The sequence below is a fragment of the Chionomys nivalis genome, chromosome X (assembly GCF_950005125.1).
Source record: "Chionomys nivalis chromosome X, mChiNiv1.1, whole genome shotgun sequence".
NCBI lineage: Eukaryota > Metazoa > Chordata > Mammalia > Rodentia > Cricetidae > Chionomys > Chionomys nivalis.
The window spans coordinates 38,273,193-38,345,281 of record NC_080112.1 but is presented as its reverse complement, the minus strand read 5'-3'; the positions used below and the strand labels follow the sequence as shown (position 1 = coordinate 38,345,281).

At 39.6% G+C, this 72,089-nt stretch overlaps 1 protein-coding gene across 1 annotated transcript; it reads left to right on the top strand.

Annotated features, from left to right (window-relative positions):
- Positions 1 to 64,176: 64,176 nt before the first annotated feature.
- Positions 64,177 to 64,752, top strand: LOC130868057 (40S ribosomal protein S7-like). Its single transcript, XM_057760291.1, has one exon. The coding sequence runs from the start codon at positions 64,177 to 64,179 to the stop codon at positions 64,732 to 64,734; it is 558 nt and encodes a 185-aa protein (XP_057616274.1). The 3' UTR covers positions 64,735 to 64,752.
- Positions 64,753 to 72,089: the final 7,337 nt, after the last annotated feature.

Genomic DNA, 72,089 nt, shown 5'->3' with positions numbered 1-72,089 from the left:
GCTGGTACCTTGGGCAACTGAAGAGAGGGAACCTGAAATGACCCTATCCTATACTGATGAATATCTTGCATATCACCTTAGAACCTTCATCTGGCGATGGATCGAGGTAGAGACAGAGACTCAATTTGGAGCAACGGTCTGAGCTCTTAAGGTCCAAATGAGGAGCAGAAGGAGGGAGAACATGAGCAAGGAAATCAGGACCATGAGGGATGCACCCACCCACTGTGACAGTGGAACTGATTTATTGGGAGCCCACCAAGGCCAGCTCACCAAGGCCAGCTCGTCTGGGACTGAATAAGCATGGGTTGAAACTGGACTCTCTGAGCATGGCGGACAATGAAGGCTGATGAGAAGCCAAGGACAATGGCACTAGGTTTCGATCCTAATACACGAACTGGCTTTGTGGGAGCTTAGCCTGTTTAGACGCTCACCTTCCTGGATGTAGATAGATGACCTTCGTCTTCCCGCAGGGCAGAGAATTTGGACTGCTCTTCAGTATCGAGAGGGAGGGGGAATGGTGTGGGGGGTGGAGAAGAGGAGTGGGGATAGGGGGAGGGGAGTGGGGGAAGGGGGCAATATTTTGGAGGAGGGGAGGGAAATGGGAAACGGGGAGCAGGTAGAAATATTAATTAAAAAAGAATAAAAAAAATAAAGTATATACTATATATTGAATTGTAAAAAAAATTCTTTTTATTTACTTTTTTTAAAAAACTGTATAATGTTTCTCAAGTTAATGGCAGTGTACCTTGTGCCACTGAATTTCCAAAGTGTACCATTTTTTTTACTGTGCTTCGAATAAATAGAAAAATAGTTATAATATTGATCTTCAACTTTGCCATTCATGATTCTATGCACATTTAGGCTAGGTATTCCATTTGAAAAGCATGAGCATGTCTAGGCCTTTGAGTGGCATATGCCATTTCTGGGAAATGTATCTGGAGGCTAAGTATTGCTTTCTGCAAATGGTGTTCTCCCCCCTTGTTTTAAAAAGAAATGCATATTGAAGTAGTTAGGATTTCTTTGGCATTATAGGAAGCAAGCTGGTGCTAAGCATTTTTAAATGGTTATTTTAGGAAAGTTGAACTGTAAATCTTAATTCAGGAACATGTATTAAGATTATGGAATGGGTATAAAGTACTGGTAGTGAGAGAAAGGGGGTTTGGTTAAACGATCCCTTATGGCCCTATCTATGATCCTTTCCTTGGAAGCTTTTGAAAATGAAAAGATCATCTTGCTGCATTTCCCCTACTGTTTTGTTTAAACGCATAAATCCCAAGCCCTACAATTGGCTTGTATTGAACTTTTGCATTTGAATTAAAGATTGTTAAACATGAAGCCTTTCATGTATTACTTCAAGTGATTTAAAAGATTGGGATTTAGTATGAAGAGTTAAGGGTTAGTTAACTCTAAGGTAGGTTTAACCTTATTTACCCTGTAACATACACCTCCTGGGCTACTTCTATTGAGCAACATCTGTAGTCTGAAAAAAATTTCTGGTTCTCTTTTAAGAGCTAGTTGACAAGAAGTAGGACTGCCAATAATCATTCTAACTATGGAGTTGACCTGACCTGTTTTTATATCATTCTTTTTAACGTAGTACTAAACTTGGAAAGAGTTGCACAGGCTACATAGTATAAATACTCTTTCCTCCCACTGTAAGCTTGGGGGTGTTTCTATGATGTTAGTTGATTGTCAACTTCATTGAATTTCTCATTAGAACAAGAGACTTTCTGACTTGATAATAATAAAGTAGATTCCCCAGCTCCTGCTGCAGCTCTGCCTGCGCCCTACTTCCCTTGGTCCCTGGCTCATTGGGGCTACCAGGAGTCCCTGTGTAGGTGCTGAGAAGCTCCATCTGGAAGGGTGAGTGTGTGCTATCCTGGGGCGGACTGTCCCGGTAGAGAGCACAAACGCCCCTCCCACAGCTCCTGCTGCAGGGCTTTCTTTCCTACACACGCACCCCCACCCCCACCCCCAAACCTGCCTTGTCTGCAAGGACCTTAGCTGTGGACCAGCTTCCTGCCCTTTCACTAAGACTACCAACCCAGAGCAGTGAGTGCCTGACTAGAGGGCAGGCCTCAAAGTCCCCCCCAGGGAACACGGGCCCCTGCTGTTGGGCCTGCAGGGTCTGCTGTGCTCTCCTGGACCAACTCTGCCTGCCCCCTACTTCCCTTGGTCCCTGGCTCATTGGGGCTACCAGAAAGTTCCATCTGGACGGGTGAGTGTGTGCTATCCTGGGGCGGACTGTCCCGATAGAGAGCACAAACCCCCCTACACTAAGGCTACCCAACCTAGCAGGCAGGCCTCAGCAATCCCAAAAGGGAGCAGAGGCAGCTCCAGCTTGTACTGCAGTGTCGCCTGTGTTCTACTCTACCACGCCCTGCCCCCTGCATTCGCCCTTCTTTCCGCGGGTCATTGGAATACCAGGCATCCCTGTTTTGGTGTTGAGGAGTTCATCTGGTAGGGAACGGTTCCTGCCCCTACACTGAAGAGATACACCCAGAGAGTTAGTCACAGCAAAGACTAGTCCAAGACACCAGGCCTCTCCTGGCTCCATTTGAAGGAAGAGATGGGCAGGCGCCAATGCAAGAATTCCCCCAACACAACTAAGGAGAGGGAACCTGAAATGACCCTATCCTATACTGATGAATATCTTGCATATCACCTTAGAACCTTCATCTGGCGATGGATCGAGGTAGAGACAGAGTCTCAATCTGGAGCAACGGTCTGAGCTCTTAAGGTCCAAATGAGGAGCAGAAGGAGGGAGAACATGAGCAAAAAATCAGGACCACGAGGGATGCACCCACCCACTGTGACAGTGGAACCGATTTATTGGGAGCCCACCAAGGCCAGCTGGTCTGGGACTGAATAAGCATGGGTTGATTCCGGACTCTCTGAGCATGGCAGTCAATGAAGGCTGATGAGAAGCCAAGGACAATGGCAATAGGTTTCGATCCTAATACATGAACTGGCTTTGTGGGAGCTTAGCCTGTTTGGACGCTCACCTTTCTGGACGTAGATAGAAGGACCTTGGTCTTCCAGCAGGGCACGGAATTTGGACTGCTCTTCAGTATCGAGAGGGAGGGGGAATGGAGTTGGGGGAGGAGAAGAGGAGTGGGGATAGGGGGAGGGAAGTGGGGGGAGGGGGCAATATTTGGGAGGAGGTGAGGGAAATGGGAAACGGGGAGCAGGTGGAAATTTTAATTAAAAAAGAAATAAATAAAAAATATAAAAAAAAAACCAAAAAAAAAAAAAAAGAATTCCCCCAACAACTTGAAAGGCAACATGACATCACCAGCATCCAGGAATCCCGAAATAAGAAGTGTACACCCTAATCCAGAAGAGTTAGAAGAATTCGACTCAAAAGTGAATTATATGAAAATAATAGAGGACCTTAAACAGGAGGTGAAAAACTGCCATAATCAATTAGAGATTACAAACAAAAAGGTAGAGGAAATGAATAAATATCTCAAAGATACCCAAGAAACCCAAAAGAAACAAGAAAAAGTAATCAAACAGGTAAGGGAAATGGTTCAAGACTTGAAGAATGAAGTGGAAGTAATAAAGAAAACACAAACTGAGGGAAGGATGGAGATGGAAAATTTGGATAAACGAACAGGAACTACAGAGACAAGTACCACCAACAGATTACAAGAGAGAGAAGAAAGAATCTCAGACACTGAAGATACCATTGAGAAAATAAACACTCTGATCAAAGAAAACAGCATAACCAACAAATTCTCAAAACAAAACATTCAGGAAATCTGGGACACAATAAAAAGACCAAACCTAAGAATAATAGGGATAGAAGAAGGAGAAGAAGTACAGCTCAATGGTCCAGAAAATATATTTAATAAAATTATAGAAGAAAACTTTCCCAACCTTAAGAAAGATATTCCTTTGAAGGTCCAAGAAGCATACAGAACACCGAATCGACTGGATCAAAAAAAAAACCATCTCCTCGTCATATAATAATCAAAACACAAAACATACAGAATAAAGAAAGAATATTAAGAGCTGCAAAGGAAAAAGGTCAAGTTACCGATAAAGGTAAACCTATCAGAATTACACCTGATTTCTCTATGGAAACCATGAAAGCCAGAAGGTCCTGGATAGATGTACTGCAGAAACTCAGAGACCATGGATGCAACACAGACTACTATACTCAGCCAAGCTTTCGTTCACTATAAATGGAGAAAACAAAATTTTCCAGGATAAAAACAAATTTAAACAATACGTAGCCACAAATCCAGCCTTATAGAAAGTAATAGAAGGAAAATCACAAACCAAGGAGTCCAACAATGCCCACAATAACTCAGACATCTAATGACCCTTCACCAGCACAACTTGAAGAAGGGAAACACACAAACTCTACTACAGAAAGAAAGAAAGAAAGAAAGAAAGAAAGAAAGAAAGAAAGAAAGAAAGAAAGAAAGAAAGGAAAAATGATCAGAGTTAACAACCACTGGTGATTAATATCACTTAATGTCAATGGACTCAACTCACCTATAAAGAGGCACAGGCTAAGAGATTGGATACGAAAACAGGATCCAACATTCTGCTGCTTTCAAGAAACACACCTCAACCACAAAGACAGACATCTACTCAGAGTAAAGGGCTGGGAAAAGGTTTATCAAGCAAACGGACCTAAGAAACAAGCAGGTGTGGCCATACTAATTTCTAACAAAGTTGACTTCAAACTAAAATCAATCAAAAGAGATGGAGAGGGATATTTTTTACTCATAACAGGAACAATTCACCTGGATGAAGTCTCAATCCTGAATATATATGCCCTTAATATAAAAGCACCCACTTGTGTAAAAGAAACGTTACTAAAAGTCAAGGCAGTCATCAAACCACACACACTAATAGTAGGAGATTTCAACACTCCTCTCTCACCAATGGACAGGTCAATCAGACAGAAACCTAACAGAGAAATAAGAGGATTAAGGGAGGTAATGAATCAAATGGACTTAACAGACATCTATAGAACTTTCCACTCAAATAAGAAAGAATATACCTTCTTTTCTGCAGCTCATGAAACCTTCTCGAAAATAGACCACATATTCAGTAACAAAGCAAACTTACACAGCTACAAAAAAATATCAGTAACCACCTGTGTCTTATCAGATCACCATGGATTAAAGTTAGAATTCAACAACAATGCTATCCCCAGAAAGCCTATGAACTCATGGAAAAAGGACAGTCAAATACTGAACCACACCTGGATCAAGGACAAAATAAAGAAAGAAATTAAAGTCTTTCTTGAATTCAATGAAAACGAAGACTCTACATACTCAAACGTATGGGACACTATGAAAGCAGTGCTAACAAGAAAGTTCATAGCATTAAGTGCCCACTTAAAGAAAACGGAGAAAGCACACATTGGAGACTTAATAGCCCACCTGAAAGCTTTAGAAAAAAAAGAAGCAGACTCACCTAGGAGAAGTAGAAGACTGGAAATAATCAAATTGAGGGCTAAAATCAACAAAATAGAAACATAGAACACAATCCAAATAATCAATGAAACAAAAAGCTGGTTCTTGGAGAAAATCAATAAGATTGATAAACCCCTATCCAAACTAATCAAACAGCGGAGAGAGAATACGCAAATTAACAAAATCAGAAACGAAAAGGGAGACATAACCACAGACACAGAGGAAATTCAGAGAATCATTAGATCTTACTACAAAAACCTGTATGCCAAAAAACTGGAAAATGTAAAAGAAATGGACACTTTTTTAGATAAGTACCATATACCAAAGTTAAACCAGGACCAGGTGAACAATCTAAATAGACCTGTTAGTCGTGAAGAATTAGAAGTTGTTATAAAAAACCTCCCCACCAAAAAAAGCCCAGGTCCAGACGGCTTCAATGCAGAATTCTACCAGAATTTTCAAGAAGACCTAATACCTATACTCCTTAACGTATTTCACAATATAGAAACAGAGAAGTGATTGCCAAATTCCTTTTATGAAGCTGCAGTTACTCTGATACAAAAACCACACAAAGACACAACCAAGAAAGAGAACTACAGGCCAATCTCACTCATGAACATCGACGCAAAAATACTCAATAAAATACTGGCAAACCATATCCAAGAACACATTAGAAAAATTATCCATTATGATCAAGTAGGCTTCATCCCAGAGATGCAGGGCTGGTTCAACATACGAAAATCAATCAATGTAATCCATCATATAAATAAACTGAAAGAAAAAAACCATATGATCATTTCATTAGATGCTGAAAAAGCATTTGACAAAATTCAACATCCCTTTATGATAAAGATCTTAGAGAGATAAGGAATACAAGGGTCGTACCTAAGTATAATAAAAGCTATTTATAGCAAGCCGTCAGCTAACATCAAATTAAATGGAGAGAAACTCAAAGCTATTCCACTAAACTCAGGAACACGACAAGGTTGTCCACTCTCTCCATACCTCTTTAATATAGTGCTTGAAATTCTAGCAATAGCAATAAGACAACATAAAGGGATCAAAGGGATTCAAATTGGAAAGGAAGAAGTTAAACTTTCATTATTTGCAGACGATATGATAGTGTACATAAGCGACCCCAAAAACTCCAGCAAAGAACTCCTTCAAATGATAAACACCTTTAGTAGCGTTGCAGGATACAAGAACAATTCCAAAAAATCAGTTGCCCTCCTATACACAAAGGATAAGGAAACAGAGAGGGAAATCAGAGAAGCATCACCCTTCACGATAGCCACAAATAGCATAAAATATCTAGGGGTAACTCTAACCAAGGAAGTGAAGGATCTATTTGACAAGAACTTTAAGGCATTGAAGAAAGAAATTGAGGAGGATACAAGAAAATGGAAGGATCTCCCTTGCTCTTGGATTGGGAGGATCAACATAGTAAAAATGGCAATTCTACCAAGGGCAATTTATAGATTCAATGCAATCCCCATTAAAATCCCATCAAAATTCTTCACAGATCTTGAGAGGAAAATAATCAACTTTATATGGAGAAACAAAAAAACCAGGATAGCCAAAACATTCTTATATAAAAAAGGATCGTCTGGAGGCATTACCATCCCTGACCTCAAACTCTATTACAGAGCCTCAGTATTGAAAACAGCTTGGTATTGGCATAAAAACAGAGAAGTCGATCAATGGAACCGAGTAGAAGACCCTGATTTTAACCCACAAACATATGTATACCTAATTTTTGATAAAGGAGCTAAAAGTATTCAATGGAAAAAAGAGAGCATCTTCAACAAATGGTGCTGGCAGAACTAGTTGTCAACCTGTAGAAGAATGAAAATAGATCCATATCTATCACCATGTACAAAACTCAAGTCCAAATGGATTAAAGACCTCAATATTAGTCTGAACACACTGAACCTGATAGAAGAAAAAGTGGGAAGTACTCTACAACATATGGGTACAGGAGGTCACTTCCTACTTTTATCCCAGCAGCACAGACATTAAGGACAACATTGAATAAATGGGACCTCCTGAAAATGAGTAGCTTCTGTAAAGCAAAGGACACTGTCACTAAGACAAAAAGGCAACCCACTGACTGGGAGAAGATCTTCACCAACCCTGCAACAGACAAAGGTCTGATCTCCAAAATATATAAAGAACTCAAGAAACTAGACTTTAAAATGCTAATGAACCCAATAAAAAATGGGGCACTGAACTGAACAGAGAATTCTCAACAGAAGAATTTCAAATGGCCAAAAGACACTTAAGGTCATGCTCAACCTCCTTAGCGATAAGGGAAATGCAAATTAAAACAACTTTAAGATACCATCTTACACCTGTCAGAATGGCTAAAATCAAAAAAAGCCTTTGCTGGAGAGGGTGTGGAGAAAGGGGTACACTCATTCATTGCTGGTGGGAATGCAAACTTGTGCAACCACTTTGGAAATCAGTGTGGCGATTTCTCAGGAAATTTGGGATCAACCTAGCCTAAGATCCAGTAATACCACTATTGGGAATATACCCAAGAGATGCCCCATCAAATGACAAAAGTATCTGTTCAACTATGTTCATAGCAGCATTGTTTGTAATAGCCAGAACCTGGAAACAACCTAGATGCCCTTCAATGGAGAATTGGATGAAGAAAATGTGGAATATATACATATTAGAGTACTACTCAGCGGTAAAAAACAAAAGACTTCTTGAATTTTGGGTGCAAATGGATGGAAATAGAAAACACTATCCTGAGTGAGGTATCCCAGACCCTAAAAGATGAACATGGGATGTACTCACTCATAATCGATTTCTAGCCATAAATAAAGTACATTGAGCATATAATTTGTGATCCTAGGGAAGCTAAATAAGAAAGTGACCCCAAAGAAAATCGTATAGTCATCCTCCTGGAGAGGGGAAGTAGACAAGAGTGCAGGGCAAAAACTGGGAACTTGCAGGTGAGGTGGCATGGGGCAAAGGGGAAATGGGATGAGAAACATGAGAAGGGGAGGATGGGAGGAGCTCGGGGGATTGGGATGGTTGGGATATAGGAAGGGTGGATAGGGGAGCAGCAAAGTATATATCCTAACTAAGGGAGCCATCTTAGGGTTGGCAAGAGACTTGACTCTAGAGGGGTTCGCAGGTGTCCAGGGAGATGTCCCCAGCTGGTACCTTGGGCAACTGAGGAGAGGGTACCTGAAATGACCCTATCCTATACTGATGAATGTCTTACATATCACCTTAGAACCTTCATCTGGCGATGGATCGAGGTAGAGACAGAGACTCAATTTGGAGCAACGGTCTGAGCTCTTAAGGTCCAAATGAGGAGCAGAAGGAGGGAGAACATGAGCAAGGAAATCAGGACCACGAGGGATGCACCCACCCACTGTGACAGTGGAACTGATTTATTGGGAGCCCACCAAGGCCAGCTCGTCTGGGACTGAATAAGCATTGGTTGAAACTGGACTCTCTGAGCATGGCGGACAATGAAGGCTGATCAGAAGCCAAGGACAATGGCACTAGGTTTCGATCCTAATACATGAACTGGCTTTGTGGGAGCTTAGCTTGTTTAGACGCTCACCTTCCTGGACGTAGATAGAAGACCTTCGTCTTCCTGCATGGCAGAGAATTTGGACTGCTCTTCAGTATTGAAAATGAGGGGGAATGGTGTGGGGGTGGAGAAGAGGAGTGGAGATAGGGGAAGGGGACTGGGGGAGGGGGCAATATTTGGGAGGAGGGGAGGGAAATGGGAAACGGGGAGCAGGTGGAAATATTAATAAAAAATAAAAAAATAATAAAGTAGATTTTTTACTGTTGTAAAAAAAAAAGAAACCTATAGAGCAGAGGTTATAAACCTTCCTAAAGTTATGGCTTTTTAATATACTTCCTTGTTTTGTGGTGACCCATATCCATAAAATTATGCCATTGCTACTTCATAACTAAAGTTTTTTCTACTTTTAAAAATAATGCAAATTATTAAATAATGTAAATATCTGATATGCAATTCACAAAGGGGTCAAAACAACTTGGTTGAGAACCACTACTGTAGAGATTTTGAATGGTATTCTAGTCTTTGTTCTTCCTCTAATAAAGATAAAACTGTTTTTTATTATGTTTTTATGAGGGCTTTGAGTTATTCTAATTGTTGCACTCTTTCTAGGTGAGAACTGTTACCTTTGCCAAATAACATACTGTCATCAAATGGATGTCTGGTGTCCCATATGTGCAAATAGATGAGTTTTAGTATATCTTTATAGACTGAAACTAAGAACTATCCTTGAAGAACCTTCCTATCTCTGGTATATGCTTAAAACTTCACGTCCTATCAGTAAAGAATGATCTAGAATGGTCTTTGCCCCTATACCCAATGATAGTCAGTCTTTATCTATAAAAGAGATGGAATGAGGGGACTCAGGGAAGAATGGGTTGACTAAAATGTGTCAAGGGAAACCATTAATAAACTGTTTTGCTTGCACTTCATGCTGTCCTCTTCCTGGGAGACTACAACACTCAGAAAATGTTAACCTTCAACAAAGGGGAAAACAGCCTCCTTGGTCCTATGTGGGGCAGGACAAGTCATGGAAGAGAGGACATCCAGAGGGGAAAAGCCTGAAGAGAGTATAGAATATTTTACCTCAAGCACTTGGACAAACTTCCACCACTCGGGTGCCTTCCCATCTCCTTGATGTAAGATGTTTGTCATTTCTTATACAGTTTCTGCATTTGTGATTGGTGATTCTTTGCTCCTATATCAGTCATTTACTTTCACTCTCAAATGCCCTTGGGATTTTCAACTGCTATATTCTTTCAGAGAGCTCAGGATCTCCCCTTTCACTTTCCCATGGCTGTTGTGTTCCTATTTTCAATCTCTGATCTTAAACAGAAATTGTCAACATTCATGTAAGTCAACACCTGTCTATGTGTGCCTTCTTCCAATATGTTCAGTTTTTGTCTGCCCTCTGAAGCAAATTTGGTGGCAACTCTTAAATGCTACTCCTCACACAAACTCCCATAACAATAGTCTGTGTTCCCTGTATGGAAGAGGCCATTTGATTGCACACATACCCTTTCTGTGTTCTTTACTACCTTGGTGTATTGCAAGGAGAGGGGCTGCTGTTTGTCCTGACTGCCTGGCTAGCTTACACCCAAATTAACCACACAGACACTGTATTCATTGAAACAATGCTTGGCTCATTAGCTCTAGTTTCTTATTGGCTAATTCTTACATCTTAATTTAACACATTTATATTAATATGTGTATTGCCACATGCCAGTGGCTTACCAGGAAAGATTCAGCATGTCTGACTCTGGAGGCTCCATGGTGGCTCTCCCTCTACCCTTCTTCCTCCCAGCATTCAGTTCTGTTTTCTTCATCTACCTAAGTTCTGCCCTGTCAGGTCTAAAGCAGTTTCTTTATTCATTAACCAATGAAAGCAAGACAAAAACAGAAGAACCTCCTACACCATTTCCCCTTTTCTGTTTAAACAAAAATGAAGGCTTTAACTTTAACATAGTAAAATTACATATAACATAACAGGTATCAAGCAAAAGCTACAGTTACAATATTTATATATATATATATATATATATTATCTTTTATCATAGCTAATGAAAATATAATAATAACTATATATTCTCCAACTTCATCAAAGACTCCAAAAGGATATAATATTACCTAAGTAAACAAGAAGTCCATTATAAGAAAATTCCAACACTCTAGAATTGATAGAGACACCTTGCTGCCTGTACAGTCACCCAAAGTTCTTCTGTACCATTAGGACATCCATCTTCAGCCTACAGGTCCATAGTATCCAGCAGACTTTCCATAAAGCAGTAAATTTCAAAGACAGTTTAATCACTTTCTACTGTATCCTTCAGAATGTCTCTCAGAATCTCATGAATAAGGAAACCCAAAGGATCACTCACCTTTTGGCAAGTTCAACAGTCATCTCTCTGCAGGTTCTTCATGTTCAGTTTATGCAACAGTCAAGGCAAGAGCAATTTCTTGCTCAAATGGCTAATCAACTCCATAAGGAGACTTTCCAATGCCCGTCTTCCTCGGGAAGTAGCTTAGTGCTACCAGGAGCAGACATTTCTCATTGTCATGAAAAGCCCTAAGTTATTAAAACATTTTAAATGCCATATTCTGTAGTCTTTGAAAGATATGAAGAATGCCTATCTGAAATATATCTATGCACATCTAGAAAATTTAACTAACATGATTACAAACTTGACAATTATAGATGATTATCTACTAACCTATATTTCTTAATTATACATTACATTTTTAAATGAACTACACAATTACAATACCTCAATCAAGAGCAGAAATATACATATAACAAGATTGACCTTAAATTTATGTCAGTAAACCAAGATCCATACCAATGTAAATTATTCATATCTATATCATATCCCCCTTTAAATGTAAAAGAACATATATAAACAATATTTGGGAATATGGACTTAGATTTATCCATACCATTTCTTGCAGATTGGGGGACCTGTTAATCAGATTTTTCATGGTGTAACTTGCATGCCAGGTTCATCTCAGTCAACAGTTGAGTGAAGAAATTTTTTGAGGGTGTTCACATTGACCTTTTAGGAGACCATGGTCTATCAAACCATATTTGTTTAGAAGAAATCCACAGGTTCTCATCTTCTGTGAAAACAAAAGAAGAACCTCTTTTCCAAAGCACCATACCCTTAGACTTAAATTCTGAAGTCAAGATACCTTTATAAATATACATGCTGGTTGAGCTTAATGTGTGTCTAGAATAAAGCTCTCTCTGATTTTTAAGTGTATTTAGTCCATCATGTTGGTGCCAAGTTCTTGTAATGAGGGGGGCCACTGTTTGTCCAGGCCACCTGGCTAGCTTACACCCAAAATAACCACACAGAAACTGTATTCATTAAAACACTGCTTGGCCCATTAGCTCTAGTTTCTTATTGAGTAATTCTTACATCTTAATTTAACCCATTTATATTAATCTGTTTATTGCCACATGCCAGTCACTTATTGGGAGTGAATCAGTATGCTGACTCTGGAGGCTCCATGGTGGCTCTCCCTTTGCCCTTCTTTCTCTCAGAATTTAGTTCTGTTTTCTCCACCTACCTACGTTCTACCCTATCAGGTCCAAAACAGTTTCTTTATTCATTAACCAATAAAAGCAACACATGAACAAACAAAGCTCCTACACCACTGGTGTGTTAGTGTAAAACTGTTTCTGAGATAACCAAAACAATCCTGTACAATAAAAGAACTTCTGGAGGCATCACAATCCCTGACTTCAAACTCTACTACAGAGCTACATTACTGAAAACAGCCTGGTATTGGCATTAGAACATACAGGAGGACTTATGGAACTGAATAAAAGACCTGGATATTAATCCACACTCCTTCAAACAACTGATTTTGGACAAAGAAGCAAAAAAATATCAAATGGAAAAAAAGAAAGCATATTTAACAAATGGTGCTGGCATAACTAGATATCAACATGTAGAAGAATGAAAATAGACCCATATCTATCATCACATACAAAACTCAAGTCCAAATGGATCAACAACCTTAACATAAAACCAACCACACTGAACTTTATAGAAGAAAAGGTGGGAAATACACTTGAACACATTTGCACAGGAAATCACTTCCTAAATATAATGCCAGCAGCACAGACACTGAGAGAAACAATTAATAAATGGGACCTCGTAAAAATGAAAAGCTTCTGTAAAGGTAAGGACATGGTCAACAAGACAAAAGAACAACCTACAGAATCTTTACTAACCCCACATCAGACAGAAGTTTGATCTTCAAAATATGCAAAGAACCCAAGAAATTGGTCACCAAAAGAACACATAATCCAATAAAAAAAATGGATTACAGACCTAAATAGAGAACTCTCAACAAAGGAATCTAAAATGGTTGAAAGACACTTGAGGAAATGTTCAACATCCTTAGTCATCAGAGAAATGCAAATCAAAATAACTCTGAGATTCCATCTTACACCTGTAAGAATGGCCAAGGTCAAAAACACTGATGACAACTTATTCTGGAGAGGTTGTGGAGTAAAGCGAACACTTCTGCATTACTGGTAGGATTGTAATCTGGTTCAACCTCTTTGGATGACAGTGTGGTGATTTCTCAGAAAATGATTAAACAACCTTCCTCAAGACCCAGTAATGCAACTTTTGGGTATATATTCAAAGGATGCTAAATCATGCCACAAGGACATATGCTCAATTATGTTCATAGCAGCTTTGTTTGACATAGACAGAACCTGGAAACAGCTTAAATGCCCCTCGACTAAAGAATGGATAAGGAAAATGTGGTACCTTTACATAATGGCATAGTGCACAGCAGAAAAAGCCAGCGACATCTTGAATTTTGCAGGAAAATAGATGGAGCTAGAAAGCATTATTTTGAGTGAGGTAACCCAAATACAGAAGACAATTATCCCATGTATTCACTCATAGGTGGTTTTTAAGCACAAAGCAAAGTAAACCAGCCTACAAACCACTATCCCAGAGAACTTAGACAACAATGAGGACACTAAGACAGACTTACATAGATCTAATCTACATGGGAAGTAGAAAAAGACAAGATCTCTTGAGTTAATTGGGAGCATGGGAGTCCTTGGGGGAGGGTTGAAGGGGGAGTGGAAAGGTAGGGAGGGGAGCAGAGAAAATTGTAGAGATCAATAAAAATCAATTTGCAAAACTGTTTCTGAGAAAGGGAAACCAACACATGATAAAATGGCTCTATAATACTTAAATGTGAGGGAGGTTCCTGGCCAGCAAGAAAACCTGATCCTGTTCTGGGGGACTCATCAGAGTGGTGAGTTTGTTCATGACCCACAGCAGGAGCCCGGAAACAGAGTACGGACATTCCCCGACCCCTTTCACTCCCCAGTCATTCGGCAGGGGCTGCTCCCCTCTGCTGGGGCTTCTCTCTCCCTAACCCGACCCTTCATCCTCCCTTCCACGGGGCTACAAGATACACCAGTTCAGCCTGTTTGGGCACTGGGACGGGGAGCTGAGGGCAACGGGGTAGGCGGAAGTTGCTTTGCTTCAATAGCCTGCCTGCAGTAAGGTGAGTCTTTTGTAGCGAGGTCCCAGGCCAGCAAGGGAACCTGATCATGTTCCATAAGATCCATCGGATAGCATTTGAAGGAAGAGATGGGCAGGCACCAAGGCAAGAATTCCTCCACCAATCTGAAAAACAACATGAAAACACGAGAACCCAGTGATCTTACAACTGAAGGACTTGAACACCCTAATCGAGAAGGGGAGAAAATTGATATTATGAAAGCAATACAGTTCCTTAAACAGCATGTAAAAAACGCCCTTATAGAAATGGATGAGAAGTATAAAAAAAGTTTAAAGAAATGAATAAATACATAAATGATACCCTAGGAAAACAAGAAAAAACAATCAAACAGGTAATGGAAACAGTTCAAGAATTGAAAACTAAAATGGAGGCAAGGAAGAAAACATGAACCGAGGGCTGGCTTGATATGGAAAATTTAGGTCAAGAAACAAGGACTACAGAAACAAGCATAACTAATAGAATACAAGAGATAGAAGAAAGAATCTCAGACTCTGAAGACACTATAGAGAAAATAAACGCACTGATCAAAGAAAACAGCAAATCCAACAAATTCACATCACAAAACATTCAGGAAATAAGCGACACAATAAAAAGACCAAACCTAAGAATAATAGGGATAGAAGAAAAAGAAGAATTACAGCTCAAAGACCCAGAAAATATATTTAACAAAATTATAGAAGAAAACTTTCCCAACATAAAAAAAAAGATATTCCTATAAATATTCAAGAAGCATACAGAACAACAAATAGACTGGATAAAAAAAATCCCTTAGCCATATAATAATCAAAACACAAAATACAGATTAAAGAAAGAATATTAAGAGCTGCAAAGGAAAAAGGTCAAGTAACTTATAAAGGTAAACCTATCAGACTTACACCGGACTTCTCTATGGAAAGCCAGAAGGTCCTGGATAGAGGTACTGCAGAAACTAAGAGACCATGGATGCAAGCCCAGACTACAATACCCAACCAAACTATCATTCACTAGAATGGAGAAAACAAAATATTCCAGGATAAGAACAAATTTAAACAATACGTAGCCACAAATCTAGCCTTACAGAAAGTAATAGAAGGAAAATCACAACACAAGGAATCCAATATTGCCAACACTGCCTATGATAACTCAGAAATCTACTGACCCTTTACCAGCACAACTCAAAGAAGGGAAACACAAACAATACTACCAAAAAATTAATAACAACCGGAGTCAACAACCACTGGTCATTAATATCACTTAATATCAATGGACTCAATTCACCTATAAAAAGGCACAGGCTAAGAGATTGGATACAAAAACAGGATCTAACATTCTGCTGTTTACAAGAAACATGCCTCAACCACAAAGACAGACATCTACTCAGAGTAAAGGGCTGGGAAAAGGCTTGTAAAGCAAATGGACCAAAGAAACAAGCAGGTGTGACCATATTAATTTCTAACAAATCTGACATCAAACTAAAATCAATCAGAAGAGATAGAGATGATCATTTTCTACTCATAACAGGAACAGTTCATCAGGATGAAGTCTCAATCCTGAATATCTATGCCCCTAATATAAAAGCACTCACATATGTAAAAGATACATTACTAGAACTCAAGGCAGACATCAAACCACACACACTAATAGTAGGAGACATCAACACACCTCTCACCAATGGACAGGTCAATCAGACAAACCTAATAGAGAAATAAGAGGATAAATGGAGGTAATGAAGCAAATGGACTTAATAGACATCTTTAGAACATTCCATGCAAATAGGAAAGAATAAACCTTCTTCTCTGCTGCGCATGGAACCTTCTCAAAAATTGACCACATACTCAGTAACAAAGCAAACTTCCACAGATACAAAAAAATTTAGTGACCACCTGTGTCTTATCGGATCACCATAGATTAAAGTTAGAATTCAACAACAAGGCTACCCCCAGAAAGACGACAAACTCATGGAAACTGAACATCAACTACTGAACCACATCTGGGTAAAGGAAGAAATAAAGAAAGAAATTAAAGTCTTCCCTGGAGTAAATGAAAATAAAGAGACAACATACTCAAACCTATGGGACAATATGAAAGCAGTGCTAAGAGGAAAGTTCATAGCACTAAGTGCCCACTTAAAGAAAACAGAGAAAGCACACATTGGATACTTACAGCCCACATGAAAGCTCGAGAAAAAAAAGAAGCAGAATTACCTAGGAGGAGTAGAAGACTGGAAATGATCAAACTGAGGGCTGAAATCAACAAAATAGAAACACAGAAAACAATCCAAAGAATCAATGAAACAAAAAGCTGGTTCTTGGAGAAAATCAATAAGATTGATAAACCCCTATCCAAACTAATCAAATGGCAGAGAGAGAATACGCAAATTAACAAGATCAGAAACGAAAAGGGAGACATAACCACAGACGCAGAGGAAATTCAGAGAATCATTAGATCTCACAACAAAAACCTGTATGCCACAAAACTGGAAAATGTAAAAGAAATGGACACTTTTTTAGATAAGTACCATATACCAAAGTTAAACCAGGACCAGGTGAGCAATCTAAATAGACCTGTTAGTTGCGAAGAATTAGAAGTTGTTATAAAAAACCTCCCTACCAAAAAAAGTCCAGGTCCAGACGGCTTCAGTGCAGAATTCTACCAGAACTTCCAAGAAGACCTAATACCTATACTACTTAAGGTATTTCACAATATAGAAACAGAGAAGTCATTGCCAAATTCCTTTTATGAAGCTGCAGTTACTCTGATACAAAAACCACACAAAGATACAACCAAGAAAGAGAACTACAGGCAAATCTCACTCATGAACATCGACCCAAAGATACTCAATAAAATACTGGCAAACCGAATCCAAGAACACATTAGAAAAATTATCCATTATGATCAAGTAGGCTTCATCCCAGAGATGCAGGGCTGGTTCAACATACGACAATCTATCAATGTAATCAATCATATAAATAAACTGAAAGAAAAAACCATATGATCATTTCATTAGATGCTGAAAAAGCATTTGACAAAATTCAACATCCCTTTATGATAAAGGTCTTAGAGAGATTAGGGATAAAAGGGTAGTACCTAAGTATAATAAAAGCTATTTATAGCAAGCCGACAGCTAACATCAAATTAAATGGAGAGAAAATCAAAGCTATTCCACTAAACTCAGGAACACGACAAGGCTGTCCACTCTCTCCATACCTCTTTAATATAGTGCTTGAAATTCTAGCGATAGCAATAAGACAACATAAGGGGATCAAAGGGATTCAAATTGGAAAGGAAGAAGTTAAACTTTCATTATTTGCAGACGATATGATAGTGTACATAAGCGACCCCAAAAACTCCAGCAAAGAACTCCTACAGATGATAAACACCTTTAGGAGCGTGGCAGGATACAAGATCAATTTCAAAATATCAGTTGCCCTCCTATACACAAAGGATAAGGAAACAGAGAGGGAAATCAGAGAAGCATCACCCTTCACGATAGCCACAAATAGCATAAAATATCTTGGGGTAACCCTAACCAAGGAAGTGAAGGATCTATTTGACAAGACCTTTAAGTCTTTGAAGAAAGAAATTGAGGAGGATACCAGAAAATGGAAGGATCTCCCTTGTTCTTGGATTGGGAGGATCAACATAGTAAAAATGGCAATTCTACCAAGGGCAATTTATAGATTCAATGCAATTCCCATTAAAATCGCATCAAAATTCTTTACAGATCTTGAGAGGACATTAATCAACATTATATGGAAAAACAAAAAACCCAGGATAGCCAAAACAATCTTATATAATAAAGGATCGTCTGGAGGCATTACCATCCCTGACTTCAAACTCTATTACAGAGCTTCAGTATTGAAAACAGCTTGGTATTGGCATAAAAACAGAGAAGTCGATCAATGGAACTGAGTAGAAGACCCTGATGTTAACCCACAAACATATGAACACCTGATTTTTGATAAAGGAGCTAAAAGTATTCAATGGAAAAAAGAGAGCATCTTCAACAAATGGTGCTGGCAGAACTGGTTGTCAGCGTGTAGAAGAATGAAAATAGATCCATATCTATCACCATGCACAAAACTCAAGTCCAAATGGATTAAAGACCTTAATATCAGTCTGAACACACTGAACCTGATAGAAGAAATTGTGGGAAGTACTCTACAACATATGGGTACAGGAAATCACTTCCAACGTTTATCCCCAGCAGCACAGACATTAAGGACAACATTGAATAAATGGGACCTCCTGAAAATGAGTAGCTTCTGTAAAGCAAAGGACACTGTCACTAAGACAAAAAGGCATCCCACTGACTGGGAGAAGATCTTCACCAATCCTGCAACAGACAAAGGTCTGATCTCCAAAATATATAAAGAACTCAAGAAACTAGACTTTAAAATGCTAATGAACCCTATTAAAAAATGGGGCACTGAAATGAACAGAGAATTCTCAACAAAAGAAATTCAAATGGCCAAAAGTCACTTAAGGTCATACTCAACCTCCTTAGCGATAAGGGAAATGCAAATTAAAACAACTTTGAGATACCATCTTACACCTGTCAGAATGGCTAAAATCAAAAACACCAATGATAGCGTTTGCTGGGGAGGATGTGGAGAAAGGGACACACTCATTAATTGCTGGTAGGAATGCAAACTAGTGCAACCACTTTGGAAATCAGTGTGGCGATTTCTCAGGAAATTTGGGATCATCCTACCCCAAGATCCAGTAATACCACTATTGGGAATATACCCAAGAGATGCCCTATCATATGACAAAAGTTTGTTTGTAATAGTCAGAACCTGGAAACAATCTAGATGCCCTTCAATGGAGGAATGGATGAAGAAAGTGTGGAATATATACATATTAGAGTACTACTCAGCGGTAAAAAACAATGACTTCTCGAATTTTGCATGCAAATGGATGGAAATAGAAAATACTATCCTGAGTGAGGTATCCCAGACCCAAAAAGAGGAACTTGGGATGTACTCACTCATAATTGGTTTCTAGCCATAAATAAAAGACATTGAGCATATAATTTGTGATCCTAGAGAAGCTAAATAAGAAAGTGAACCCAAAATAAATCGTAGAGTCATCCGCCTGGATAGGGGAAGTAGACAAGATTGCTGGGCAAAAACTGGGAACTAGCGGGTGAGGTGGCTTGGGGCTAAAGGGAAATGGGATGAGAAATGTGAGAAGGGGAGGATGGGAGGAGCTTGAGAGATTGGGATGGTTAGGATATAGGAAGGATGGATACGGGAGCAGTGAAGTATATATCCTAACTAAGGGAGCCATCTTAGGGTTGGCAAGAAATTTGACTCTAGAGGGGCTTACAGGTGTCCAGGGAGATGTCCCCAGCTGGTACGTTGGGCAACTGAGGAGATGGAACCTGAAATGATCCTATCCTATACTGATGAATATCTTACATATCACCTTGGAACCTGCATCTGGCGATGGATCGAGAGAGAGACAGAGACCCAATTTGGAACAACGGTCTGAGCTCTTAAGGTCCAAATGAGGAGCAGAAGGAGGGAGAACATGAGCAAGGAAGTCAGGACCACGAGGGGTGCAACCACCCGCAGTGACATTGGAACTGATTTATTGGGAGCCCACCAATGCCAGGTGGACTGGGACTGAATAAGCATGGGTTGAAACCCGACTCTCTGAACATGACGGACAATGAAGGCTTATGAGAAAACAAGGACAATGGCACTAGGTTTCGATCCTAATACATGAACTGGCTTTGTGGGAGCTTAGCCTGTTTGGACGATCACCTTCCTGGACCTAGATAGAAGTGGGAGGACCTTGGTCTTCCCTCAGGGCAGGGAATTTGTACTGCTCTTCAGTATTGAGAGGGAGGGGGAATGGAGTGGCGGGAGGAGAAGAGGAGTGGGGATAGGGAAAGGGGAGTGGGGGAGTGGCAATATTTGGGAAAAGGGGGATGGAAATGGGGAACGGGAACAGGTGGAATTTTAATTAAAAAAGAATAAAAATAATTTTTAAAAAAGTATATACATGTATAAAGACTGTGTAAATTAAACTACCGAAACACAGAAGAGAAAAAGAAAAAGAAAAATTATGATCAAGTAGGCTTCATCCCAGAGATGCAGGGCTGGTTCAACATACGAAAATCTATCAATGTAATCCATCATATAAATAAACTGAAAGAAAAAAACCATATGATTGTTTCAATAGATGCTGAAAAAGCATTTGACAAAATTCAACATCCCTTTATGATAAAAGTCTTGGAGAGATTAGGGATACAAGGGTCATACCTAAATATAATTAAAGCTATTTACAGCAAGCCAACAGCTAACATCAAATTAAATGGAGAGAAACTTAAAGCCATCCCACTAAAATCAGGAAAACACCAAGGCTGTCCACTCTCTCCATACCTCTTCAATATAGTCCTTGAAGTTTTAGCAATAGCAATAAGACAACATAAGGGGATAAAGGGGATTCAAATTGGAAAGGAAGAAGTTAAACTTGCATTATTTGCAGATGATATGATGGTGTACATAAGGGACCTCAAAATCTCCAGCAAAGAACTCCTACAGCTGATAAACACCTTTAGCAATGTGGCAGGATACAAGATCAACTCCAAAAAATCAGTCGCCCTCTTATACACAAAAGATAAGGAAGCAGAGAGGGAAATCAGAGAAGCATCACCTTTCACGATAGCCACAAATAGCATAAAATATCTTGGGGTAACCCTAACCAAGGAAGTGAAAGTTCTATTTGACAAGAACTTTAAGTCTTTGAATAAAGAAATTGAAGAGGATACCAGAAAATGGAAGGATCTCCCTTGCTCTTGGATTGGGAGGATCAACATAGTAAAAATGGCAATTCTACCAAAGGCAATTTATAGATTCAATGCAATCCCCATCAAGGTCCCATCAAAATTCTTCACATATCTTGAGAGGACAATAATCAACTTTATATGGAAAAACAAAAAACCCAGGATAGCCAAAACAATCTTATACAATAAAGGAACTTCTGGAGGCATTACCATCCCTGACTCCAAACTCTATTACAGAGCTACAGTATTGAAAACAGCTTGGTATTGGCATAAAACAGAGAAGTCGACCAATGGAATCGAATAGAAGACCTGGATTTTAACCCTCAATCTTATGAACACCTGATTTTCGATAAAGGAGCTAAAAGTATACAATGGAAAAAAGAGAGCATCTTTAACAAATTTTGCTGGCATAACTGGATGTCAACCTGTAGAAGAATGAAAATAGACCCATATCCATCACCATGCACAAAACTCAAGTCCAAATAGATCAAAGACCTCAATATCAATCTGAACACACTAAACCTGATAGAAGAGAAAGTGGGAAGTACTCTACAACATATGGGCACAGGAGATCGCTTCCTATGTATAACCCCAACAACACAGACATTAAGGGGAACATTGAATAAATGGGTCCACCTGAAACTGAGAAGCTTTTGTAAAGCAAAGGACACTCACTAAGACAAAAAGGCAACCCACTGACTGGGAGAAGATCTTCACCAACCCTGCAACAGACAAAGGTCTGATCTCCAAAATATATAAAGAACTCAAGAAACTAGATTTTAAAATGCTAATTAACCCAATTAAAAATGGGGCACTGAACTGAACAGAGAATTCTCAACAGAACTTCAAATGGCCAAAAGACACTTAAGGTCATGCTTAACCTCCTTAGTGATCAAGGAAATGCAAATCAAAACAACTTTGACATACCATCTTACACCTGTCAGATTGGCTAAAATCTAAAACACCAATGATAGCCTTTGCTGGAGAGGTTGTGGAGTAAAAGGTACACTCATCCATTGCTGGTGGGAATGCAAACTTGTGCAACCACTTTGGAAAGCAGTGTGGCCGTTTCTCAGGAAATTCGGGATCAACCTACCCCAGGACCCAGCAATACCACTCTTGGGATACACCCAAGAGATTCCCTATCATATTACAAAAGCATTTGTTCAACTATGTTCATAGCAGCATTATTTGCAATAGCCAGAACCTGGAAACAACCTAGATGCCCTTCAATGGAAGAATGGATGAAGAAAGTCTGGAATATATACATGCTAGAGTACTACTCAGTGGTAAAAAAAAAAACAATGACATATTTAATTTTGCATGCAAATGGATGGAAATAAAAATCACTATCCTTAGTGAGGTAACACAGTCCCAAAAAGATGAACATGGGATGTACTCACTCATAATTGGTTTCTAGCCATAAATAAAGGACATTGAGCCTATAATTTGTGATCCTAGGAAGCTAAATAAGAAGGTGAACCCAAAGAAAAACATATAGTCATCCTCCTGGATATTGGAAGTAGACAAGATTGCTGGGCAAAAATTGGGAACTTGGGGGTGGTGTGGGTTGGGGGTAAGGAAAAATGGGGAGAGAAAAGTGAGAAGTGGAGCATGAGGGAACTTGGGGGAATGGGATGATTGGGATAAAGGAAGGGTGGATATGGGAGCAGGGAAGTATATATCCTAATTAAGGAAGCCATCTTAGGGTTAGCAAGGGACTTGACTCTACAGGGGCTCCCAGGTTTCCAGGGAGATATCCCCAGTTAGTTCCTTGGGCATCTGAGGAGAGGGATCCTGAAATGGCCTTATCTTATAGCCATACTGATGAATATCTTGCGTATCACCATAGAACCTTCATCTGGCGATGGATGGAGATAGAGACAGAGACCCACATTGGAGCACCAGACTGAGCACTCAGGACGCAGAAGCAGGTGGATCTTTGTGAGTTCAAGACCAGTCTGGTTTACAAGAGCTAGTTCCAGGACAGGATCCAAAGCTACAGTGAAACTCTGTCTCGAAAAACAAAACAAAAAATCCCAAAATATAAAAGAAAAGCTTTCCCCACTACTCAGTCATACCATGGTATGCACAGAGTAGCATTGGCCTCTGTACCCCTCATACCTCACCACCTTTAACAGACAAGAAAATTGACCCTTACTCTTACCATCTGCAGCACTCTGGAAAGTGGGCATTGTTCCTTATCTGGGAAGCACAGTAGAACTAATCCATTTGGCAAGGCGCAGGTGAGATAACCCTAAGGGAGTGAGAGTGGGAGAGCTGAGGGAGCTGACCTATCCTCTTACCAACTGAAGCACTTGGAAAAGTGGACCCTGCACATTACCTGGGCCACACAATAGAGCTGGCCTTGTTGGTGGAGGTAAACTTGAACCAGCCCCAAAATTGTGAGCATGGGAGAGCTGTTCCTGTTACTTATCTGTCATGTGGTGGTATGGGCAAACAGAAATGTCCTCCCTTATCCATCAATGCCTGAGGCACGTGGAAGAGTGAGATCTGAGGTCATAAGAGTATCAGAGAGGTCCCTGCCCTGTATCAGCAGCAGCACTCAGAAAAGTGGCCCCTAAATTTCACCTGGGCAACACAATAGAGCTGTCCCTGAAAGGATAGATGTGGGAGAGCTGACCCTGAGAATGTGAAAGTGGGTGAACTGATCCTAATCAATGCCCATTGCTGTAGGAGCTGAACTAGCCAGGTCAATGCTGGGGAGTTCATCCAGGTAGTAAAGACAGGGGAGAACTGTAGGGCTAACCAACACTACAACTACCTAGGCTCTGATCCAAGGTTATGTGTTGGCCGACTCCAACATCCACCCAGTCTGTGATCTGGTAAAACATGGGATTGGTGCTGTGGACACGGGGCTGCAGAATCTCCAAAAAAAACAAGAAAAAAAATGTCCAAGGGGAGTACCAGTGAACACCCATCATTGACAGTGTTGCAGAAGCAAGGGGTCTCAAACCAGATCAATGATTCCTTTCAGAGGAACTCCTGCAACATAAAAATTTATGGATAAAGATGTTCACTGTATGAGACTCACTGTGTCACACTACAGCAACCATGATGAGATTTACCCTTCCTTTTACTTTCCTCTTTTTTCTCTTTAATTTAATTTTGTTCCATTGGGGGAGAGATGGGTAGGATCAAGAGGAATGATGTGAAAGACAATGGATAAATAAAAAGAAAATAAAAAGTATAACCTAAAGGAAAATGCTTTAGGAGTAAGATGTGGGGCAACTGAGGCAGAAATAAAAGCAAGAGAAATCTATGCAGAAATGAGACTTCTGATACAAGGAAGCAACTGCTGAAGGAGGAGACCTGAGCCAGGACCTCTACATGTCCAGGCATGAGTCTAGGACATTCAAGGGAGTAGGTAGGAGCCAGAGACTTCTACAGATCTGAGTGTGAGTCTGGGACCTCCAAGAGAGTAGGCTAGAGAAAGACATCTGCAGGTCCAGCTGGGACCACTGAGGGAATAGGACTGAGCCAGGGCCTTTATAGGTCTGGGCGCTAGTCTGGAACCTCCAAGGGTGTAGACCAGAGCCAGAGACCATTTCAGGACTGGGCCCAAGCCAGGGACCTCCATGCGAGGGGGCCCAGATCAGAGACATCTACATAAACAGGTCTGAGTCAGCTACCTAGACTGGAGGAGGCCTGAGACAGTGAAATCCACAGAAACAGATACAAGGGATCAACCTCTAAGGCAGTAGGCAAGAACTAGAAACCTCTGTGGGTCCAGGAAGGAATCTGGGATCTCTGAGAAAGTAGGCCTGAGCTAGGACCTCTGACAGAGCAGGCCCAAGGCTGAAACCTCATCAGAAAGAGCCCCAAGCAAGCAATCTCCATGGAAGCAGGCCTGAATGACCCCAGTTACTACAGAACAAACCACAGTAGCATGGAGTGACTTTCAAGAACATGGAGTAACCAACAGGATGACTTGAACCAAGGCCCTGAATGCACCATGAGGAGCAAACATCTGAGTCTTGGATCCCTGGAACCTGGAAGATTGATCACCAGAGTCACAGACAATCCCAACTACACCAATCAGAGGAAAAGATGGGTAGAGAAGGTAGAACACATACAACACCATAAAGAGCAACATGATACCACTAAAAAATAGTGGCCCTACAACATCAAGACTTGAAAAAACAAATATACATGATGGAGATGATGGAGAAAGAAATGACGTAAAAATATCTTGAGGAAAATCTTTGAGGCCCTTAAAGAGGAAATGGAAAAATTCTTTCAAAGAAATGGAGAAAAAGACAAACAAAAAATTGAAGACATAAACAAATCCCTTAAAGAAAACCAAGAAAAAGCAATGAAACTTATGAAAGAAACTATTCAAGACTTGAAAACTGAAATAGGAACAATGAACACAAACTGAGGGAATTACAGAAACAGAAATCATGAGAAAATGATTAGGAACCACAAATGCGAGCATAAACAGCAGAATATAAGAGATGGAAGAGAGACTCTCAAGTGTAGAAGATACAATAGAGGAAATATAGTTAGGGTTGAGGTATATTGACTCCCATTTTTCTGAGGAATTGCCATATTGATTTCTCAATTGGTTCTATGAGCTTTCATTCCCACCAACAATGGAGGAGTGTTCCCCTTGCTCCACATCCTCTCCAGAATGAGTGTCTTTGATCTTAGCCATTCTGACACGTTTAAGATGCAATCTCAAAGTAGTTTTGATTTGCATTTCTCTAATGTCTAAAGATGTTGAACATTTATTTGTTTCTCAACTATTTGAGTTTTCTCTATTCTATTTAGATAAGGACTTCATTTTTAATTGGGGTATTTGTATTTTTTATACCTAATTTGTGTTTATATAGAGTTTAGATATCTTTCCTCTACCAGATGTGGAGTTGGTAAAAGTCTTTTCCCATTCTGTAGGCTTCTACTTGGTACTGTTGGTTGTGTCCTTTGCCTTACAGAAGCTTTTCAATTTCATGGGTTCCCACTTAATAATCATTGATCTGAGTGCCTTCACTATCAGTGTTCTATTCAGGAAGACTTCTCCTTTACCAATGCATTCAAAGCTATTCTCCATTTCCTCTTCCCTCAGGTTTAGTCCGTCCAGGTTTCTGTTCGAGTGTTTGAACCATTTGTACTCGAGTTTTGGGCAGAGTGATAAATATAAACTATTTACATTCTTGTCCATGTAGACATCCATTTTGAGCAGCACAATTTGTTCAAGATGCTTCCTTTTTCAATGTATATTTCTGACTTCTTTATCAAAATAAAGTGTTTATAAGTCTGTGGATTTATGTCTGATTCTTTAATTTGGTGATCAACATTTCTGTTTTTATGCTGTTTTGTTACTAACCTCTATAACACAACTTGAAATAGGGAAAGGTGAGATCTCCAGCAGTGCTTTTATTGTTCAGGATCATTTTAGCAATTCTGAGATTTCTCTGTGTTTCCATATGAAGTTGAGAATTGTCCTTTGAAGATCTTCAAAGAATTTTCTTGGAATTTTGCTGAGGGATTCTACTGAATCTGTAGATTGCTTTTGATTGGATGACCATTTTTACTATGTTAATCCATGAGCATTGGCAACCATTCCAATTTATGATATCTCCTTCAATTTCTTTCTTCAAAGACTTTCACCACTTGGTTAGTTGTCCCAGAATATTTTATGTCATTTGAAGCTATTTTGAAGTATGTTGCTCATCTTATTTCTTTCTCACTCCATTTTGCATTTGTTTTATGGATATTTATTCAACAAATAGTGTTTTAGATGCCAGATCATTAGAACACGGACTGATGTACTATATGCACAGAAAGGAAGCATGCTCTGTCCTCTTTTACCTTTCACTTGATTAATGGTCAGAGTTTGGTTCATAACCTCAGTGCCCACAGAACAGAGGAACCCAATGGCTTTCTATTGTGACTCATTACCAACAAACATTTGTTACCTTTATTATGGACATCTTTCAACCTATTTTGATTACACAACATTCTGGTGCCCAACATGAGGTTCAAACCCACAATGCTGAGATTAAATGTCTCATGTTCTACCAACTGTATAGTGATGCATATGTAAAATTATCTTTGTACTCCTGTCTAAGATAATTTGTATATTGATACAAGTTTGAATTATATTTGTTAGATTAAATGTGCTTCTATTTCTGTTTAAATTATTTGCGCACCTATAAAAAGTTATTTTGTCATATTGTATGCATTCATTTTTCTACCTCTGCTTAAAATATTTTGTGTATTGATTAAATTTTAGGATATGTGTCATATTGCACTATATATTTCTATATCTAATTGATATACTTATTGTTTACATTTTAGGGTCATTGTCCTCATTTGCTGCGTGTATGTTAAAGATCATTTAATTTTATAATGCCAAGCCCTAGTCTTTAAGCTATATAGGTATACACAATTACAAGTCAATAATCACACGTTTGTTATACTTATAGTAAGACTAATCAGCTTCTCTAGAAGCACAGAGGTTATATTCCACACAGATAGGAAACCTTCAAACACTTCAAAGAACTGTAAAATATGGCATTTAAATAATTCAGGATTCTATTGACAATCTTTTCCCGAGAGAATGTTGCACATATTAAACCTTATCCTCGACCATGCCTAGAAGCAGTTGTAAACAAGATGAACAAGAAAAGAATAGTTATAGCATGACAGTGAGATCTTTCTGTTTCAAGCTGACAAGGGGTCAATTGCTGTGGCTACTTTTATGTCAACTTGACACAAGCTAGAATTATCTGGAATGCGGAAAGCTCAACTGAGAAAACTACCACCATAAGATCCAGCTGTAGGGCACTATTTGTAATAGCAAGAACCTGGAAACAACGTAGGTGCCCCTCAATAGAAGAATGGATAAAGAAGGTGCAGCACATATATACTTTAGAGTTCTACTCAGCGGAAAAAAAAATGATATCTTGAACTTTGCATGCAAATGGATGGAAATAGAAAACACTTTACTGAATGAGATAATCCAGACCCAAAAAGAGGAATATGGTATGTACTCACTCATAAGCAGATTCTAGCCATAAACAAAGGACATTGAGTCTATAGTTCGTGATCCTAGAGAAGCTAAACAAGAAGGTGACCACAAAGAAAAACATATATTTATCCTCCTGGATATTGGAAGTTGACAAGATCATCGAGCAAAAGTTGGGAGAAGGGGGTGGAGGTGGATTGGGGGGAAGGGAAGATGGGGAGGGAGAAGGTGAAGATTGGGGAGAGCTTGGGGGAATGGGATAATTGAGATGGAGGAAGGGTGGATATGGGAGCAGGGAAGAAGTTATCCTAACCAAGGGAGCCATTTTAGGGTTGGCTAGAGTCTTGGTTCTAGAGGGCTTTCCAGGTGTCCAAGGGGATTTTCCTAATTAGTTCTATGGGCAGCAGAGGATAGGGAGCCTGTACTGGCCTTATCCTATAGCCACACTGATGAATATCTTGCATATCACCTATACCTTCATCCAGCGATGGATTGAGATAGAGACAGAGACCCACATTGGAGCACTGGACTGAGCTCCCAAGGTCCAAATGAGGAGCAGAAGGATGGAAAACATGAGCAAGGAAGTCAGGACCGCGAGGGGTGTGTCTATCCATTGAGACAATGGAACTGATCTAATGGGAGCTCACCAAGGCCACCTGGACTGGGACTAATGGAGCATGTGATCTAACTGGACTCTCTGAATGTGGCTGAAAATGAGAGCTGACTGAGAAACCAAGGACAATGGCACTGAGTTTTGATTCTACTGCATGGACTGGCCTTGTGGGAAACTAGTCTGTTTGGATGCGCACCTTCCTAGACCTGGATGGAGGGGTGGAGGACCTTGGACTTCCCACAGGGCAGGAAACCCTGACTGCTCTTAGGACCGGAGGGGGGAGAGGGAATGGGGAGAGTGGAAGGGAAATGGGAAGAGGTGAGGAGGTGGAAATTTTTAATAAATAAATAAGATCCAGCTGTAGGGCATTTTCTTAATTAGTGCTTTATGGAGGAAGACCCAGTCAATTGTGGATGGTGCTATATGCATGGTCTGGTGGTCCTGAGTTCAATCAGAAAGCAGGATGAGCAAGCCATGGAAACAAGTCAGTAAGAAGCACCCTCCATTGTTTCTGAACCAGTTCTTATCTCCAGGTTCCTGTCCTGACTTCCTACAATGATGAAGAGCTGGAGAAATATAAGTGGAATAAACCCTTTCCTCCCCAAATTTCTTTGATCATAGTCTTTCGTCACAGCAACAGTAATTCTAACTAAGGCAAATATCAACCCAAAAGTCTTCAATTTAACTTCAGGAAACTTTTTAGGACAAGAACTTAAAACAGGCATGTTTTTTGCCAAACTATCCCAACAATTTCTCTAAGTCACTTATTAATATTCTTCCCTTTTGAAGGTTCTTGAACGGGGACATCATAATCTATATTTCTCTTTGCACCAAGATTTCCTTGTTCCAACTAGTATAACCCAAAAAGCTCTTCCTAAAGCATTCCACTGATCTCCTTATACCAAGTCCCATAGTCCATATACAGCACAGAATTGAACGGCCAGCACTGTCACAGCTGTATACTCTGCTCCCTGATACCAACTTGTGACTTAATCTGTGTTCTATTGCTGTGAACAAACACCATAGCCAAAGCAGCTACTGTAAAAGAAAGCATTTTGTTGGGACTTGTTTATAGTTTCAGGAGTTTAGTTAATTTTTCTCATGTTGGGGAGTATGGAATCATACATGTAGACCTGGTGCTAGAGAACTACTTCAGAGTTCTACATATGGATCTGCAGGCATCAGGAAGAAAGAAACTCTGAGATAGAATGTAATTCTAAAATATAAAATCCTGCACCCAAGTAGAACATTACCTCCCACAAAGCCATGCCTCCTAGACCTTTAAAATACTACCCCTCACTAGTGACCAAGTATTTACATCTGTGAGCCATGGGCCCGCATTCAAGAACACACCATAGCTACATATATACTATTTTTCTTGGGTATGGTAGCTCATAATTTGATTTCCTGTACTTTAACACAGAGGTAGGTGAATCTCTAAGTGTTTGGGGCCAGCCTGCTCTATATAGAGGATCCCAGTCCAACTAGGGACACATAGCAAGACTCTGTCTCAAAGAAACCTAAATCAAACCAAACACAACCCTCCACAAACAAACAAACAAATCCCATTGCTGAAGATCTGATATACTTTCATCATGAAGTTGAGGAAAACAACTCAAAAGTGGTATTAATTTGAAGGGCTCCTACCTGTTGCCTAGATTGCAGAGTGTTGGAAGGCACTATGCAGGCTCCTGGGGGAGAAAAGCTTTCAGCAGTCTACTGTAAGTTCCATGAAGCATAGTCCCTGCATAAAGAACATGAAGCACAGCAATGATCACCCAGACAAGATATGCCTAATGGTGCAGTAATGCCACTCATGCCATGAGGTAAACAACACCTGTCTGATTGGAAGGAACTTATGCCTGATATTGTAAACCTAGCCAGAAACACATAACATAAATATACATAAGAATAATAAATACATTTGAAAACAAACAGTAGTAAAATGAAATAGTCATACAAGAGTATAGAGTAATGGAAATACAGGTTCAACAAGACCAAGCTGGACTTGGTGGCCTGTGTTTGTAATTACCCACTTTCAAAAATAGATTTGAGTTCAGTCAGGGCAACTCAGAGAAATGCTATCTGAAGAAAAAAGAGGGGAATAAAGAAGAAGTATAAGAAGTTCTTTAAAATCTATTGTTTCTTAGCCAAACAGTAGAATGTTAAGCAGGTTCCAGGAAACACCTTAGAATACTGTTTATAAGATGTTTAACTGCATCTGGATGTAGTGCACCACTTACGTGCCTTTTGCCTAAATAGTCCATAAGAGCATGTCATTCTCTGAAACTGGACTTCCAGATTGTTGTGAACCACCCTGTGATACTTGGAATTGAACCTGGGTGATCTGGAAGAACAACCAGTGAGCCATGTCATTAGCCCATGAGGGAAACATTTTTAAACTTTGAGTTAATCGCAGACAAAACCAAAAATATGATGAAGAAACAATTCTACTTTTTAAGGTTCAAACATTTAAAATTACCTTTAAAAATTATAAGAGTCTGTAATTTATTGATTTTTTTTAACTGTTTTACTCTTTTGACCTTTCGGGTGGCCTGCCACCAAGCTCCCAAATAAATCACACACAGGGTCCTACTATTACCTACAAATGCCCTGCCTTAGTTTGGCTTTTTTCTTGCTAGCTTTTCTCAACTTAAATTATCTCAACTACTTTTTACCTATAGGTTTTTATCATTCTCTATTTTTGTATACTTTACTTTCACTCTTACTCCTTGGCTTGCTATATGACTGTGTGGCTTGCTAGCTGGCCCCTAGCATCCTGCTCTCCTTCTTCTTGTTGTTCCTTCTTCCACTTCTCCCAGGTTTCTCCTCTATTCATTCTCTCTGCCTGCCAGCCATGCCTATCCATTCTCCTGCCCTCATACTGGCTGTTTGTGAGACAATTAGGTCTTTTAGTCAGGCAAACAATTACAGCTTCACAGAAGTAAACATATGCAGCATGAAAGAATGCACCACATCATTACATCACTAAACAAATGTTTCACAGCATAAACAAATGTAATATGTCTTAAAATAATATTATTCTATGACAAGGGTTAGCACAATGGCTCATCAGCTAAATCCTGTTCTTTGCAACAGCATGGATGAATATGGAGATGATGTTAAATGTCAGACACAAAATTACAATTATAGGGTGATCTCATTTCTCTGAGGGTAAACATGATTTTCAACCTATATTGTTATTTATGTGTGGGGTTGTTTTGCCTACAGGTATGTACCACGGTGTACCACGGTGAGCCCATTGTATGAATGGGCCACAAGAGTGTGTCATATCCTCTGAAACTAGACTTCCAGATTGTTGTGAGCCATCATGCAGGTACTTGGAATTGAACCTGGGTCCTCAGGAAGAGCAGCCAGTGAGCCATCTCTCTAACCCATTAGGGAAATATTCTTTTAAAAAAAACAGAAAAACAACTTTATATTTATAAAGGACACAAATGGCATAGAAATTTCCAGGATGTCCTTTGTTCCAAGATGTACTTTGAGGTGTGTGTTGTGCAGTTGCTTTATTCCTCAACTCCTCACCTCTTAAGCTCTCAACCTTCAGAAGCTGCTCTACAATCCATCTCTGACCCCTTGGATTGGTCTGATGCTCTCTGAATCAGGTAGCGAGGCTACTGCTCATTTGGGATAAATAGCAGCAGGGCTATGTCCTCTCAGGTACCAGTACAGTGGTGCAGGGATTAGTGTGTGTGTGTGTGTGTGTGTGTGTGTGTGTGAGAGAGAGAGAGAGAGAGAGAGAGAGAGAGAGAGAGAGAGAGAATGTTTCATGTAAGTGTAAGTGCACGTGTCTACAAGGCCAGAGGTGTGAACTCTCTAAGGAGCTGGAGCTTAATTTTCAAGTTCATCACAAAATAGAACAAAGAAAGATGAAGAAAATTCTTATTTTATAGGGTTCATAGGTTTAAAAATATTTTTAAAAAGATGATAAGGCTCAGCAAGCAAATTCTCATACTGCAATGTCTAACAACCTCTGTTTAGTTCCCTGTACCTACATGGTAAAAAGCAAGAACTGACTCCTACAAGTTGTTCTCTAACATCCATGTACACAGCATAAGCACACATTCCACATACAGAGGCACACACAGAAAGAAGAAAGAAAGAAAGAAAGAAAGAAAGAAAGAAAGAAAGAAAGAAAGAAAGAAAGACAGAGAGAGAGAGAGAGAAGAAAGAAAGAAAGAAAGAAAGAAAGAAAGAAAGAAAGAAAAAGAAAGAAAGAAAGCCTTTAAAATTTAAATATATAAAAGCAAAATACGAGACCAGACATTGAGGTGTAAACCTAGAAATCCAACTACTCAGGAGACTAAGGCAGGAAAAGCACAGATTCTAGGCCAGCTTGGGCAAAATAGCAAGACTCAGTCTCAAAATAGAAAAACACACAAGAAAGGATGGTATGCAGCTGAGTGGTACAGGGGTTGAGACAAATAAATGAGGCACTGGGCTCCATCCTTAGCCCCTGCCCCACACCATTATAAGAACCATGTATGGTTGGTGCAGTGACATAGTGATATCTACACACTCTGCCTTCTGAGGCAGGAAGATGATTTCATCAGCAGCCTGGGTTACATAGTATGTCACTGTCAAGAAACAAGTAATCAACAAATAAACAAAGAAATTAGCAATGTGTCTATCCTTCAAGATTTTTAACAGCAGCTTTAGTGACTTATTGGAACAATTTAATGCAAATATGTATAAACTACAAACAAGGCAAAGACAACACTTACAAGGATGACTGACCATACCTTAGAGTGTTTGTCTATATCTTTTATTTTATTCAAATCCATTATTCAATTATGCCTCTCTTACTTCCTATGAATCAAGCACCATTGCAATATATGCTGAGTTTACCTTCTTCAATCCCCAGATCAGCAGAACTCACTTGCTATCCCTTACTAGAAGCCTGAGTCTTGGAAGTTTCTTACATTATAGCAGTATGTAGGTCTTTCCAACATCTCTTCTCTTCTTCACTAAAGACCAAGACTGTGTCTTAGTTTACTAGGGGAACCATGATAACTCATTACCAATACATGCTGATAAGTCCTCATCAGTGCTTTGTAGGATTGTAGAAAAGCTGCCCTGAAAATTTTGGAAATTGGGCACATTGTTCCTTGCTTCTTTGAAAAGTATTTATACTGAAAACATTATATTTTAATGTTCATAAAAATTCCTGTTGCAGTATCTTGGAAATGCTTCTGGAATCATTTGAGGTTCAGTCTTGCCTGGTTTCCTAGCTGCACATTTCAGTCATTTTATCTTATACTTTGACTATCCTTGGCCCAACAACTCTGTGTGTAGCATGTGGATCCTCACCTCTACCTCTTGTTTAAATATCTGGAAGCACTTGTTGCATTTACCTAAGACTTGAGTTTTACTTCTGGCACATAAGGTTTTGGGACAAGCACACAAGTCCTGGACTTCCATCCCCAACACCACACTCACAAGAGAAAAGTATCTGTTATCTCATTACACAGAACATATAATTTTATAAATGATTGTACAGTCATCCTGGGTAATTACACACACACACTACATTTTTATGTGAAGTCAGTACTGCAAGCTTTTGTTTCCACTTCACATTTGGAAGAAATGAGTAAATAATATCCAAAATAGTAGATAATAAAAATTTAGTAGAGCTTGGGGCTGAAGAGATGGAGGCTCAGCTGTTAAGCGTGCTTGTTGCTCTTACAGGGGATCTAGGTTCAGTTCCCACAATGAACACAGAGACTCACACTTATACATTCACCTAGGAAATCAATATGGCAGTTTCTCAGAAAAAAATGGGACTCAATCTACCTCAAGAACCAGCTATACCATTCTTGGACATATACCCAAAGTGTGCTCAATTATATTACAAAGATACTTGTTCAACTATGTGAACAGCATCATTATTCAAAATACACAGGACTTGGAAGCAACATAGATGTCCCTCAACTGAAGAGTTGATAAGGAAAATGTGGTATATTTTTACACAATGGAGTATTACTAAGCTGTAAGAATGCAATGGCCTTATGAAATTTGCAGGCAAATGGATGAAAGTAGAAAAAAATCTTTCTGAGTGAGGTAACCCAGATTCAAGAAAGACAAACATGGTATGTACTCATTCATAATATAAGAAGTAAAGTATATGATAACCAACAGTCCCAGAGGCTAGATAACAAAGAGGGCACAAAGACAGATGCAAGGATTTCCCGGGGAAGGAGAAATAGAAGAGATGTCTTGGGTAAACTGGGGGTGAGGGTTGTAGGATGATAGGATGGGAACTCGAAACAGTTATTTGGGTGGGATGGTCATGGGAAGTGGGTTGGGGATGGGACAGAGCTGGGAAAGTAACAAAAGAGACCTCTTGATGGAGGAAACATTTTTGGATTAGAGAGAAACCTGGTGCTGGAAAACTCCCAGGAATTTAAAATGATGATGCTATCTAAGACTTTTAGCAACAGTGGAGAGGTTGCCTGAACTGGCCATCTGCTGTAATCAAATTGGTGATTATCCCAATTATCATCAGAGAGCTTTTATCCAGTAACTGATGGAAGTAGATGCAGAGATTCATATGAAGCACTGGGCCCACACTTGGAAGCCCACAAAGACAGTTGACCTGAGTTCATGGGAGCCCATGGACTATGAACCAACAGTAGCCTGAATGGGACTGACCTACGCCTTCTGTGTGACAATTGTGTAGCTTGATGTGTTTGTAAGACTCCTAGCAGTGAGATCAGGACCTGTCCCTGATGGAGGAAGGTCATTGGTTAAGAAATAAAGAAACTGCTTGGCCCTCATAGGTTAGAACATAGGTGGGTGAAGTAAACAGAACAGAATGCTGGGAGGAAGAGGAAGTGAGCTCAGATGCCATGCAGCTGCTCCCCAGGGCAGACGCGATGAAGCTCTAACCCAGGATGGACGTAGGGTAGAATCTTCCCGGTAAGCGCACTTTGGGGTGCTACACAGATTATTAGAAATGGGCTAAATTAATATGTGAGAATTAGCCAAGAAGAAGCTAGATATAATGGGCCAAGTAGTGGTTAAAAGAATACAGTTTGTGTGTTGTTAAATTGGGGCAGCTAGCCAGGCGACCAGGAGCTGGGGCGGCAGGAACACAACCCACAGCTCCCCACTAGTCCCTGGTGCTTAGCTGACTTTTGGGAACCTGTTCCCCATAGTGAAATACCTCACCCAGCCTTGATACAGGGGGAGAAGCTTGGTCCCTTACCAACCTTGATACAGGGGGAGGAGCTCAGTCCTAACTCAACTTGATGTGTCCTGCTTTGTTCAAGCCCATGGGAGTCCCGACCTTTTCTGAATGGAGAAGAAGGAGGAGTGGATGGAGAGGGGATAAAAGTGAGTCAGTGGAGGATATGGGAGGAGAAAAGGGGGGAAACTACAGTTAGTATGTAAATTAAATGAAAAATGTTAACTAAATAAAAATAAATTTAAAAAAGAAAAATGTACCCAAAAGGAGTGACATTATTTGGAGGTGTGACTTTGTTGGAGTAGGCATGGCCATGCTATAGGAAGTGTGTCACTGTTAGGATGGGCTTTGAGGTCTCCTGTGCTCAAGCTACTGTACTAGTGAGACAGTCTACTTCATGTTGCCTGCATATCAACCTGAAGCAGCTCCTTCTCCAGCACCATGTCTACTGGAGCATTGCTATGCTCCCTGCAGTGATGATAATGAATTGAACTTCTAATACTGTAAGCTATTATCCCAGTTAAATGTTTTTCTTTTATAAAGTTGCTGTGGTCATAGTATCTTTTCACAACAATAGAAACCCTAATTAAGATACGTACAAAAAAGAAAAATATTTAACTGGGGCTGGATTTTTTCATTATCATCATGTCAGGAAGCATACCAGTGCTCAAGCAGACATGGTGCTGGAGAAGGAGCTGAGAGTTGGACATCTTGATTCGCAGGCATCAGAAGAAGACTGTGTCTCTAGGCCTAACTTGAACAAAAGAGACTTCAAAGCCTGACCCCATTATGGCACACTTCCTCCAATAAGTCCACACATACTGCAATGAGACCACACCTCCTAATAGTGCCATTCACTCAGGGCCAAGCATTCACATGAGTCTTTGGGGACAATTCTATTAAAACCATTACAGGAGACATCATCTCTATTGACAGTAATATTCTAAGATAAGTGAATATTCTATTTTTCTTGAATAATAAAAATAATATAATTTCTCTGCAGAGAGATCAGAACACCCTTTTTGTCTTTATCATTTTCTTTCTTTCTTTCTTTTGTTTTTCAAGACAGGGTTTCTCTGTAGCTTGGGAATTGTCCTGAAACTTGTTATGTAGACCAGGTTGGCCTCAAATTCATAGAGTTGTGTTTACCTCTATCTCACAAGTGCTGGGATTAAAGTTCTGCCCTATCAACAGGCCAGGGCAGTTTCTTTTCTGTTTTAATAAAAAAGAAGGTCATGTTTAGTCACATTTTGTTGATGATCTAACAAATAAAGTTTGCATGAATATCAGAGTCCAAAGCTAATCACACTCGTCAGCCATAAAGTCCAGGCAGTGGTTGCACACACCTTTAATCTCAGCTTCATATTGGTTAGTCATAGAGGCCAGGCAGTGGTAGTGCATGCCTCTAATACCATCACTAGAGAGGAATATAAGGTGGGATGAGACAGGAACTCACTCTTTTCAGTCTGAAGATTTCATAGATGTAAGAGTTGTCAAGTGGTTGGCTTATCTCTGATCTTTAGGTAAGTTTTATTTGTATATCATAAACAAATATTACTATATTCATGTGTTATAATTTCATTCTTATTTCTTTAGTAACAGTTAATTTGATGTCAGTATTTTTTATTTCCAAGATAATGATGATGCTATCAAGTTGTATAGATTTACACTTTCTTTTGTGATGGCTTTTATACTATTGCGATCAAATATCAGGAATCAGGTAGCTAAGTGACCTAAATTGTCTTCTTCTAACCCATGGCAGATTTCTACTCACATTTTGTCACATATACATATTTATGTATCCATAAATATGTAAAGGAGTTGGTTTTGTGTTTATTCATATTCAAATAGACCTTAATACACTCACAAACCAATTTCTTCTGCCTACAAAGAGGTATCTAGAAGTGGCTGTTTTATTATTTATTTATTCTCCAAGTATTTTTTATTATTTTGTATTATTTTTCTCCAAGTATGTATCTATATTGCTATCAATGGTTGCAAAGAAGACTCTGTGGATATTGGTCAAGTTTTCTAAATGTTTCTCCCCCTTATGCAGGTTCATTAAAGTGACAACAAGGAACTGCTCACACTATTGGATCTTGCTATACACCATCTCCTGAGTTATAAATTCGCAGCAATTTATGCTTTTGAGAAGATTTCAGGGGATCTTTTTGCTCCACTATTCTCTGCTGCCTTCAAGAGTGTGCATAAGAATATAGTGACAGCAATGATGAAGGTTTGGCCCTTTACTTGTCTCTATATTAGAGCATTAAGTAAGTGAGAATGCCATCATGATCTCCTGAAAGCCATGGTAGAATGCCTTCATTTCCTACCTGTCCAGCACTCAGGTTCTAGGTAAGACCCTGTATAATAGAGACATGGTAAGACACAGGAGGTTGTACCACAGCTTGCCACATTTCCAAAGGTAATATATGCAAATAGCAATAAAGAGTGTGGAACTGTTAGTTCAATATTTGAGGTAACTTTGAAAACAAGTGTTTTACAATGTTGGATATGGAATGCAAGTGATTGAGGGCACTGTTGATTGATTTGTATTATGATATTATTATGATATAGAAAAAAGACATGAGTCAGCCTGTCTGGACACTGGGGGCGAATCCTTAGGGCAAACAGGCGGGCGGGAGTTCCTTTGTTTCACTGGCCTGCCTGCACCAAGCAAGGTAGGCGCTTTGTTTACGAACTACCCAACCAGCACGGAGATTTGAGCTCGGTACCAGAAGAGCCATCATTGGGCTGAGATTGTGACCCGTGGAAGCAGCCCCAGACAGGGAACTCAGAAGTTCTTCACACACACCCCCATCCCTCCTGGGCTCCCTGCAGAGACTCTACTCCCTGCAGACTGCCTCTCTGTTCCTATCCTACCCAGCTTGCATCCAGAACCCTTCTTCCTTCTGCCCCCTTCCTTCTTTGGGCACATAACACCACCTAGCTCAGCCTGTCTGGGCGCTGGGGGCGAATCCTCAGGGCAAACAGGCGGGCGGGAGTTCCTTTGTTTCACTGGCCTGCCTGCACCAAACAAGGTGGGTGCTTTGTTTACGAACTACCCAATCAGCACGGAGATCTGATCTCCACACTAGGAGAGCCATCATTGGGCACGGAGAGCTAATCTTGGCACCAGGAGAGGCATCATTGGGCACGGAGATCTGATATTGTCACCAGGTGAGACATCACTGGAGCACCAGGAGAACCATCACTGGGGAGTACCATCACTGGGAAGGTACAACAGTAGGCAAGGAGACCTAATCCTGTAAAAGAAGATCCATAGGAGAGCATTTGGAGGAAGAGATGGGCAGGTGCCAATGCAAGAATTCACTCAACAATCTGAAAAATAATATGAAACGACCAGAACCCAGCAACCTCACAACAGGAGGACATGAACACCTTAATCATGGAGAATAGAAAAAATTGACTTTATGAAAGTGATTGACGCCCTTAAACAGCATGTAAAAAATGCCCTTATAGAAATGGATGAGAAGTATAACAGAAAGTTTGAAGAATTGAGTAAATCAGTGAATGATACCCTAGGAAACCAAGGAAAAACAACCAAACAGATAATGGAAACAGTTCAAGTCTTGAAAACTGAAATGGAGGCAAAGAAGAAAACACAAACAGAAGGCTGGCTGGACATGGAAAATCTAGGTAAATGAATAGAGATTACAGAAACAAGCATAACCAACAGACTACAAGATATAGAAGAAAGAATCTCAGATTCTGAAGATACCATAGAGAAAATAAACACGCTGATCAAAGAAAACAGCAAGGCCAACAAACTCTCATCACAAAACATTCAGGAAATATGGGACACAATAAAAAGACCAAACCTAAGAATAATAGTAGTAGAAGAAGGGGAAGAAGCGCAGCTCAACGGTCCAGAAAATATATTTAATAAAATTATAGAAGAAAACTTTCCCAATCTAAAGAAAGATATACCTACGAAGGGTCAAGAAGCATACAGAACACCGAATAGGCTGGATCAAAAATAAACATCCCCTCGCAATATAATAATCAAAACACAAAGCATACAGAACAAAGAAAGAATTTTAAGAGCTGCAAAGGAAAAAGGCCAAATTACTTATAAAGGTAAACCTATCAGACTTACACCTGACTTCTCTATGGAAACCATGAAAGCCAGAAGGTCCTGGATAGATGTACTGCAGAAACTAAGAGACTGTGGATGCAAGCCCAGACTACTATACACAGTCAAACTTTCGTTCACTATAAATGGAGAAAACAAAATTTTCCAGGATAAAAACAAATTGAAACAATACGTAGCCACAAATCCAGCCTTACAGAAAGTAATAGAAGGAAAATCACAAACCAAGGAGTCCAACAATGACCACAATATCTCAGACAACTAGAGACCCTTCACCAGTGCAATTCGAAGAAGGGAAACACACAAAATTTACTACTAAAAAAGTGACCGGAGTTAACAACCACTGGTCATTAATATCACTTAATGTCAATGGACTCAACTCACCTATAAAAAGGCACAGACTAAGAGATTGGATACGAAAACAGGATCCAACATTCTGCTGTTTACAAGAAACACACCTCAACCACAAAGACAGACACCTATTCGGAGTAAAGGGTTGGGATAAGGCTTATCAAGTAAATGGACCTAAGAAAAACCAGGTGTGGCCATACTAATTTCTAACAAAGTTGACTTCAAACTTAAATCAATCAGAAGAGATGGAGAGGGACATTTTATACTCATAACAGGAACAATTCATCAGGATGAAGTCTCAATCCTGAATATCTATGCCCCTAATATAAAAGCACCCACTTACGTAAAAGAAACATTGCTAAAACTCAAGGCAGCAATCAAACCACACACATTAATAGTAGGAGACTTTAACCCTCCTCTGTCACCAATGGACAGGTCAATTAGACAGAAACCTAACAGAGAAATAAGAGAATTAATGGAAGTAATGAATCAAATGGACTTAACAGACATCTATAGAATATTCCAACCAAATAGGAAAGAATATACCTTTTCTCTGCATCTCATGGAACCTTCTCAAAAATTGACCACATACTCGGTAACAAAGCAATCATCCACAGTTACAAAAAAATATCTGTAACCACCTGTATCTTATCAGATCACCATGGATTAAAGCTAGAATTCAACAACAATCCTACCCCCAGAAAGCCTACAAACTCATGGAAACTGAACAATCAACTACTGAACCATACCTGGACTAAGGAAGAAATAAAGAAAGAAATTAAAGTCTTCCTTGAATCAATGAAAATAAAGAAACAACATACTCAAACCTATGGGACACTATGAAAGCAGTCCTGAGAGGAAAGTTCATAGCACTAAGTGCCCACTTAAAGAAAACAGAGAAAGCACACATTGGAGACTTAACAGCCCACCTGAAAGCTCTAGAAAAAAAGAAGCAGACTCACCTAGAAGGAGTAGAGGACTGGAAATAATCAAACTAAGGGCTGAAATCAACAAAATAGAAACACAGAAAACAATTGAAAGAATCAATGAAACAAAAAGCTGGTTCCTGGAGAAAATCAACAAGATTGATAAACCCCTATCCAAACTAATCAAACGGCAGAGAGAGAATTTGCAAATTAATAAAATCAGAAATGAAAAGGGGGACATAACCACAGACACAGAGGAAATTCAGAGATTCATTAGGTCTTACTACAAAAGCCTGTATTCCACAAAACTGGAAAATGTTAAAGAAATGGACACTTTTTTAGATGAATACCATATACCAAAGTTAAACCAGGACCAGGTAAACAACCTAAATAGACCTGTGAGTCGCGAAGAATTAGAAGCTGTTATCAAAAACCTCCCTTCCAAAAAAAGTCCAGGACCAGATGGTTTCAATGCAGAATTCTACCAGAACTTCCAAGAAGACCTAATACCTATACTCCTAATTGTATTTCACAATATAGAAACAGAAGAGTCATTGCCAAATTCCTTTTATGAAGCTACAGTAACTCTGATACCAAAACCACATAAAGACTCAACCAAGAAAGAGAATTACAGGTCAATCTCACTCATGAACATTGACGCAAATATCCTCAACAAAATACTGGCAAACCGAATCCAAGAACACATTAGAAAAATTATCCATTATGATCAAGTAGGCTTCATCCCAGAGATGCAGGGCTGGTTTAACATATGCAAATCTATCAATGTAATCCATCATATAAATAAACTGAAAGAAAAAAACCATATGATTGTTTCATTAGATGCTGAAAAAGCATTTGACAAAATTCTACATCCCTTTATGATAAAAGTCTTGGAGAGATTAGGGATACAAGGGTCATACCTAAATATAATTAAAGCTATATACAGCAAGCCGACAACTAACATCAAATTAAACGGAGAGAAAGTTAAAGCCATCCCACTAAAATCAGGAACACGCCAAGGCTGTCCACTCTCCCCATACCTCTTCAATATAGTTCTTGAAGTCTAAGCAATAGCAATAAGACAACATAAGGGGATAAAGGGGATTCGAATTGGAAAGGAAGAAGTTAAACTTGCATTATTTGCAGATGATATGATAGTGTACATAAGCTACCCCAAAAACTCCACCAAAGAACTTCTACAGCTGATAAATACCTTTAGTAATGTGGGAGGATACAAGATCAACTCCAAAAAATCAGTCGCCCTCTTATACACAAAGGATATGGAAGCAGAGAGGGAAATAAGAGAATCATCACCTTTCACGATAGCCACAAACAGCATGAAATATCTTGGGGTAACTCTAACCAAGGAAGTGAAAGATCCATTTGACAAGAACTTTAAGGCATTGAAGAAAGAAATTGAAGAGGATACCAGAAAATGGAAGGATCTCCCTTGCTCTTGGTTTGGGAGGATCAACATAGTAAAAATGGCAATTCTACCAAAGGCAATCTATAGATTCAATGCAATCCCCATCAAGGTCCCATCAAAATTCTTCACAGATCTTGAGAGGACAATAATCAACTTTATATGGAAAAACAAAAAACCCAGGATAGCCAAAACAATCTTATACAATAAAGGAACTTCTGGAGGCATTACCATCCCTGACTTCAAACTCTATTACAGAGCTACAGTAATGAAAACAGCATGGTACTGGCATAAAAACAGAGAAGTCGACCAATGGAATCGTATAGAAGACCCGGATTTTAACCCACAAACCTATGAACACCTCATTATTGATAAAGGAGCTAAAAGTGTACAATGGAAGAAAGAAAGCATCTTCAACAAATGGTGCTGGCACAACTGGATGTCAACCTGTAGAAGAATGAATATAGACCCATATCTATCACCATGTACAAAACTCAAGTCCAAATGGATCAAAGACCTCAATATCAATCTGAACACACTCAGCCTGATAGAAGAGAAAATGGGAAGTACCCTACAACATATGGGCACAGGAGATTGCTTCCTATGTATAACCCCAGCAGCACAGACATTAATGGCAACATTAAAGAAATGGGACCTCCTGAAACTGAGAAGCTTCTGTAAAGCAAAGGACACTGTCACTAAGACAAAAAGGCACCCTACTGACTTGGAGAAGATCTTCACCAACCCCACAACAGACAAAGGTCTGATCTCCAAAATATATAAAGAACTCAAGAAACTAGACGTTAAAATGATAATTAACCCAATTAAAAAATGGGGCACTGAAGTGAACAGAGAATTCTCAACAGAAGAAGTTCAAATGGCCAAAAGATACTTAAGGTCATGCTCAACCTCCTTAGCAATCAGAGAAATGCAAATCAAAACAACTTTGAGATATCATCTTACACCTGTCAGAATGGCTAAAATCAAAAACACCAAGGATAGCCTTTGCTGGAGAGGTTGTGGAGAAAGGGGTACCCTCATCCATTGCTGGTGGGACTGCAAACTTGTGCAACCACTTTGGAAATCAGTGTGGCGGTTTCTCAGAAAAGTGTGAAGGGGAAGATGGGGGGGAACTTGGGAAAACAGGATGATTGGGGACATCGGAATGTTGGATAGGGGAGCAGGGAAACTCATATCTTAGTTAAGGGAACCACCTAAGGGTTGGCAAGAGACTTGAACTTGGGGTGGCTACCAGATGCCCAGGGCAATGTCCCCAGTTAGTTCCTTGGGCACCTGAGGATAGGGAACCTGAAATGAACCTATCCTATAATCATACTGATGAATATCTTGCATCACCATAGAACCTTCATCTAGCGATGGATGGAGATAGAGACAGAGACCCACACTGGAGCACCGGACTGAGCTCCCAAGGTCCTAATGACGAGCAGAAGGAGGGAGAACATGTACAACAAAGTCAGGACCACGAGGGGTGCACCCACCCACTGAGACAGTCGGACCGATCTATTGGGAGCTCACCAAGGCCACCTGGACTGTGACTGAAAAAGCATGGGATAAAACCGGACCCTCTGAACATGGCGGACAATGAGAGCTGAGGAGAGGCCAAGGACAATGGCACGGGGTGTTGATCCTACTTCAGGTTCTGGCTTTGTGGGAGCCTAGACAGTTTGGATGTTCACCTTCCTAGATCTGGATGGAGGGGGGAGGACCTTGGACTTTCCACAGGGCAGGGAACCCTGACTGCTCCTGGGACTGGAGAGGGAGGAGAAGAGGAGTGGGGGAAGGGGGGAGGGGTGGGAGGAGGGGGAGGGAAATGGGAGGTGGGGAGGAGGCAGAAAATTTTTTTTCAATAAAAAAAAAGAAAGAAAAAAGACATGAGTGTTAAGAGTGATGAGGATTGATAGCAAATAAAAGAAAAATAATGTGTGCTGTTAACTGATAATTAGTTGATTATAGAAAATAGTAAAGGACATAGTACTTAAATAAAAAAGTCTTGATGGGAGGAGAGCCATCACTGGGGTGAGTGAGTTTCTGACTCATGGCAGCAGCCCGGGACAGGGAACTCAGACGTTCCTCATCCCCCCTATACTTCCTGGTCTTCCTGCAGGGCCTATACTCCCCAGATACTGCCTCTCTCTTCCTATCCGACCCAGCTTGCATCCAGAACCCCCCGCTTCTGCCTCCCTCCCCTCTTCGGGCACATAACATCACCCAGCTCAGCCTGTTTGGGTACTGAGACCGAATCGTGAGGGCAAGCGGGAAGGTGGTGGTTCCTTTGTCTCAATAGCCTGCCTGCAGCAAGCAAGGTAGGCCCTTTGTTTACAAGCTACCCAACCAGCACAGAGATCTGATCTCAGCACCAGGAGAGCCATCACTGGGGTGAGTGAGTTTCTGACCCGCGGCAGCAGTCTAGGACACAGAACTCAGACGTTCCTCATCCCCCCTATACTTCCTGGTCTTCCTGCGGGGGCTATACTCCTGGGATACTGCCTCTCTCTTCCTATCTGACCCAGCTTGCGTCCAGAACCCCCCTTCTGCCTCCCTCCCCTTTTCGGGCACATAACATCACACAGCTCAGCCTGTTTGGGCGCTGGGACCGAATAGTGAGGGTAAGCAGGAAGGCAGTAGTAGTTCCTTAGTCTCAATAGCCTGCCTGAGGCAAGCAAGGTGGGCCCTTTGTTTACGAGCTTCCCAACCAGCAGCGAGATCCGATCTAATCACCAGGAAAGCCAACACTGGGGAGTGCCATCACTGGGAAGGTACATCAGTGGGCAAAGAGACCTGATCCTATAAACGAAGATCAATGGGGGAGCATTCAAAGGAAGAGATGGGCAGGCGCCAATGCAAGAATTCACCCAACAATCTGAAAAACAACATGAAACCACCAGAACCCAGCAACCTTACAACAAGAAGACATGAACACCTTAATCAAGAAGAAGTAGAAAAAATTGACTTTATGAAAGTGATAGAGGCCCATAAACAGCATGTAAAAAATGCCCCTATAGAAATGGATGCGAAGTATAACAGAAAGTTTGAAGAATTGAGTAAATCAGTGAATGATACCCTAGGAAACAAAGGAAAAACAATCAAACAGGTGATGGAAACAGTTCAAGACTTGAAAACTGAAATTGAGAGAAGGAAGAAAACACAAACAGAGGGCCAGCTGGACAGGAAAATCTAGATAAATGAAGAGAGACTACAGAAACAAGCATAACCAACAGAATACAAGAGATAGAAGAAAGTATCAGATTCTGAAGATACCATAGAGAAAATAAATGCACTGATCAAAGAAAACAACAAAACCAATGAACTCTCATCACAAAACATTAAGGAAATCTGGGACACAATAAAAAGACGAAACCTAAGAATAATAGGAGTAGAAGAATGAGAAGAAGTGCACCTCAATGGTCCAGAAAATATATTTAATAAAATTATAGAAGAAAACTTTCCCAACCTAAAGAAAGATATACATATGAAGGTTCAAGAAGCATATAGAACACGGAGGAGACTGGATCAAAAAAAATCCCCTCACCATATAATAATCAAAACACAAAGCATACAGAATAAAGAAACAATATTAAGAGTTGCAAAGGCAAAAGGCCAAGTTCCTTATAAAGGTAAACCTATCAGGCGTACACCTGATTTCTCTATGGTAACCATGAAAGTCAGAAGGACCTGGATAGAGGTACTGCAGAAACTAAGAGACCATGGATGCAAGCCCAGACTACTATACCCAGACAAGCTTTCATTCACTATAAATGGAGAAAAAAAAATTTTTCCAGGATAACAACAAATTTAAACATTACGCAGCCACAAATGAAGCCTTACAGAAAGTAGTAGAAGGAAAATCACAAACCAAGGAGTCCAACAATGCCCACAATAACTCAGACATCTAATGACCCTTCACCAGCACAACTTGAAGAAGGGAAACACACAAACTCTACTACAGAAAGAAAGAAAGAAAGAAAGAAAGAAAGAAAGAAAGAAAGAAAGAAAGAAAGAAAGAAAGAAGAAGAAAGAAAGAAAGAAAGAAAGAAAGAAAGAAAGAAAGAAAGAAAGAAAGAAAGAAAGAAAGGAAAAATGACCGGAGTTAACAACCACTGGTCATTAATATCACTTAATATCAATGAACACAACTCACCTATAAAGAGGCACAGGCTAAGAGATTAGATACGAAAACAGGATCCAACATTCTGCTGCTTACAAGAAACACACCCCAACCACAAGGACAGACATCTACTCAGAGTAAAGGGCTGGGAAAAGGTTTATCAAGCAAACGGACCTAAGAAACAAGCAGGTGTGGCCACACTAATTTCTAACAAAGTTGACTTCAAACTAAAATCAATCAAAAGAGATGGAGAAGGACATTTTTTACTCATAACAGGAACAATTCACCAGGATGAAGTCTCAATCCTAAATATATATGCCCCTAATATAAAAGCACCCACTTATGTAAAAGAAATGTTACTAAAACTCAAGGCAGTCATCAAACCACACACACTAATAGTAGGAGATTTCAACACTCCTCTCTCACCAATGGACAGGTCAATCAGACAGAAACCTAACAGAGAAATAAGAGGATTAAGGGAGGTAATGAATCAAATGGACTTAACAGACATCTATAGAAAATTCCACTCAAATAGGAAAGAATATACCTTCTTCTCTGCAGCTCATGGAACCTTCTCAAAAATAGACCACATACTCGGTAACAAAGCAAACTTACACAGTTACAAAAAAATATCGGTAACCACCTGTCTTATCACATCACCATGGATTAAAGATAGAATTCAACAACAATGCTATCCCCAGAAAGCCTACGAACTCATGGAAACTGGACAGTCAACTACTGAACCACACCTGGATCAAGGAAGAAATAAAGAAAGAAATTAAAGTCTTTCTTGAATTCAATGAAAACAAAGACACAGCATACTCAAACCTATGGGACACTATGAAAGCAGTGCTAAGAGGAAAGTTCATAGCATTAAGTGCCCACTTAAAGAAAACAGAGAAAGCACACATTGGAGACTAAATAGCCCACCTGAAAGATTTAGAAAAAAAGAAGCAGACTCACCTAAGAGAAGTAGAAGACTGGAAATAATCAAATTGAGGGCTGAAATCCACAAAATAGAAACACAGAAAACAATCCAAAGAATCAATGAAACAAAAAGCTGGTTCTTGGAGAAAATCAATAAGATTGATAAACCCCTATCCAAACTAACCAAACAGCGGAGAGAGAATACCCAAATTAATAAGAACAGAAATGAAAAGGGAGACATAACCACAGACACAGAGGAAATTCAGAGAATCATTAGATCTTACAACAAAAACCTGTATGACACAAAATTGGAAAATGTAAAAGAAATGGACACTTTTTTAGATAAGTACCATATACCAAAGTTAAACCAGGACCAGGTGAACAATCTAAATAGACCTGTTAGTCGCGAAGAATTAGAAGTTGTTATAAAAAACCTCCCCACCAAAAAAAGCCCAGGTCCAGACGGTTTGAATGCAGAATTCTACCAGAACTTCCAAGAAGACCTAATACCTATACTCCTTAATGTATTTCACAATATAGAAACAGAGAAGTCATTGCCAAATTCCTTTTATGAAGCTGCAGTTACTCTGATACCAAAACCACACAAAGACACAACCAAGAAAGAAAACTACAGGCCAATCTCACTCATGAACATCGACGCAAAAATACTCAATAAAATACTGGCAAACCATATCCAAGAACACATTAGAAAAATTATCCATTATGATCAAGTAGGCTTCATCCCAGAGATGCAGGGCTGGTTCAACATACGAAAATCTATCAATGTAATGCATCATATAAATAAACTGAAAGAAAAAGACCATGTGATCATTTCATTAGATGTTGAAAAAGCATTTGACAAAATTCAGCATCCCCTTATGAGAAAGGTCTTAGAGATATTAGGGATACAAGGGTTGTACCTAAGTATAATAAAAGCTATTTAAAGCAAGCTGTCAGCTAACATCAAATTAAATGGAGAGAAACTCAAAGCTATTCCAATAAAATCAGGAACACGACAAGGCTGTCCACTCTCTCCATACCTCTTTAATATAGTGCTTGAAATTCTAGCGATAGCAATAAGACAATATAAAGGGATCAAAGGGATTCAAATTGGAAAGGAAGAAGTTAAACTTTCATTATTTGCAGACGATATGATAGTGTACATAAGCGACCCCAAAAACTCCAGCAAAGAACTCCTTCAACTGATAAACACCTTTAGTAGCATTGCAGGATACAAGATCAATTCCAAAATATCAGTTGCCCTCCTATACACAAAGGATAAGGAAGCAGAGAGGGAAATCAGAGAAGCATCACCCTTCACGATAGCCACAAATAGCATAAAATATCTTGGGGTAACTCTAACCAAGGAAGTGAAGGATCTATTTGGCAAGAACTTTAAGTCTTTGAAGAAAGAAATTGAGGAGGATACCAGAAAATGGAAGGATCTCCCTTGCTCTTGGATTGGGAGGATCAACATAGTAAAAATGGCAATTCTACCAAGGGCAATTTATAGATTCAATGCAATCCCCATTAAAATCCCATCAAAATTCTTCACAGATCTTGAGAGGAAAATAATCAACTTTATATGGAAAAACAAAAAACCCAGGATAGCCAAAACAATCTTATATAATAAAGGATCGTCTGGAGGCATTACCATCCCTGACTTCAAACTCTATTACAGAGCTTCAGTATTGAAAACAGCTTGGTATTGGCATAAAAACAGAGAAGTCGATCAATGGAACTGAGTTGAAGACCCTGATTTTAACCCACAAACATATGAACACCTAATTTTTGATAAAGGAGCTAAAAGTATTCAATGGAAAAAAGAGAGCATCTTTAAGAAATGGTGCTGGCAGAACTGGTTGGCAACCTGTAGAAGAATGAAAATAGATCCATATCTATCGCCATGCTCAAAACTCAAGTCCAAATGGATTAAAGACCTCAATATTAGTCTGAACACACTGAACCTGATAGAAGAAAAAGTGGGAAGTACTCTACAACATATGGGTACAAGAGATCACTTCCTACGTTTATCCCCAGCAGCACAGACATTAAGGACAACATTGAATAAATGGGCCCTCCTGAAACTGAGTAGCTTCTGTAAAGCAAAGGACACTGTCACTAAGACAAAAAGGCAACCCACTGACTGGGAGAAGATCTTCACCAACCCTGCAACAGACAAAGGTCTGATCTCCAAAATATATAAAGAACTCAAGAAACTAGACTTTAAAATGATAATTAACCCAATAAAAAAAAAGGGGCACTGATCTGAACAGAGAATTCTCAACAGAAGAAATTCGAATGGCCAAAAGACACTTAAGGTCATGCTCAAACTCCTTAGCGATAAGGGAAATGCAAATTAAAACAACTTTGAGATACCATCTTACACCTGTCAGAATGGCTAAAATCAAAAACACCAATCATAGCCTTTGCTGGAGAGGTTGTGGAGAAAGGGGCACACTCATCCATTGCTGGTGGGAATGCAAACTCGTGCAACCACTTTGGAAATCAGTGTGGCGATTTCTCAGGAAATTTGGGATCAACCTACCCCAAGATCCAGTAATACCACTATTGGGAATATACCCAAGAGATGCCCTATCATATGACAAAAGTATCTGTTCAACTATGTTCATAGCAGCATTGTTTGTAATAGCCAGAACCTGGAAACAACCTAGATGCCCTTCAATGGAGGAATGGACGAAGAAAGTGTGGAATATATACATATTAGAGTACTACTCAGCGGTAAAAAACAATGACTTCTCGAATTTTGCGTGCAAATGGATGGAAATAGAAAACACTATCCTGAGTGAGGTATCCCAGACCCAAAAAGAGGAACATGGGATGTACTCATTCATAGTCGTTTTCTCGCCATAAATAAAGGACATTGAGCATATAATTTGTGATCCTAGAGAAGATAAATAAGAAAGTGAACCCAAAGAAAATTGTATAGTCATCCACCTGGATAGGGGAAGTAGACAAGAGTGCAGGGCAAAAACTGGGAACTTGCAGGTGAGGTGGCATGGGGCAAAGGGGAAATGGGATGAGAAACGTGAGAAGGGGAGGATGGGAAGAGCTTGGGGGATTGGGAAGGTTGGGATATAGGAAGGGTGGATACGGGAGCAGCGAAGTATATATCCTAACTAAGGGAGTCATCTTAGGGTTGGCAAGAGATTTGACTCTAGAGGGGTTCGCAGGTGTCCAGGGAGATGTCCCCAGCTGGTACCTTGGGCAACTGAGGAGAGGGAACCTGAAATGACCCTATCCTATACTGATGAATATCTTACATATCACCTTAGAACCTTCATCTGGCGATGGATCGAGGTAGAGACAGAGACTCAATTTGGAGCAACGGTCTGAGCTCTTAAGGTCCAAATGAGGCACAGAAGGAGGGAGAACATGAGCAAGGAAATCAGGACCATGAGGGGTGCACCCACCCACTGTGACAGAGGAACTGATTTATTGGGAGCCCACCAAGGCCAGCTCGTCTGGGACTGAATAAGCATGGGTTGAAACTGGACTCTCTGAGCATGGCGGACAATGAAGGCTGATGAGAAGCCAAGGACATGGCACTAGGTTTTGATTCTAATACATGAACTGGCTTTGTGGGAGCTTAGCCTGTTTAGATGCTCACCTTCCTGGATATAGATAGAAGACCTTCGTCTTCCCGCAGGGCAGGGAATTTGGACTGCTCTTCAGTATTGAGAGGGAGGGGGAATGGAGTGGGGGGAGGAGAAGAGGAGTGGGGATAGGGGGATGGGAGTGGGGGGAGGGGAAATATTTGGGAGGAGGGGAGGGAAATGTGAAACGGGGATCAGGTGGAAATCTTAATTAAAAAAGAATAAAAATAAAAAAAAAAGAAATTGTCTTCCCTACTTCAGCCTACCACTTTTCCTCTAAACTTATGTGTTATGTTAAAAAAGTACAAGTCCACTTTGTTGTGGAATATTAAAGATCTAGAGATCTTTCACCAGCACAACCCGAAGAAGGGAAACACACAAACTCTACTACTAAAAAAGTGACCGGAGTTAACAACCACTGGTCATTAATATCACTTAATGTCAATGGATTCAACTGACCTATAAAAAGGCACTGGCTAAGAGATTGGATACGAAAACAGGATCCAACATTCTGCTGTTTACAAGAAACACACCTCAACCACAAAGACGGGCACCTACTCAGAGTAAAGGGCTGGGAAAAGGCTTATCTAGCAAATGGACCTAAGAAACAAGAAGGTGTGGCCATACTAATTTCTAACAAAGTTGACTTCAAACTTAAATCAATCAGAAGAGATGGAGAGGGACATTTTATACTCATAACAGGAACAATTCATCAGGATGAAGTCTCAATCCTGAATATCTATGCCCCTAATATAAAAGCACCCACGTACGTAAAAGAAACATTGCTAAAACTCAAGGCAGTCATCTAACTGCACATACTAATAGTAGGAGACTTCAACACTCCTCTCTCACCAATGGACAGGTCAATCAGACAGAAACCTAACAGAAAAATAGGAGAATTAATCGAGGTTAATGAATCAAATGGACTTAATAGACATCTATAGAACATTCCACCCAAAGAGGAAAGAATATACCTTCCCCTCTGCAGCTCATAGAAGCTTCTTGAAAATTGACCACATACTCGGTAACAAAGCAAACTTCAACAGTTACAAAAAATATTAGTAACCACCTATGTCTTAACAGATCACCATAGATTAAAGTTAGAATTCAACAACAATGCTACCCCCTGAAAGCCTACAAACTCATGGAAACTGAACAGTCAAATACTGAACCACACCTGGATCAAGGAAGAAATAAAGAAAGAAATTAAAGTCTTCTTTGAATTCAATGAAAATAAAGAAACAACATACTCCAACTTATGGGACACTATGAAAGCAGTCCTAAGAGGAAAGTTCATAGCACTAAGTGCCCACTTAAAGAAAACATAGAAAGCACACATTGGAGATTTATCAGCCCACCAGAAAGCTCTAGAAAAAAAAAGAAGCAGACTCACCTAGGAGGAGTAAAAGACTGGAAATAATCAAACTGAGGGCTGAAATCAACAAAATAGAAACACAGAAAAACAATCCAAAGAATCAATGAAACAAAAAGCTGGTTCCTGGAGAAAATCAACAAGATTGATAAAACCCCTATCCAAACTAATCAAACGGCAGAGAGAGAATATGCAAATTAATAAGAACAGAAATGAAAAGGGGAACATAACCACAGACACAGAGGAAATTCAGAGAATCATTAGATCTTACTACAAAAGCCTGTATGCCACAAAACTGGAAAATGTAAAAGAAATGGACACTTTTTTAGATAAATACCATATACCAAAGTTAAACCAGGACCAGGTAAACAACCTAAATAGACCTGTGAGTCGCGAAGAATTAGAAGCTGTTATCAAAAACCTCCCTACCAAAAAAAGCCCAGGACCAGATGGTTTCAATACGAAATTCTACCAGAACTTCCAAGAAGATCTAATACCTGTACTCCTTAATGTATTTCACAATATAGAAATAGAAGAGTCATTGCCAAATTCCTTTTATGAAGCTACAGTTACTCTGATACCAAAACCACACAAAGACTCAGCCAAAAAAGAGAATTACAGGACAATCTCACTCATGAACATCGATGTCAAAATCCTCAATAAAATACTGGCAAACAGAATCCAAGAACACATTAGAAAAATTATCCATTATGATCAAGTAGGCTTCATCCCAAGGATGCAGGACTGATTCAACATAAAAAATCTATCAATATATTCCATGATATAAATAAACTGAAAGAAAGAAAACATATGATAGTTTCATTAGATGCTGAAAAAGCATTTGACAAAATTCAACATCCCTTTATGATAAAAGTCTTGGAGAGATTAGTGATACAAGGGTCATACCTAAATATAATAAAAGCTATACACAGCAAACCGACAGCTAACATCAAATTAAACGAAGAAAAACTCAAAGCCATCCCACTATAACAAGGAACATGACAAGGCTGTCCACTCTCTCCATACCTCTTCATTATAGTGCTTGAACTTCTAGCAATAGCAATAAGACAACATAAGGGGATAAAGGGGATTCGAATTGGAAAGGAAGAAGTTAAACTTTCGTTATTTGCAGATGATATGATAGTGTACATAAGCGACCCCAAAAACTCCACCAAAGAACTCCTACAGCTGAGAAACACCTTTAGTAATGTGGCAGGATACAAGATCAACTCCAAAAAATCAGTCGCCCTCCTATACACAAAGGATATGGAAGCTAGAGGGAAATCTGAGAAGCATCACCTTTCACGATAGCCACAAACAGCATGAAATATCTTCGGGTAACTCTAATCAAGGAAGTGAAAGATCCATTTGACAAGAACTTTAAGGCATTGAAGAAAGAAATTGAAGAGGATACCAGAAAATGGAAGGATCTCCCTTGCTCTTGGATTGGGAGGATCAACATAGTAAAAATGGCAATTCTACCAAAGGCAATTTATAGATTCAATGCATTCCCCATCAAGGTCCTATCAAAATTCTTCACAGATCTTGAAAGGACAATAATCAACTTTACATGGAAAAACAAAAAACCCAGGATAGCCAAAACAATCTTATATAATAAAGGAACTTCTGGAGGCATTACCATCCCTGAGTCCAAACAGAGCTTCAGTAATGAAAACAGCGTGGTTTTGGCATACAAACAGAGAAGTCGACCAATGGAATCGTATAGAAGACCCGGATTTTAACCCACAAACATACGAACACCTCATTTTTGATAAAGGAGCTAAAAGTATACAATGGTATAAAGAAAGCATCTTCAACAAATGGTGCTGGCATAACTGGATGTCAACCTGTAGAAGAATGAAAATAGACCCATATCTATCACCATGTACAAAACTCAAGTCCAAATGGATCAAAGACCTCAATATCAATCTGAACACACTCAGCCTGACAGAAGAGAAAGTGGGAAGTACTCCACAACCTATTGGCACAGGAGATCGCGTCCTATGTATAACCTCAGCAGCACAGACATTAAGGGCAACATTGAATAAATGGGACCTCCTGAAACTGAGAAGCTTCTGTAAAGCAATGGACACTGTCACTAAGACAAAAAGGCAACCCACTGACTGGGAGAAGATCTTCACCAACCCCACAACAGACAAAGGTCTGATCTCCAAAATATATAAAGAACTCAAGAAACTAGACTTTAAAATGATAATTAACCCAATTAAAAATGGGGCACTGAACTGAACAGAGAATTCTCAACAGAAGAACTTCAAATGGCCAAAAGACACTTAAGGTCATGCTCAACCTCCTTAGCGATCAGGGAAATGCAAATCAAAACAACTTTGAGATATCATCTTACACCTGTCAGAATGGCTAAAATCAAAAACACCAATGATAGCCTTTGCTGGAGAGGTTGTGGAGGAAGGGGTACCCTCATCCATTGCTGGTGGGAATGCAAACTTGACCAACTACTTTGGAAAGCAGTGTGGTGGTTTCTCTGGAAATTCGGGATCAACCTACCCCAGGACCCAGCAATACCACTCTTGGGAATATACCCAAGTGATGCCCTATCATATTACAAAAGCATTTGTTCAACTATGTTCATAGCAGCATTATTTGTAATAGCCAGAACCTGGAAACAACCTAGATGTCCTTCAATGGAAGAATGGATGAAGAAAGTGTGGAATGTATACACATTAGAGTACTGCTCAGCGGTAAAAAAAACAATGACTTCTTGAATTTTGCATGCAAATGGATGGAAATAGAAAACACTATCCTGAGTGAGCTGTCCCAGACCCAAAAAGATGAACATGGGATGTACTCACTCATAATTGGTTTCTAGCCATAAATAAAGGACATTGAGTCTATAATTTGTGACCCTAAAGAAGCTAAATAAGAAGGTGTACCCAAAGAGAAACATATAGTTATCCTCCTGGATATGGGAAGTAGACAAGATTGCCAGGCAAAAAATTGGGATCTTGGGGGTGGGGTGGGATAGGGGAAAGGGGAGATGGGGAGAGAAAAGTGAGAAGGTAGGATGGGGGGAACTTGGGGAATTGAGATTGTGGGGATAAAGGAAGGATGGATATGGGAGCGGGGAAGTATATATCTTAATTAAGGGAGCCATCTTAGGGTTGGCAAGAGACTTGAACCTAGAGGGGCTCCCAGGTGCCCAGAGGGATGTCCCCAGTTATTTCCTTGGGCAGCTGAGGATAGGGAACCTGAAATGGCCCTATCTTATAGCCATACTGATGAATATCTTGCATATCACCATAGAACCTTCATCTGGCGATGAATGGAGATAGAGACAGAGACCCACATTGGAGCACCATACTGAGCTCCCAAGGTCCAAATGAGGAACAGAAGGAGGGAGAACATGAGCAAGGAAGTCAGGACCACGAGGGGTGCACCCACCCACTGAGACAGAGGAACTGATCTATTGGGAGCTCACGAAGGCCAGCTGGACTGGAACTGAAAAAGCATGGCATAAAACCGGACTTTCTAAACACAGCGGACAATGAGTGCTGATGAGAAGCCAACGACAATGGTACTGGGATTTGATCCTACTTCATGTTCTGGCTTTGTGGGAGCCTAGCCAGTTTGGATGCTCACCTTCCTAGACCTAGGTGGAGGGGGGAGGACCTTGGACTTTCCACAGTGCAGGGAACCCTGACTGCTCTTCGGACTGGAGAGGGAGGGGGAAAAGAGTGGGGAGAGGGGGAGAGTGGCAGGAGGAGGGGGAGGGAAATGGGAGGCTGGGAGGAGGAGGAAATTTTTGTTTCAATAAAAAATATTTTTAAAAAGTCTTGCTGGTAACTGGTGTACAGAATGACAAAATGAAAAAAGAATGATGATTTTGGCACTACCTGTTATCATTGATCCTGCTTGTTTATATTAATGTTTCTACCTCTTAGCGCACTGTGTTCTTTTTTCCCTACAGGAGCTCTAAACTGAGGATCCTAGATTTAAGTCAGGATGCTGGCTGCAAGGTCATCTGCACTGAGATAAGTACTGAGTCACCTAAATGTATGTACACCTGTGTTCACTCTGAACACTTTATCTTGAAAATCAAGGCCCAGCACATTATTGCAAGTTCAGAACCTGGAATTCAGTCCTCAAATTAAGCTATTAAATTAGTAGTGAACATTTCCCTTGGTAGCAACAGCACCTTAATGGAACATGAATATTTGGCTCTGCTTCTGAATAAAGAGTCAAACAGAGTTCAGGTTTTTTGCACCTGTGCTGCTGAGATTTGGAAATTGATAAATGGGTCATAGCAGAAACACTCTCAATCATCTAGAGCTAAAACGTTTTGTTCACCTGTCAGTATTTCTGGCTTCTCTGAGTGAGGTCACCAACCTTCTGGCTCAGGTAGTACACCTGAACAGAATTTGTCTGTCTAAAGACACTTGTAGGTCTTTTAATGGGAAAGTCTTCTGGAATTTTACCTCACAGCTTAGGTGTATGGATTATCTCAATAAACTCAATTTGTCTTCTTTCAACCTCACAGATCATCTTGAAACTGTCCTGAGGTAAGGGTATGGGGTAAATAATTGGGTTTCCAATAGTATCCTGTTTTTAAGATGAGAAAAATAATTCTTAGATATTCTTAAGTTTCCCATAACCCTTTTTCCTTATACCTCAGCATGGACAATTCTGGGAGTTGAAAGATATCCATGAAATGGTACCTCTCTAATTAAAAAGAAATATAGGGTTACAAAAAACATAGTCAGTTGAGCATGTGTAGGCACTGTGCTCATCCCAGAAGCATGAAGGTCAAAAGAAACAATAGAGCCTTCCTCTGACCATCAAGAAATGAATGGGTATCTTCTTCAAAATCTTTCTTCAAATACTTAAAGTTCTTGTCAAACAGGTCTTTCACTTCTTTTGTTACTGTTACCCCAAGATATTTTATTTTATTTGTGGCTATTATGAAGAGTGATGTTTCTCTGATTTCTTTATCAGCTTCTTTATCATTTGTATATAGGAGGGCTACTGATTCTTTTGAGTTGGTATTGTATCCTGCCATATTACTGAACATATTTAATAGCTATAGGAGTTACCTGGAAGAGTTTTTTGGGGGTCACTTAAGTATACTATCCTATCATCTGCAAAAGCAAAAGTTTAACTTCTTCCTTTCTAATTAGAATCCCTTTGATCTCCTTTTGTTGTCTTATTACTCTAGCCAGAACCTCAAGAACTATGAATAGATATGGAGAGAGTGGAAAGCCTTGTTTTTCTTTGTTGAATCATTGTGTGGTTTGGTTATCTGGGTAACTGTAGCCTCATAGAAAGAATTTGGCAATGTTCCTTCTGTTTCTATTAAGTGGAACACTTTGAGGAGTATAGATTTTAGCTCTTCTTTGAAGGTCTGGTACAATTCTGCAGTGAAATCATCTGGCCCTGGGCTTTTTTGGGTTGTATGGCTTTTGATGACCACTTCTATTTTCTTGCCGGTTATTAATCTATTTAAATTGTTCACCTCATCTTGATTTAATTTTGTTATGTACTACACATCCAGATAATGTTCCATTTCTTTTACATTTTCCAATTTTGTGTAGTACAGGTTTTTGTAGTATAACTTAATGATTCTCTGGATTTCCTCAGTGTCTGTTGTTATATCCCTATTTTCATTTCTGATATTATTAATTTGGGTTTTCTCTCCCTGCCTTTTGATTAGTTTAGATAAGGGTTTTTGTAACTTGTTGATTTTCTCAAAGAACCAGCTCTTTGTTTCATTGATTCTTTGTATTGTTTTTTGTTCCTATTTTATTGATTTCAGCCCTCAATTTGATTATTTCCCAGTCATCTACTGCTCCTGGGATATTCTGCTTCTTTTTGTTCTAGAGCTTTCAGGTGCGCTGTTATGTCACTAATGTGAGATTTCTCCATTTTCTTTATGTAGGCACTTAGTGCTATGAACTTTCTTTCCTCTTAGCATGGCTCTCCTAAGGTTACATAGGTTTGGGTATGTTGTGCCTTCATTTTTGTTGACATCTAGGAAGTCATTAATTTCTTTCTTTATTTCTTTCTTAACCCAGAGGTGGTTCAACTGAGCACTGTTCAATTCCCATGAGTTTGTAGGCTTCCTGCAATTAGTGTTGTTGTGAAATTTTAACTTTAAAAACCATGGTTATTGGATAAGATACAGGAGGTTATTGAGGCTTGCTTTGTAACTGAGTATGTGGGCAATTTTAGAGAATGACCCATCAGGTGCTGAGAAGAAAATAAAATTTTTTGTGTTTGGGTGAAATTTTCTTTAGATGTCTGCTAAGTCTATTTGAGTCATGACATCTATTAATTCTCTTATTATTCTGTTAAGTTTTTGTCTTGGTGACCTGTCCATTATGGAGAGTGGGGTGTTGAAGTCTCCTACTATTATTGTGTGGGCTTTGATGTCTTATTTACATATGTGGGTGCTCTTGTATTAGGGGCATAGATATTCAGGATTAAGACTTCATCTTGATGAATTTGTTCCTGTGATGAATATAAAGTGTCCTTTCCATCTCTTCTGATTGATTTTAGTTTGAAGTCTATTTTGTTAAATATTAGCATAGCTACTTCTGCTTGTTTCTTAGGTCCATTTGATTGTAAATGCCTTTCCCAACTCTTTATTCTTAGGTAATGTCTGTCTTTTGAGGCTGTGTGTTTCTTGTATACAGAAGAAGGATGGATCCTGCTTTTGTATCAATTTTCTTAGCCTGTGTCTTTTTATAGGTGAACTGAGTCTAGTGTTATTAAAAAATATTAATGACCAGTTATTGTTAATTCCTGTTATTTTGGTGGTAGGGTTTGTGTGTTTTGATTCTTTGGGTTTTTCTGGTACAAAGTTATCTGTAGTGTATATTTTTGTGAATGCTGGTTCCTTCCTAGGGTTGGAGTTTTCCTTCTAGTACTTTCTGTAGGATTGGATTTGTGGATAGGTATTATTTAAATCTGGTTCTGTTTGTCATGGAATATCTTATTTTCTCCCTCGATGGTGACTGAAAGTCTATTTGATCTTCTATAAGCTTCTTGTGTCTTCATATGCATATCCTTCTTTAAGTTGGGAAAGTTTTCTTCTTTGATTTAGTTGAATATATTTTCTGTGCCTTTGAGTTGAAGTTCTTCTCCCTTTTCTATCCCTATATTTCTTAGGTTTGGTCTTTTTATGGTGACCCAGATTTCCTGTATATTTTGTGTTAAGGATTTGTTGGATTTAATGTTTTCTTTCCCCCAATGAATTTATTTCTATATTACTTTCCACACTTGAGATTCTCTTTTCCATCCTCTATCTTCTGTTGGTTTGCTTGTCTCTGTAGTTTACATTCATTTACCAAGGATTTGATATCCAGAATTCCCTTAGTTTGTGTTTTCTTTATTGTATCTATTTCAGTCTTCAAGTTTTGAACTGTTGAACTGTTTCCTTCTCTTGTTGGTTTTTTTTCTTGTTTTTCTTGGGATTTTTTGAGAGATTTATTGATTTCTTCCAACTTTTTGTTTGTCTCTTACTCCATTTCTTTAAGGGATTTTTTCATTTCCTCTTTAAAGGTTTCCATCATCCTCATAAGGTTATGTTTAAAATCGTTTTCTTCTGCTTCATCTTGGTTAGGATGATCAAGTCTTCCTGTTCTATTACTACTGTGTTCTGGTGTCACGTTGTTGCTTTTGGGGTTTTGGATTGAAGTCTTTTATTGGTATCTACTCATCTCTTCCTCCAATTGCTACTAGTGATGTCTTTCATTCTTGGTCCAATCCTTGCACTGGCTATTTGTGTCTTTGGGAACTGTTCTTGATCTTCTCTGGACTCTCACTGACTGTGTCTCAGGGAGCCATTGGGGTCTTTCTTGGTTCTCACTCTTGACCTGCTCTCTTGATCTGCTATCTTAGTTTGCTTTCTTGGTCCACTCTGTGCAGTCACAGCTTGTGCTTCAGAGTTCCTCACTTGGTCCTCTCTATTGGTCCTTTCTATGTAGTAGTGGCTTGTGTTTCAGAGTTCCTCTGAGATTGCAAGTGATAGGAGGGTTTGGGGTGAAGTTGGACTTATAACATGCAGGGTTTTATCAATGGGGTAGAAGTGCTGGAGCAGCATATCTGCATGAAACTTGCCTACTGGCTTGTCAGAAAAAGTGAGGCAGGTGGGAGAGAGGCCCGGGGTTTTACCCTCTGGTATGGAGGGCCTAGAGAGTGGGGTGTCCCACCAGGTAGATGGTCACTCAACCCTTGGTCCTCTCTGTGTATTTGCAGCTTGTGTTTCAGAGTTTCTCTGTGGTTGCAGGGGGATAGGAAGGTTTGTGGGTAGTTTTGTAGCTTGCAGGGTCTAATCAATGGGGTCAGGGTGTTGAAGCAGCCTACCTGCAAGAAGCTTGTCTGCTGGCTCACTAGAGTAGCTAAAGCAGGTGGGGGAGGGGCCTGGGGTTTTGCCCTGGTATGGAGGGCTAGAAAGTGGAGTATTCTGCCAGGTGGGTGGTCACTCACCTCTTGGTCTTCTGTGTGCATTTGTAGCCTGTGTTTCAGAGTTCCTCTGAGGTGGTGAAGAATAGGAGGATTTGGGAGTGGAGTGGGTCTTGTAGCTTACAGGGTCTGATCAATGGGATGGGGGTCTTGGATCAGCCTACCTGAAGGAAGCTTTCCTGCTGACTGGCGCTTATTCAGGTTTTCAATGGGCAACTGCTTTGAATTAAGAAAAGTCTGATGAGACAGTGCTCCAGCATATGTCTCTAAGAAAATGAGTTTTTGCTTATTATAATATAAAGCATATCACAGGTTTATCACACAATCTTACAGTGTGAGCAGTTTTAGAAAGAAATCAAACTGTAAAGGACATATTAAATAAACTGAAAAGATGATAAAGATCACCAGAAATATATTGCATATTGCTTTATAAACTTTAAATTTTCTAAATGCTAATGAGAAAGGAACCACAGCTGCAGACAGACATTGGGTACTAAAAACAACTGCAGAAATAAATCAGGCAATATACTTTAAAGATGTACTGATCTCAGAATGGAAACCAGGGTATGTGTTACATTGGAGAAAAAAAATTGTTTCTACAGGAGAAGAAAAGCTATGAACACCATCAATACTGGAGAAGATTCAATTTGAACAAGAGCCATCTTAGAAGAGATGCTAGTTCATCAAGCAGCATGGCCATTTAATCTAACAAACCTATAAAACTAAAAAATGCTTTTCATTTGAATAGATATAACTTGTCAAAAAGGACCCTCCTCAAAATTAGGGTTGTGGAATGGGTTTGTTTCCATCTTCTCAGGAGAAGAAAGGCATCCAGCTAAGGAATACAATGATTACTGGACAAATAAGACATCTGAAGAAAAAGGAAAAATCATCCAGAAAAAGTATCCCACCAAAAAGATTAAATTGGCCTATTGGTATATCACATTTTCAACAGGATAAAATCTTCCCAAATGTTTGTTTCTACTAATCTCTGTAGACATATAACACAAATGCTATTTCTGTAGTCCCAGTTCAGTTAAAAATTAAAGCTGGCTTTGGAGGTGGAATGTGGCTCTCTCCTCCTCTAAAACCAAGCATGCTTATTAAAGTAAAATCCAAAATCTCTGTTTCATATCAGAAGAGCCACTTGATATGGGACAATAGAAAAACAAATATTTAAGGACTGGTTGCCACTAATCTCATAATCTTTTTGTTTTATATTGACTCTTCAGTTTTTCTTAAGATATAAATGTTATCTAAATATTTATAAGATTAATATATATCCTAAATTTTTGTCATGATATTAAGGGTCATACAGAGTACTGATTATAGGAAAAAGTTTCATCTAGATTTTGGGTTTGAGTTTCTATCAGTTTTTTTGCAGTGAACCATGAACACACCTAACAGTGACCTTTGAAGTCTCCAAAAAAGAGGATGGAGCCCCACAATAAACAATTCCTCCAGGACTCTGGTAACACCACTAAAGCTGAAAATTGCCACCAAAATACATGCTTCTGAACAACAAACTGCTCAGAATAATTTCAAGGTGGCTAGCTGAGATGATCCAACCTTACAGACTACTCTAGCCTAGACTTGAGACAATCTCTGCACTTTTCCATTATGTAGAGACTGGACAACAAATGACAAAGCCTCCTCTCCTAAGACTTGATGATTAACACAAATTTTTCTTTTCAGAATCCCCTAAAGATGCCATTGCCCCTAGAAAGCAAGAAATAAATTTAAGAATATGATTACCACATTCCTAAAAGGTGGAGTGGGCAGGTTTTGGTCATTTAATGAGTTATGGATATTTGTCATTGTTTGGGGGGGGGGAGTGGTTGCAAGTTGATATTGATTACAGTCAGGAGGAAAGTGGAACAAAGGAGATTAGATTCAGAATTCTTGTTTTGAAATGAAAAAGAAAGGATAGAGATATCATAGGATAAAGGGAGGGGGGTTATTGAATCTACCCTGAAAAGAGAAAAGAGAGGATATAAATATGATAACATGAAATGTAGACTACTAAATCTACTTTAAAAAAACAACTACTAGTTTTAAATATTTTTCATTGGATTGGACTTTTTTATTGTATACAAATTTTGCATATTGAAACAAATTTGAGATTAATTTTGTTAAAGCATATGTATATATGCTTCTAATGTTCAAGGCATTGTACCTATAAAACTCATTTAACAACGTAATGCAGATTTCTAGTTTTTGAAAGTTATTATTACTAAATTTTTAGGATAATAAGGAAATGCAGGTTAATAATTACAATTAAACTTGTAGTCATGTTAGGTATATTTTCTAGGTCAAATAGAGATGTATTTTAAATAACAGATTGTCTTCAAACCCTTCATAGATCTACAGAATATGTCATTTAATATGTTTTAATATCATAAGTACTTTTTTAAGACAATGAGACATCTCTGCTCCTGGCAGCAGCAATCTACTTCTGAGAATATAATGGGCATTAAAAAAACTTCACATGGAGTTTATTTTCTTTGCAGCAAAATTAAACAACTTGGCAAGAAAATGGTCTTTCCTTGACTGCTGACAGTATACTGTTCTAACTGGATAAGCAGGACACAAAACACAGTAACTGCCAAAACTTCTCAAGATAAGGTGGGGCAGTCCTTCAAAAAATGTCTTCAGGTCCCACCTCTTTTCGGCCTCCACCCAGATATGAGCAGTTCTCGTGAGAGCTGGGCCTCTTTCCAAGCCCGCACTCTGTAAGGGCGAGCCATGTTCAGCTCGAGCGCCAAGATCGTCAAGCCCAATGACGAGAAGCTGGACGATCTCGATCTGGAGATGAACTCGGATCTCAAGGCGCAGCTGCAGGAGCTCAACATCACTATGGCCAAGGAAATTGAAGTTGGTGGTGGCCGGAAAGCCATCATAATTTTTGTACCAGTTCCTCAGCTGAAATCCTTCCAAAAAATCCAATTCCAGCTGGTTCATGAATTGGAGAAAAAGTTCAGCGGAAAACACGTAGTCTTCATTGCTCAGAGGAGGATTCTGCCCAAGCCAACTCGGAAAAGCCATACAAAAAATAAGCAGAAGCGACCCAGAAGCCGCATGCTCACCGCAGTGCACTATGCCATCCTTGAGGACTTGGTCTTCCCAAGTGAGATTGTGGGCAAGAGGATCCGTGTAAAACTGGACGGCGGCTGGCTCATAAAGGTTCATTTAGACAAAGTACAGCAGAACAACGTGGAGCACAAGGTGGAAACTTTTTCTGGTGTGTATAAGAAGCTCACGGGTAAGGATGTTAATTTTGAATTCCCAGAGTTTCAGTTGTAAAGAAAATGACTGAATAAAGTGTCATTAGTAGTGAAAAAAAAAAAAAGTCTTCAGATCCTCCTTCAAAGAAAAGTCTGTCAAATATTCTAGGCCTATAGGCTGAAGATGGATGCCCCAACATTGCAGAGAAACTTTGGGTGCCTGTCCAGACAGCCAGCTGTTTCTCTCATTTCTCATATATTTTGGGAGTCATTTCCTTGCACTTCCTACTTACTCAGTTAACATTATTTCCTTCTTGGGTTTCTCTTTGTTTATGAGACTCAGAAAAAAATTCACTAAAGTGTAGATTATATAAGGTTGAGAGATATCAAAAGATAATTTTGGATGGTAATACAAGTTATAAAAAAAAGGGACAGATAATGGAATATTTTCTCTCAATTTATCAAATGTAATTGGACTAGAATTTATTGATGTATTTACTGCTTGTATATTTTGGAACTTATTATTGTACTTATTGTATATAGTTTTTGTTTGCTTTTATTTTATTTTTTTAAAATTAAATTTATTTATTTATTGAAATTTTCCACCTCTTCCCCTCCAACCATTTCCCTCCCACTTCCCCTACTTCCTCTCCTCCTCCCTCTCCAGTCCTAAGACCAGTCAGGGTTTCCTGCCCTGTGGGAAGTCCAAGGTCCTCCCCCCTCTATCCAGGTATAGGAAGGTGAGCATCCAAACAGACCAGGCTCCCACAAAGCTAGTACATGCAGTAGAATCAAAACCCAGTGCCATTGTCCTTGATTCTGAGTCAGCCCTCATTGTCAGCCATATTCAAAGAGTACAGTTTGATCACATGCTCTATCAGTCCCAGTCCAGGTGGCCTTGGTAAGCTCCCATTAAATCAGTCCCATTGTCTCAGTGGGTGGACACACCCCTCGCGGTCCTGACTTTCTTGCTCATTTTCTCCATCCTTCTGCTCCTCATTTGGAACTTGGGAGCTCAGTTCAGTGATCCAATGTGGGTCTCTCTCTCTATCTCCATCCATCGCCAGATGAAGGTTCTATGGTGATATGCAAGATATTCATCAGTGTGGCTATAGAATAAGGCCAGTACAGGCACCCTCTCCTCTGCTGCGCACGGAACTAGTTGGGAAAATCCCCTTGGACACCTGGGAACCCCTCTAGAGCCAAGACTCTAGCCAACCCTAATATGGCTCCCTTGGTTAGGATAACTTCTTCCTTGCTCCCATATCCACCCTTCCTCCATCTCAATTATCCCATTCCCCCAAGCTCTCCCCAATCCTGCCCTTCTCTCTCCCTATCTCCCCTTCTCCCCAATTTACCCCCACCCCCCTGCTCCCAACTTCTGCCCAAAAATCTTGTCAACTTCCAGTATCCAGGAGGATAAATATATGTTTTTCTTCGGGTTCACCTTCCTATTTAGCTTCTCTAGGATCACAAACTATAGGCTCAATGTCCTTTGTTTATGGCTAGAATCTGCTTAGGAGTGAGTACATACCACATTCCTCTTTTTGGGTCTAGGTTACCTCACTCAGGATAGTGATTTCTATTTCCATCCATTTGCATGCAAAATTCAAAAATTAATTGTTTTTTACCACTGAGTAGAACTCTAAAGTATATATGTGCCAAAACTTCTTTATCCATTCTTCTATTGAGGGGTACCTAGGCTGTTTCCAGGTTTTGGCTATTACAAATAATGCTGCTATGAACATAGTTGAACAAATGCTTTTGTAGTATGATTAGGCATTTCTTGGGTATATTCCCAAGAATGGAATTGCTGGATCTTGAGGTACGTTGACTCCCAGTTTCCTGAGAAACCGCCACACTGATTTCCAAAGTGATTGCACAAGTTTGCATTCCCACCAGCAATGGATGAGTGTTCCCCTTACTCCACAACTTCTCCAGCATAGGCTATCATTGGTGTTTTTGATTTTAGCCATTCTGAGAGGTGTAAGATGGTATGTCAAAATTGTTTTGATTTGCATTTCCCTGATCGCTAAGGAGGTTGAGCATGACCTTAAGTGTCTTTCGGATATTTGAACTTCTTCTGTTGAGAATTCTCTGTTCAGTTCAGTACCCCATTTTTAATTGGGTTAATTAGAGTTTTAATGTCTAGTTTCTTGAGTTCTTTATATATTTTGGAGATCAGACCTTTGTCTGATGCAGGACTGGTGAAGATCTTCTCCCATTCAGTAGGTTGCCTTTTTTCCTTAATGACAGTGTTCTTTAAATTACAGAAGCTTCTCAGTTTCCAAAAAACCCATTTATTCATTGTTGTTGTTATTGTCTGTGCTACTGGGGTTCTATGTAGGAATTGGTCTCCTGTGCACATGTGTTGCAGACTACTTCCCACTTTCGCTTCTATCAGGTTTAGCATGGTGAGGTTTATATTGAGGTCTTTAATCCATTTGGACTTGAGTTTTGTGCATGGTGATAGATATGGATCTATTTTCATTCTTCTATATGTTGAAATCCAGTTATGACAGTCCATTTGTTGAAGATGCTTTCTTTCTTCCATTGTATAGTTTTAGCTCCTTTGTCGAAAATCAGGTGTTCATAGGTTTGTGGGTTACTATCTAGGTCTTCTATTTGATTTCATTGGTCAACATCTCTGTTTTTATACCAATACCAAGCTGTTTTCATTACTGTAGCTCTGTAATAGTGTTTGAAGTCAGGGATGGTAATGCCTCCAGAAGTACTTTTATTTTATAGGGTTGTTTTGGCTATACTGGGTTTTTTGTTTTACATATAAAGTTGATTATTGTTCTCTCAAGGTCTGTGAAGAATTTTGTTGGGATTTTGATGGGGATTGCATTGAATCTATAGATTGATTTTGGGAGAATTGCCATTTTTACTATGTTGCTCCTCCCATTCCAAGAGCAAGGGAGATCCTTCCATTTTCTTGTGTCCTCTTCAATTTCATTCTTCAAAGACTTAAAGTTAAATAGATTTTTCACTTCCTTGGTTATAGTTACCCCAAGAAATTTTATGCTATTTGTGGCTATCGTGAAGGGTGATGCTTCTCTGATTTCCCTCTCTGCTTCCTTATCCTTTGTGTATAGGAGGGCAACTGATTTTTTGGAATTGATCTTGTATCCTGCCACATTGCTAAAGGTGTTTATCAGCTGTAGGAGTTCTTTGGTAGAGTTTTTGGGGTCGCTTATGTACACTATCATTCATCTGGAAATAGTGAAAGTTTAACTTCTTCCTTTCCAATTAGAATCCCCTTGATCCCCCTATGTTGCCTTATTGCTATTGCTAGAACTTCAAGCACTGTATGGAAGAGGTATGGAAAGAGTGGACAGCCTTGTCTTGTTCCTGATTTTAATGGGATGGCTTTGAGTTTCTCTCCATTTAATTTGATGTTAGCTGCCAGCTTGCTGTATATAGCTTTTATTATATTTAGGTATGAACCTTGTAACACTATTATCTCCAAGACCTTTATCATAAAGGGGTGTTGAATTTTGTCAAATTCTTTTTTCAGTATCTAATGAAATGATCATATGGACTTTTTTCTTTCAGATTATTTATATCATGGATTACATTGATAGATTTGCGTATGTTCAACCAGCCCTGAATCTCTGGGATGACATCTACTTGATTGTAATGGATAATTTTTTTTTTTTTAGGAATTTTAGATTAGTTTTTTTATTTTTTTTTCTCTTTTTTTTATTCTTTTTTAATTAAGATTTCCAACTGCTCCCCGTTTCCCATTTCCCTCCCCCTCCTCCCACATATTGCCCCCTCCCCCCGCTCCCCTCCCACTATCCCCACTCCACTTCTCCTCCCCCCAGTCCACTCCCCCTCCCTCTCGATACTGAAGAGCAGTCCAAATTCCCTGCTCTACAGGAAGACCAAGGTCCTCCCACTTCTATCTAGGTCCAGGAAGGTGAGCATCCAAACAGGCTACGCTCCCACAAAGACAGTTCATGTATTAGGATCGAAACCTAGTGCCATTGTCCTTGGCTTCTCATCAGCCTTCATTGTCCGCCTTGTTCAGAGAGTCCAGTTTCAACCCATGCTTATTCAGTCCCAGTCCAGCTGGCCTTGGAGAGCTCCCAATAGATCAGTTCCACTGTCACAGTGGGTGGGTGCACGCCTCGTGGTCCTGATTTCCTTGCTCATGTTCTCCCTCCTTCTGCTCCTCATTTGGACCTTAAGAGCTCAGACGGTTGCTCCAAATTGGGTCTCTGTCTCTCTCTCGATCCATCGCCAGATGAAAGTTCCTGTGCCATTCTCCTTGGCCTCTCCTCAGCTCTCATTGTCCGCCACATTCAGAGAGTCCGGTTTTATCCCATGTTTTTTTTCAGTAGCAGTCCAGCTGGCCTTGGTGAGCTCCCAATAGATCGGCCCCCCTGTCTCAGTGGTTGGGTGCACCCCTCATGGTCCTGACTTCCTTGTTCATGTTGTCTCTCCTTCTGCTCCTCATTATAACCTTGGGAGCTCAGTCCGGTGCTCCAGTGTGGGTCTCTGTCTCTATCTCCATCCATCGCTAGATGAAGGTTCTATGGCGATATGCAAGATATTCATCAGTATGATTATAGGATAGGTTCATTTCAGGTTCCCTATCCTCAGGTGCCCCAATGAACTAACTGGGGACATTGCCCTGGGCTTGTGGTAGCCATTCCAGGTTCAAGTCTCTTGCCAACCCTTAGGTGGCTCCCTTAACTAAGGTATGAGTTTCCCTGCTCCCCAATCCAACCTTCCTTTAACCCCAATCACCCCGATTCCCCCAGTTCCCCTCATCCTCTCCTTCACACTTTTCTCTCCCCATCACCCCTCATCCCCATCCCACCCCACCCCCCAAGATTCCAATTTTTTGCCCATCAATCTTGTCTATTTCCCATAGCTGGGAGGATATCTATATGTTTTTCCTTGGGTTTACCCTCTTGTTTAGCTTCTTTAGGATCACAAATTATAGACTCAGTGGCCCCTATCCATGGCTAGAAACCAATTATGAGTGAGCACATCCCATGATCTTCTTTTTGGGTCTGGGTTACCTCACTCAGGATCGTATTTTCTATTTCCATCCATTTGCATGCAAAATTCGAGAAGTCATTGTTTTTTACCGCAGAGTAGTACTCTAATGTATATATATTCCACACTTTCTTCATCCATTCTTCTATTGAAGGGCATCTAGGTTGCTTCCAGGTTCTGGCTATTACAAATAATGCTGCTATGAACATAGCTGGACAAATGCTTTTGTCATATGATAGGGCATCTCTTGGGTATATTCCCAAGAGTGCTATTGCTGGGTCCAGGGGTAGGTTGATCCCAATTTTTCTGAGAGTCACACTGCTTTCCAAAGTGGTTGCACAAGTTTGCAGTCCCACCAGCAATGGATGAGGGTACCCCTTTCTCCACAACCTCTCCTGCAAAGGCTATCTTTGGTGTTTTTGATTTTAGCCATTCTGACAGGTGTAAGATGATATCTCAAAGTTGTTTTGATTTGCATTTCTCTGATCGCTAAGGAGGTTGAGCATGACCTTAAGTATCTTTTCGCCATTTTAACTTCTTCTGATGAGAATTCTCTGTTCAGTTCAGTGCCCCATTTTTTAATTGGGTTAATTATCCTTTTAAAGTCTAGTTTCTTGAATGGATAATTTTTATAACGTGTTCGTGGATTTGGTTTGCCATTATTTCATTGAGAATTTTTGTGTCGATGTTCATGAGTGAGATTGGCCTGTAATTCTTTCTTGGTTGTGTTTGTGTGGTTTTGGTATCAGGGTAACTGTAGCTTCATAAAAGGAATTTGAAAATGACTCTTCTGTTTCTATATTGTGAAATACATTAAGGAGTACAGGTATTAGGTCTCCTGGAAGTTCTGGTAGAATTCTGCATTGAAACAATCTGGATCTGGGCTTTTTTTGGTAGGGAGGTTTTTGATAACAACTTCTAATTCTTTGTGACTAACAGGTCGATTTAAATTGTTCACCTGGTCTTGATTTAACTTTGCTTTATGGTACTTATCTAAAAAATGTCCATTTCTTTTACATTTTCCAGTTTGTGGCATACAGGCTTTTGTAGTAAGATCTAATGATTCTCTGAATTTCCTCTGTGTCTGTGGTAATGTCCCCATTTTCGTTTCTGATCTTATTAATTTGCATATTCTCTCTCTGCCATTTGATTAGTTTGGATAGGGGTTTGTCAATCTTGTTGATTATCTCCAAGAACCAGCTTTTTGTTTCATTGATTCTTTCAATTGTTTTCTGTGTTTCTATTTTGTTGCTTCAGCTCTTAGTTTGATTATTTCCAGTCTTCTACTCCTCCTAGATGAGTCGACTTCATTTTTTGCTAGTGCTTTCAAGTGGGCTGTTAAGTCTTCAATGTGTGCTTTCTCCATTTTCTTTAAGTGGGCACTTAGTGTTATGAACTTTCCTCTTAGCACTGCTTTCATAGTGTCCCATAGGTTTGAGTATGTTGAGTCTTTATTTTCATTGAATTCAAAGAAGACTTTAATTTCTTTCTTTATTTCTTCCTTGATCCAGGTGTGGTTCAGTAGTTGACTGTTCAGTTTCCATGAGTTTGTAGGCTTTCTGGGGGTAACATTGTTGTTGAATTCTAACTTTATTCTATGGTGATCTGATAAGATACAGGTGGTTACTAATATTTTTTTTGTATCTGTGGAAGTTTGCTTTGTTACCGAGTATGTGGTCAATTTTCGAGAAGGTTGCATGAGATGCAGAAAAGAAGGTATACTCTTTCCTATTTGGGTGTAATGTTTTATAGATGTCTGTTAAGTCCATTTGGTTCATTACCTCCCTTAATTCTCTTATTTCTCTGTTAGGTTTCTGTCTGATTGACCTGTCCATTGGTGAGAGAGGCATGTTGAAGTCTCCTACTATTAGTTTGTGTGGTTTGATGACTGCCTTGAGTTTTAGTAATGTTTTTTTACATAAGTGGGTGCTTTTATATTAGGGGTATATATATTCAGGATTGAGATTTCATCCTGATGAATTGTTCCTGTTATGAATATAAAATGTCCCTCTCCATCTCTCCTGATTGATTTTAGTTTGAAGTCAACTTTGTTAGAAATTCGTATGGCCACACCTGGTTGTTTCTTAGGTCCATTTGCTTGATAAACCTTTTCCCAGCCCTTTACTCTGAGTAGATGTCTGTCTTTGTGGTTGAGGTGTGTTTCTTGTAAACAGCAGAATGTTGGATCCTGTTTTCGTATCCAGTCTCTTAGCCTGTGCCTTTTTATAGGTCAGTTGAGTCCATTGACATTAAGTGATATTAATGACCAGTGGTTGTTAACTCCGGTCATTTTTTTTTGGTAGAGTTTTTGTGTTTCCCTTCTTTGAGTTGTGCTGGTGAAGGGTCATTAGATGTCTGAGTTATTGTGGGCATTGTTGGACTCCTTGGGTTGTGATTTTCCTTCTATTACTTTCTGTAAGG

Bases quoted from the DNA above. Each gene is read 5' to 3' on its own strand.
- LOC130868057 (XM_057760291.1), top strand. From the start codon at position 64,177: ATGTTCAGCTCGAGCGCCAAGATCGTCAAGCCCAATGACGAGAAGCTG.